The following is a 59,534-nucleotide window of genomic DNA, read 5'->3' as shown; positions in this document are numbered from 1 at the left end:
TTTAACTCCTACGTATTTCAATCATTTACAGCTTGTAGAATGTCTTTATTGTGAAGAAATACTAAATGTAAACCGTGTGTTTTTAAGGGCTGGTAGGAAAGGTACGGGGCGAAATGGACACCCCTGCATATTATAAGCTTATTATTTTATTACATCGACCAGTTAAGTAATTTGCCTACGGAGATCAATGCCACAGATATAATACTCCATCTTAAACGAGTTTACATAACATCAAAGTTAATTAAAGAAACTTTAGACTAAAATAATCGGATTGATTTTTTTTTTTTCAAACTCTTAAACGCCTAATAGTATGAAATGGACGTACATCCATTCGTAATTGCCAGTGTTCATTTCGCCCTGAATCGAGTACAGCATTAAAATTGCTATCTATATATCTATATATATAAAAATGCAGTGGCATACGTGGGACCACGCATAACTTGCGATCGGATGGTCCGATTCGAGTCGTCTAAGTTTTGTTCTGTTAGTTTTCACCCAAGGGAGGTTTATGAGGCCAAAAACATGGGAAAATTGAGTTTTTGAAAATCGGGTTTTCATTCATTTTGAACGGGGACTTGGGCGCTTGGCTAGGGACTTGAAACGTCAAAAAATACAGTAGGCAAGACAAAGTTTGCCGGGGACAGCTAGTTTTGAGTAAATTCTGATGAAAAATAAAATACTTCATCAATTGCTTAATCTGCACGTACATGTAGATAACGTAATAATTCACTTGTTTTTATGGTGAACACACTCAAACACTCGTAATACCTTATTTGCTGCTCCTTCGAAATTATAAGAATTTCACCTTTTCACCTATTTCAATTTCAATTATATTTTGGTTATTTTGGAGGAATATAAGTAGAATTTCTGCAAAATAGAACATTTACCTTTACACTTATGCATTAAAAGTTTAACATAAAAGTCAGTGGTTTCGGCAAAAACAGGGGTGTCCATTTCGCCCCGGGTGTCCATTATACCCCTAGTCCCCCTAACCGACAGAATACTCAAGCAGAAGAGAATACCTCACAAATACCATGTAAAGAGCAACCTGTGCTCTAATATCTACAATTGATATTGCTATATTATTCTATTAAATTTTTTGAGAACATTACAATGGGTAATTCTCGCTGAAACCGCCATTTACATAAAGCCTGGGACTTGTTTTGCTTATTTGCTAGAAAATGATAAAAAAGGATGAAAACCACTTTGGTTGGGTTAAATTGATGGAGGTGACAAAAATGACGATTGTTCATCAAATTTCACCTAATTTATCGCGTCATATCCCGAAAATTCAACAAAACTTCACATTTCTATGAAGAGAAAGTATACACCTTCCATTTGAAGCTGAAATTTTTTGGCAGCCCTATTGGATTTGACCGCCATTTTGAATTTTATCATTAAATCACGACTTTTGCTGTGCTGGCAACCACCGATTTTAATTCTAAACTCATCATTAGGAAGCTGAGAGTCTAAGCTTTTTAAAACATTCAAATATTTAGGGATGCATTGACAACGCTACAAATGAGATATCGAGGAAAACAATTATTACGATAGATTTAACTGTAGGGTAGAAGCTTCAGTTTTGGCCAGTCCGGAGTTTTGGCCATAGTGCGGTATTGAGCCTGTTGCGATCTAAATCGGCGTAAATTTATTTTTTACTAGTAGATCCTAATACAATATGATGATTACAGCTGTGAAAACCACACATTTTGATTAAAAACTGGAAGAAAAAAATATATTTCCTTAAAAAATCTGCTCCCATATATCTATTTTGGCCAGGGTGCTTATACACGTGATTGGCCAAAATAGAAACCAAACTTAAGAATATGGCCAAAACTGCGGCAGAGCTTCTATTTTGGCCAGTGCCACTTTTAATACAAAAATCAAGTATTGGCATGATTTCTGCATTTTTCCTACAAAATATAGATTGAAATCTTTCTTTTGACGCATTGGTTGTTTTCATAGGATTTGTGGTTATTTTTATAAAAATGATTTCCCTTAGACTGGCCAAAACCGGTGCCCGCACCCTATACTGTTTCGAGAAAGTAGCAAATTTTTTGACGTTCAGTTAAAATTTGTCATTTTTTACGGTGGTGTCCCGTTATACTGTATTTCTTGATTTTTTTTTCGAAATCTTCTATTCAAATCTGACCGTTTGATATTTGTATTGCATTCTTCAATTCCATCTGACACTAGCCCGTCTTAATGAAACACTTACTCAATATGCTGGTTAGCATGTATTTGACAACATGAAAAATGGAAGCAAAAGTTGTTGATGGCGCTTACCCGTTTCCTACGCTGTGCTTTTCGAATTTCCACCAAAATTCGTCGGTTGGCGTGGGTTCAGAATATGCACCAGTACCCCAGTACCCTACTGGTCGATCTGGCTTGGTTCCACCTGTACAGGTAGGCTGCATGCACCACAGGCAGCGTCAATTCACTCGCAAGTCCGATAGATGATGGCACTAACAGCATGCAAGGCCCAAATCCAGCACATGAACAATTGAACGATGAGGATCAGCTAGCAAAACCGCACATAGGCACTATCTCCGCGCGAGACTTAAAAAGAATACCACTTTTAACGTACATACGACTCGCAATTTTATTGAACATGCAAAAGAACTTTCACTCATCAAAATTTATTATCCTATAAGATTTATCAGCTGCTCACAGCTCAGTGGTTTGATTCTGACTGAGTGGGGTGTCTGGCAGAGTGTGCTGGTTCGCTATCATCATCGTCAGCTGGGCTGACTGAGTTGCCAGAATGACCAGAAAATCTACGACCGCTAGCACCAATCAACAAGTGAGAAGTTGCATCTCACACAGTGCCGCCAAAATTCGACATTGAACCAACAGTTGTATTCTTGTACAAAACGTAACGCGTGGAATGTGTCATGTCTCCTATAGAGCGAATTGCATTTGCGTTAGCATGCCACGGGTTACGAGCTCCGTAAAGGCCATATTCGTAACTGCAATACGCTTTTTCACTTCACGAAAAACGTCATTGTCATTTGTCGCAAATGTTCCAAGGTACACAAATTCTTTGATAACTTCAATGACTACCTAAGCACTAACACCACTAGGCCTGCCTCCGTCTCTACTGTCTATCATGTACTTAGTCTTGGTAGAGTTAATCGTCAAGCTTATCTACGCTGTCTCTCTCTTCTGAGTAGCATAAGACTCCTTCACTGCCATACGATCGATGCCGTGGCTTCGTGGCCGTGCGGTTAGCGGCGTCAGTCGTCTAGGCGTTTCGTAAGCCTCGGAGTGCGGGTTCGATTCCCGCTCCAGTCGGGGAAAACTTTTCGTCAAACGGAAAATTCTCCATTGAGCCACTGGGTGTTATGTGTGTTGTCCGTTGTCTCGTGTTAGTGTAATGTTCAGTCTGTGCAGCCTCTGGCTGAAGACGGTGTAGTGTCTTTTTAATATCGTCTACAACGCAATAATAATAATAATAATAATAATAAAAAACGCAGAGGAGCATATGCTACCCATACTTTCCTTACCTGAGGTAGTGACCTCTGCTCTACATAGGAGTCATCTCCATTCTACTCGGTCCATGGCTGTATGTCTCCAGTTCCGCACTCTGCGAAGGATCCGCATATCGTCTCCACTTAATCCGCCCACCTAGCTCGCTGCGCACCACATCTTCTTGTACTGGTCGGATGACTCTCGAGAACCATTTTAGTCGGGTTGCTATCCGACATTCTGATGACGTGACCCGCCCATCGTAGCCTCCCGATTTACGTGATGTAGACGATGGTTGGTTCTCTCAGCAGCTGATGCAGCTCGTGGTTCATTTGCCTTCTCCATGTCCCGTCTTCCATCTGCACTCCACCGCACGCAGCGCGTTGGTCCTCTGCACGTAGAGTTCATGCTTCGTGCCCATGGAGGACTACCGGTCTAATCGGCGTTTTACGCTCTCCTTATTGATCAATATCATCAGCGAAACCAAACAGCTGAACCGACATCGTGAGAATCGTTCTACTCCTGTTTATCTCCGCTCTCCTTATTGCTTCCTCTAAGGCAGTGATTCCCAAAGTGGGCGAAATCGCCCCCTGGTGGGCGAAAATCAGGTCCAAGGGGGCGAAAATGAAAATTGGGGGGCGAAAATACTGAAAATGGGGGCGATTTTTCAATAATAGAAATCCATCTATAATATGAACAAATAAGTGCAAAGCTTTGAAAAAATCCTGGGTCAAAAAATGCTAATGACCTAAGTTATACAGAATTCCAAAGGAAGTGTTAGCATTAGCATTAGCATTAGCATTAAGCAAGTCGCACAAATTCGTAGGTGGTACAGCCCTGGATCGCTGTCATGAGGGTTGCATCTTTCCTGTCCGTTATCAAAGCACAAAGATTTGGGACTAATCTCTGACTCTTAGACAAGATTGACTCAATCCTCCAACGGTCGAGTGCTGTCCTGGCCACGTCCTTGCGACAGCTGAGGGATGGGAAAGGAAGATTAGTTGGACACCTATGAAAGTACATAGAGACCTCTACATTCTTTCAGGCCTAGGCGTCACGGGAATTTGGATGTTAGTGGAAGGGTAAAGTTCAAAGGAAACGTTTGGTCAACGTTCAGGTGCACGCAATATTTTTGGTTGATGCCTGGTTCCTTTCCTAATTCCTTGTTGGGTATTCGATTCCAAATCTGAAATAAAAAGTAAAATTATAGATTTTTAAATGGTGATAGGCTCACAACAGTTACATAATTACAAATTACCTGAATCCTCCTGAAAGAAATGGTTTATTAACAATGAAAAACATAACATGTAAAATAAAAAAAAAGTAGAGCAAATTGTGATCTTGGAATTTTTCTGCATTTAAATTAACAAAGCTAAAAAATACAAGATCAAAATTTGTTATGGTAGATCTTACGCCGTAACACACCATTATAAGGTGATCTACCCACGTTACGGGACGACAGAATTCCAAAGGAAGTGTTGTAAATTTAAGATGTTTTTATTATTGGAAATGGTAGGAACTTTCCTACAAATTTATTCTCGTAAGACTACTACAAGAATTTACGAAAGAATTCCGTGGGAATCATATTCATAAGCTTCTAACTAATGAGAATATTTGTAACATACTTTTTGGCAAACATTCGAGAATAGGTTTTACCAAATTCATGTAAAGAAGATAGTGTTGTCCCGTAAAAAAAATATTTTGAATGCATTGGCGGATTTCTGCAGAGGTTTACAGTCTCGAATATGCAGAAGATTTAGGCATTTTTTATAAACATATTGCTGGTGATATTGGTGAGGAAGTTTTTGATAGAATTTTTGGTGCGATTCACGTTTTCTAAAGAAAATTATGAAGACTTTTGAAATTTTGTAACTAATGTAATTCGTCATACAGTATCTGACTTTTTAGGAAATGTTTAAATTTTGATTAATTATTTCCAGAAATTTGATAAAATGTAGCCTCAAAAATTTTAGGTTCGCCGCAATATTCTTCATATTTTTCAGTACCGCTACCAAGTAGCGTTTTTATTCTTGTGATAAGGCCAATTTGCATAATGATATTGAAATTTACCATCTTACCTAAACGAAACCATAGGATGTGGGACCATTTTGGAAGGGAGTCATATTTTAGTCACTTTTCCGCAGTCGTTAACCGAGTTATAGGGTAATTCATGTATTTTGGACAGGCTGAGGACAACATTGGAAAAATCGTCCCCTAGCTTCCTTAGAAAGCAATTGATTATTTTGCAAAGTTACCAATACGCTTATAGTACGATCGTACTTTGCGTTCCTTGTGACAAAAACCTTAACGAAAGCCTTTTAAGCTATGAAAATCACAATTTCCAATCACCTGTTAGAACAGCATTTTGGACACCGAATATATGTTTTGGACACCCTCAGGTATATATAATTTGGACAGGGCAATTATCTCAATGTTTAGCCATGAATACTACTAAATCATGGAAGTAGCATAAATTAACAAATGTTTTCTTACAAATAATCAAATTTCTCCGCTTAACAGGCATCTATTTCGATAACTATTACAGTTTTTGTTAAAATCGAGGAAATATCGCCAGACCCACAGAATACGCCTCCAAGTATGCAATCGCTCTGCATCCCCATGTAGTTCGTCAGATGACCAAATTATATTAACAGTAGAGACCATGCAATGTATTTTGGACATATCCTATTTTAAGCGTTCTAGATGAATGTTAAGAGATTAGTTGCCTAATGCTTCTTTATTAAACATGTTCCGTTGCAAAAAGGCTTTTAAATTTCTTAAAATTATTAATTCAACCATTTTGAGGTGAATATTGTAAGTGACTATGAAGTGTATGTCGTCTTGCATACCTGTGCATTTGAGGGGTTTTAGTGAAATAATTTACTTTTTCGATAATTTTGGAGTAAATTCATAATTGTTAAGCGTATTTTCAACGTAAGTCATCAGAATAGGGTCTATTTGATCCAATAATCGATATTGAGAAGTATTTCCTTTTATTAGCTCTCCGGAACAAGGCATACATCGTCGTGCATGTCCAAATTATATACATGTCCAAATTATATTTTTTACCCTAAATACGGGCAAGTGCCCAAAATACGGTCCACGTCCAAATGGTGCCATCCCTATATCAGTAGTTCAAAATTATCACCTGTTTTCAATTAACAATTATCGGAAATCAGGGCTGATTTTTTTGTGATAAATTGTTGGCTCTTTTACGTATTAAAAATTGGTAAATGAACTTATTACAACCGATTTTTTTTTGTACGGGGCGTTTTTTTGCTATATCTTGGTCAATTGAACCAATTGATGGTTTTTTGTACAAGGGTAATACTAATTGTGTCTGTAAGTGGACAAAATTTCGTAAGAATCGATTCAAAATTGACTATGTTTTGAGAAAAAAGCGACTCGTGTTTGTAAAATAATCAGGTGTAATTACATTTAAAAATCAAGCAAACATAAGAGGCAGAAATGTGAATGTAAATACGTTACATATATTTTTTTGCAATTTCAGTCTTCTTAAAAAAAATCTTGCCTAGGGGGGCGAAAAATTATTTCATCAGCTCCAAGGGGGCGATACCTCCGACAAGTTTGGGAAGCACTGCTCTAAGGCGATGTTAAGGACAAACGTCTTGAAATCCCGCTTCAACGATGCATCAGAATTTCAAACGCACAAATCTCAAGAAGCAAGCTTCACACAACAGTGCATTTCATTATTATGTTCTTGCTCACTCGTAATAGGCTTAAAATAAAATGATCAGTTGCGCTGGTTTTTTTTTTCGAAGAGATTTGTGCCCTCGAAATAGTGAGTAGGTGCCAAAGTCGGCCATCTTGGGACTCTAACAAGTCTGTCCTTAAACAGCAAGCACGAAAGACCATCACCTTGCTTTAACCCTCTGCGAAGCGACTCAAGACTGTCCTTGATACTCGAACTACGCACATTACTCGATTTATCGTCGCCTTGATCAATCGTATCAGTTTATCCGGGAATCCGTATTCCGTAACTCAGGTATGGAAAACCGAAACATTGACTGTAATGTTCATTTTGCTCAAGTACTGTTAAAAACAAAGAAAAACTTTGCTGTTCATCGCATGTGTACCTCCGAAGGGCCTCCACATCCGCTCCGGCTCGGCCCCCATAATCCTCAATCGGGGCCTGCCTATGATGATAATTCCTCTGCACGTCAGACTACCTGTGAGTGCAATGTTTAACAGTAAATATGAAAGAGTATCACCCTGTTTCAATCTATCCAAGGTTACAAACGAGGTAGACACTTCGATTGTGATCCGAGTAATTTATTTTGATTCATTCAGCGTTGCGCGTATCATTCTATCCCCGGAAAACCATGTTTTGACATTATCTGCCAAAGCTCATTTCTTTTCTCTGAATTGTACGCTGCTTTAAAATCTATGAACAGATAGATGGTGAGTCTGCAAGTTTTATTCCCGAAATTTATCTACACACTTAATTTAGAATGCCGATTGTCGGTTTACGAATGCCGAGATTTGCCAAGCAACCCACCATTTTGTTAGCTGAGTCTCGGTTAAAATTCATAAACCGAGATTTGCACAGCCGAGCTCGTCAAATGAAACTGAGTGTGTAGGATCGTCCGCAGATTAAACATTTGATCCGTCGTTAATCAGCCCTCACCTAAAACAGTCTAGTATGTTGGAGTAGAGTAGTGACAGCCCCCTGGAATGGTTATACATTAATTAAACGTGTTAGCCCCTTGGTAAATTGATGACAGATGTCGTGTGTATGTATGTGTAGAAGTTAAATGATGAAGCGTAACAGCTGACACGATTGTTTGTTTTGTATTATTATTTTAGTCCGTACTTGACCCTGATTGTAAATAGACGTCGACGTAACCGAAATCCATGTAGTTATTTTCAACAAGTCACTAATCCCGTGGTGATAATTAATTGTCCGGTCGGTTGTTCTTGTCCGCTGCGCTGAGATACCCAACAGGTAATGGGCTCAGGTATCGCGAAGAAAGTGTTCTTGAAAAGTGTCTGCTCGAAGAGACATTTTTATCGAGTTGCGTTGAAAAACGATTCGAGTTAAATGAATCGTTTATACCGTCGATGAGATTGCTGCAGTTGAGACTGAAAGAGTAGCAGACAGTTATTGTGTTACGGGAGAAGAATGTTTAATTGCCGGGAGGACTAGTGTACGGATTTTAGTACGGACTTAAGTTACGGACGTGTGAAAGTCGAGAGTAAATTTGATCGAGGATGAGCGGCCATCGCGTTATTTGCGCCAAGTGTTGTGTGGAAGCGAAACTGTTTTGCGACATCAGACAGTTAAGTGAACTTGTATAGACGAACGCTGAACAGTGGTCTAAAATTGTAATTTTGTGTGCAAGAAATGGCAGAAGCAAAAGTGGTACTCGATCGGTTGAATGATGTCAATTGGTCGACATGGAGGTTCCGAATGGAGTTACTACTGATGCGGGAGGATCTGTGGGCTTTTGTCAAGGATCCCAAGCCAGATCCAGAGGACGTGACAACAGCCTGGAATAGAAAAGATGAGAAGGCACGAGCGATGATTGTTTTGGCGCTTGACGACAGTCAGGTGGTCCACATTATGGAAGCTGCAACGGCGAAGGATATGTGGGAGAAGCTCAGAAGCTACCATGAGCGGGGATCGCTGTCGAACAAGATCCATGTTCTACGGCGACTTTGTTCGATGCGGCTGAAGGAAGGCGATAGCATGTCGGACCATTTGACGGAAGCCTCGGAGTTGGTCCATCGCCTGGCTAGAATGGGCGAGTCGCTCAAGGAACATCTGGTTGTAGCGATTCTACTGTCCAGTCTTCCGGAATCGTACAACCCACTTGTGACCGCTTTGGAAGGCCGCCCGGAAGACGATCTCAAATTGGACTACGTTAAAGGGAAACTTTTGGATGACTGGCGAAGAAGAAGTGAAGAGCAATTGGAGAAGAGCGCTCCCGAAAAAGCCATGAAATCTGCAATGGAAGGTGAAAGCCGGAAGAATTTTGTTCGGAAGTGCTACTACTGTGGGCGTGAAGGTCATTTCCAAAGAAATTGTCCCGTTTTGTTAGAGGAGGTGAAAGCTAGGTTAGAGAAGCAATATGAAGCAAATATGACAAGGCAGCCGCATCCGGAAAGCAAAGGTGATGGTCGTGGAGTATGCTTCACGATGACTACTACAAGTTGCGAATCTAACACAGGAGAATGGATTGTTGATACCGGATGTACGATGCACATGACCAACTCGACAGATGATCTCGGTTGGTGGAATCCATGTGTTAAAGAAGTGTTGCTAGCAGACGGAAAAACAGTGAGAGCAAAGGGAAGCGGAAAAAGAAGCATTGCTACAATTGGGATGAATGGTGAGAAAGTGGATATCAAACTGAAAGAACTTCTTTACGTGCCTGAGATATCCAGGAAGGTGCTATCTGTCAGTCGGATCACGGAAGCCGGTTATACTGTTGTCTTTGGCCAGAAAGACTTCCGTATTATGGATGGAGCGACGGTGCTTGCTGTAGGTAAAAAGAGTGGTGGTCTGTACTATCTACAGTAGCATGTTACACTTTTGAGATTAGCTTTGTGTTAGGAGGAGTTAACGATGTGACAGTAGTATGGTGGCTGCACTAAGGAGGAGTGTTGGAGTAGAGTAGTGACAGCCCCCTGGAATGGTTATACATTAATTAAACGTGTTAGCCCCTTGGTAAATTGATGACAGATGTCGTGTGTATGTATGTGTAGAAGTTAAATGACGAAGCGTAACAGCTGACACGATTGTTTGTTTTGTATTATTATTTTAGTCCGTACTTGACCCTGATTGTAAATAGACGTCGACGTAACCGAAATCCGTGTAGTTATTTTCAACAAGTCACTAATCCCGGGGTGATAATTAATTGTTCGGTCGGTTGTTCTTGTCCGCTGCGCTGAGATACCCAACATAGTATTCGCCGACGAAGGACGCCTCAGTCTGTTGAACAGGTCACGTGACAGTATCTTATATGCCGAATTTAAAAGGGTAATCTCTCTGTGAGTGGCACACTCTAGTCTGTGAATGGGTATATGTGGCATTCCTGGCGGGTAATTTGTCGTAGGTACTACCAACTCGTTCTTACAAAGCATAAAAGGAAATAAACATTTACCTTTTCGTCGACCGGTTTCGGGCTAGATGTTGCCCATCTACAGGACGATGTTCAACATGTTTGTGTGTTCTTACGTTAGCACGAAACCAAAATAATGAGTACTACCAACTCTTTACAATTATCTGGTGGATTGGGTGATGTGGCTGCTCATTTGCATGCTTAAGTAGTTCACCGGGATCTCATCCTTCCCAGCAACCATGTTGCTTTTCAGCTTTTTCAGGCCTTCTTAACCTCATCCAGTGCTGATGGTTTCATTGCTTTACCGTCATACATTATGTTAATCCTATTCCTGGGTGCTCCTTCTCTGCTACCACTCAACAAATCTCGAAGTGCTCCTCCCATCCGGCTGGCTGTTACCATCAAAAATTAAGTGGATAAGGATTTTTTTTTCTTTTTAACCGATGCTTAATTGTATGCTGATCAATTTCTTCCTTCTTCATTTTCTTGGTTTTGAAAGTAATTTAACTAAAAGTTTAAATTTGTTGAACAAAATTCTGCGACGTGGTTTCATGAAGATCCACTAGGCACTGATATTCCAGAAATTCTTTTGGCAATATGTGATTTGCCACTATCCGCAAAAGTTGTTTTAAACTGATCAATTTGACCCCGGTTTACGGTACAAATATTTGGGACTAATCTTTGATTCTTAAACAATTCTGGCGTAATCCTCCAATGGTCGATAACTGCTATGACTACGTCATTGCGACTGCTGAGGGGTGGGAAAGGATGGTTAGTTGGACACACAAGAAAGATGTAGACAACTTTACGATGTCTCAGGCCTAGGTGTCACGGGAATTATGGTGTAGTTAGTGCAAGGGTTAACTCAAAGGATACGTTTGGTCAACGTTCAGGCACAGCATTGTTAGACTGATTTGAATCAATTGTCTGCCGAATTCATTCTGGTTTCCTCGTCATATTAAGACATTGCATAAATTACGATAGATTCTTCGGGAATCTGAAATGTAAAATAATATGTTGAAAACGAAATCTACACATAAGCGTTAGACAGGAACTCATCAGAACACTGCAGTAGAGGCTGGTTCAAGGGGTAGCAATGGCTCAAGGGGTAGGTTAATGGCATCGCAGCATCATACCTGTCAAGTGTCAACATGCGCCCAAATGTAAAACGCAGCTTTTTTCAGGAAGGATGAAACACCCTGAAAAGCTTAGAAGGACCGTATTGAAATACTCTCCCTATCCCTCACGACATAATATGACGCCACTGTAGAATATTATTCAGCAATGTAAAGAAATATTTGAAGCAGTCATATCCGAAAAACTTTCCCATGCTCACTTACAATTCTACAGCTGACCATTCACCGCTTCATCAGCGCCATAATCAATGAGAAATCAGTCAAACACCTATCGAACCGAGCCGCTAATATGAGGCGGGTGTGAAAAATGCATCGTCACTGAAGGATTGACTGGCCTAAGTGCAAAGGAAAACATCAACGACTGACCGGACTTGGCTCCTATTTACACCAACCTAATTCAGCTTGGCGCATCATTCAAAGAAACTCATCGTGGAATTATATTTAAAACAAACTTCATAAAAGAGCTGCCGCAAAGAAAGTGGTCCAGACAGCATCCATGCATAAGTGGGAAGGTGTGCGTATGAGAGTAATTTTATTAATTACTAGTTTATGAGAAAATTCTTGCTAGGTGTTGATGTCTGGGCGCGTCTATAATCCAATCAATCATAAAATGTTGAGGCAGTACTTATTCGACGGAAGTTATTATTACGAAAACGAATGTGAATTTATTGAGCCTCAGTTGCAACATAGAAAAATATAACTTATAAAGTCATCTCAACGTGTCTGCTTTGCTTTTTATGTTTCAAGCTCTGTGCAATTCTTCAAAGTGGAAATGCGCCTGGTGGGTAGAGTACACGAGAACACCTTATTAAGTACAGGTTACGCTATCGAACGCTTGGCGGCGTATCTTACTAGCAAGGCTGTACACATTAATAAAAAGTTGTTAAAAAATAATTTGTAATCATTATTGATTTAGTGCATTATGGTCATTTGCCTGGGCAGCCTTTTCTCTTTCTTAACAAATCAAATAAAGCATTCCCAAAAATTAAAATATTAGGATGGTAATTTTTCTCGCAATTTTTTTAGCACCTTCAACAAAGGTCAACTCAACACTATGTGGAATTGTGTGGGATAATAGCAGTGTAAATAAATAGAGTTCTGCTCCAAGTTTCTACTTGAAATACCTAGAAAAAAAAATTTTGCACGCTATTTCAACATCATTCGCTCAGATTACAAATCAATACGTCAGTAAAAAAATTATATAATTTTTTGCATAGGGTATAGGGATGTTGGCATAGTCCCCTCATTCGGCTCATCTTAACGTTAACTAAAAACTCAAATAAACACGCATTACTGGAGGTCGGAGCTATGCGCCAAACAACTGTAACATTTCGTTTCAATGTTAGTATTTTGGTGCATTAAAATTGAATGAAAATGTCACTTTGTAGACGCCATGATACTTCGGCTTAGTGGGTAGTCTATACACATGATCATAAATGGCATGATTCTGGAACATTTCGAATTGACTTTCCGATAACTGAACATTTCATGCGACGGTCAAAGACGCTATTTTGATCTTGTATATTTGTTTTCAACAAAAAAAAAACTATTTTACAAATTAAATGTGGGCCGAATATTGAGGACGTTTTTTCACTATGTACCCAAATCTTGGCCCATCAATAAAGTGACGTCAAAAATACCGAAAAAGTGACGTCAACCACATTGCTTGCGAATGAACCAGAAAGAACGAACGGGAAGAATGTTTTTGAGCGCGGTGACTGTAAAAATATAACACTATAATGGGGTTGCATTGTTATCGTTACTAAATTCAGAAAGAACTATAGTTTAAGTGATATATTTATAGTTATGTGAAAATTTGGCTCCGAAAATGCAATTTGATAGCAAGATTGGTGAACAAACAGTGATAATACTTCAGCAGAAATATTAAAAAAATATATAATAAGTGGTTCTAGCGTTTGGAAAGCAATAGGCCAACGTTGTATCCACTAATAGGCCAATTTTTGTACCGTAGACCAACGTTGCATACCATCACATCGAATCTTTCCAACGTAAATAAGTAAGTTCTTGAATATTTACGCTAGTTTACTTTCAAGTGCAGAAACATGCATTGCCTAGAGTGCATGATAGAGTGAACACATCATTTATACTGCTATTAAATCACGAGTCAAAATTGTCAAGGAGGCTGGCATATTAGGCCAAGGAACGGCACACATACCCTATTTTTTAAACAAATGTTTACTGCTATTTGTTCTGAATAATTTCAAACGGTGTTTATTTTTTTTTGATTTTTGCTCTACAAAATTGATCAAATTTATAGTTTGCTTGTGAATTTTCAGTTCAGTCGCTCACAGAAGAACAAAGTTACAGCATGTCAAAGTTGATTATTTTGTATGAATTGCTTATGCCTTCATTGCTATTTTCATTAGCCTGGTACACGGTCTATATGGAAAAATACAAAAAATGGAAAAACTCCAACTCCTGTATACATTTTGAGTTCTACTTTGGTCCCATGTCAACTGAGCAAAACTTCAGATCGATCGGAAAAACTATATTTTAGCGCACGCCATTCTTAAGGGGCCATTAGACTGTTTGTCATTATGACAAATATTTGCCGTTGTAGTCCGACATTCATCCGAGGTTGCCATGATTCACTTTGTGTTGGTCATTTGTTGAGCTTGTTCGGCCAAATATTTGTCATGTCTAATGGGACCTTTAGTTTTTCATACGATTTATGGGGAAATTTTACTTCTGCAAAGAAAAATCGCTAGGAGTCACTCCTAGACCACTAAAAATAAGTCGATGAATGATTTCTGTAGAAAACTTCACGAAAAATCAGACTTTCGAAGACCGCAAAGTGATACGACGTTCGTGGAGAAAGTTATTAAGCTTTACCCGACCGATAAAATGGGGAGATTTTATTATTTATTGTTATTCCTTACATTTTAAACAGCGTTGCCATGCTATTCGATTTTTAGTCGATAACTGTTTCCACATGCCTTCGCTTTGCGGTCTTCGGAGGGTTGGTTTCACGTAAAATTTCCAACAGAAATAATTTATTGTTTCTTCATTTTTAGGGTTAAGGGGCAACCTGTGACGATTTTTATTTGAAAAAGTTATTTCCCCCATAGTAAATCGTATGAAAACTTAAAATGGCTGGCGCTACAATATGTATAGGTTTCTCCGAAATTTTGCACAGTTGATATGGGGCCGAAATGGAGTTCAAAAAGTGTACAGAAGCAATTTTTTTTCTGTCCCATACTAATGCTCATGCTTATTTTCCATGTTTCTAATATATTTAATCAGTCTTCTGGTTCATGCATTACTACAGAACTGGTTAAAAAAAACCAGATTAATCCACCTAGTGGTGATAGTGCCTTTCTCGTCGAATATGTAGGGTGGGGCGGGGCAAGATGGGTCACCCAAGCATAGATCACCATAACTTTGTAAATACAAATCGTATTGGTTTGTATTCGCCCGCTATTCTTTAATACACTAGTTAGCTATGCTAAAGTCGATAAAGTGTTCATTAAATACAAAATATGATGTTAAATAAGCAGTTTTAAAAAGTGATCGATTTTGCGCCGTAAAAAAAGTGCGGGGCAGCATGGGTCACCTTTTAAGTAATTCACATTTTCTCAACGAAAAACGTCAAAATATAAGATTTGTTCCGCATTCATATATGCTCCATATCCATAATGAGTAAACAAGAGCTACTAGTGAACATTTTATAAATGTATTTGGAATATAAAAAAAATTTACGATTTGAGTGGTCCTAAGGCGACTTGAAAATCGATGTTTTCACTAAAAAATTATCATAATTTTATGTTATAATTTTGAGCGTTCATTCCGCTTGATTGAAGTCATTTATGACATAGTCTTGTAATAAAAAATAAATAACTTTTGAATGCTCCAAAAATACGTTCAAAATTGAAGGTGACCCATCTTGCCTCGCAGCCGTTTATATGGAGATTATATGGAATGTATCGCATAAGAAAAATGGCTTCAAACCATTTCATTTTTTATTTCCAATGAGAGTGAATAATTTTTTAATCAATGCCCCAAACTTTTGTATATTCATGCTGGTCATCTGAAAAAATTATTAACATAATCAAAACATGAGTAATGCGCCCAAAAATGGCACTGACCCATCTTGCCCCGCCCCACCCTACTCATAATCTTCCCGTCGAAGCAATCAATCTTGCCTTAGAGTCAGTGATCAGCCCCAAATCTCTGTGCTTTGGTAACGGACGAGACGGAGGAAATGCTCATACTTTATTTAGAAATTCAAGGTCATCATCGAATTGGGGCACTTATTCCGACGTTATGTTCAACGTATGGGCAGAGCCGAAAGTATAAGACCTTTTAATTGACTGCTTGACCTTCACTGGAGGCTGATTCATACCAAGATGACAATTACTAGCCAAGATTTAACTTTTTCACAGATCACTTTGACAAAGTTTAATCTGCACACTTTATGCTATATTTTATTATCATTTGTTACAAGATCCATGTAAAATTTGTAATGTAGTAATTTTAATTGCTAATGCTATATCACATTCAAATATAAACAACATTACAGTGCTCGCCCTCCAGTCGCATCAAAATTTTGCGCAGTAATTTTAGACGCAAATAATGATTTAAAAGTATGTTCGGGGCTGATGCGCTTAAATTTTAATATTTCCTTACAACGTTGACCCATCCTACTGTAAATTTACGTCTCAGGAATCAAAAATTGTGTGTTTTAACGAGATCGCTTTAGTTTTTTTTTTAGGTTTTTGGTTCTCTTACACACATCCATCGCTTGCATTGATTTAGTTCACTTTCGTAATTCCGCTGAAACCCCAACGCTGCTTCTGCAACACCACCGGTAGCCTCTTATGTAGTCTCAGTCTATTTTGTATTGCTTACGAGACCCCCGGAAATGATTCCGGAAAATTACCGGTATATTTAAATGTGGTCTGAGTTTATGAAAACTGTTAATCAGGTTACCCGGAATTAAAAACACTACCGGTGGTAACTTCTATGGACTGTGCCTATTTTCTTATTATCCATGCATGTCCATTTCCAGTGGGACACTCTTAACCGGTTCTGGAAAATTTACATGGTTCATTTTTACATTTGACCAATTCCGGTGGGACACCTGAAACCTGGTTGTGGAACACTGGCGGTGGTCTCTTGCGTAATCTCAGCTAATTTTCTTAATAACCGTTATCGCTTATCGAAAAAACCGCGATTTGATGAACCGCATGCATGGAGTTTGGTTCCCTTTTACATTTGACCACATCCGGAGGGACACCGGGAACCGATTCCGGGACACTACTAGTTCTCCCAAGCATGATCTGAGATATTTTTTATTTGTAACCGTTCATCAGTATACTTTAAATGCCATTTGATGTGTCGCGAATTTTTGTTTTTTTTTTTGCGTTCGGTCACTTTCAGCGAGACACCTCGAACCGATTCCGGAACACTATCAGTAGTTTCTAATGTGGGCCTTGCTTATTTTTTTTTGCTGATCGTACAAGTTATCGAAAAGGCTACGATTTGATATGTCGCATGTATGAATTAGGCCACTTCCGGCGGGACATCAGGAACTGGTTTCGGGATGCTACCGGTTCAGATATGATCCGAAACCGGTTCCGTAACACTACCGGTTAAGATATAGTGCACGACTATTTTCCTATTTACCGTTCTTCAGGTTATAGAAAAAGCTGCGATTTGATGTGTCGCATGCATGTGTTTGGTTCACTTTTATATTTGGCCACTTCCGGCGGGATACCCGGAACCGGTTCCGGAACACTACCAGATCAGATATGGTCAAAGACTATTTTACTGTTTACCACTCATCAGGTTACAGAAAAAGCGGTGATTATATGTGTCGCATACATGGGTTAGTTTCACTTTTTTATTTGGCCACTTCCGGCGGGACACCCGGAACCGGTTCCGGAACACTGCCGGTTCAGATATTGTCTGCGACTATTTTCCTGCTTACCGTTCATCAGATAATCGAAAATGCCGTGGTTTGATGGGTCGCATGCATGGGTTTGTTGCAATTTCATATCTGGCCCTTTCCTGGGGTACCGGTCCGGAACACCTAAATGGCCATAACTCCGGAACGGCTGGACCGATTCAAACCATTTTCAATAGGAAACAATGGGACAATATTCCGCGTCGATTGAAACATAAAGCTTTGAAATCGGATGATATTTACTATCCAAAAGTGAGGTGACATTTTTGTACACATACACACATACACACGCACACACACACACACATACATACATACACACACACATACACACACACACAGACATCATCTCAACTCGTTGAGCTGAGTCGATTGGTATATAAGAGTTGACCCTCCGGGGGTTGTATCAAGATTTCATTTTTGGAGTGAACATATAGCCTTTCGGTACACCTTGGTGTACGAGAAAGGCAAAAACAATCAATATATACAAAGTCTCTGAAGCTAAAGTGGCAATGTTATGCTTCTGCAGAACTTTAGAATCTACTTTAAAATGAAATATCAGTTTGAAAGTGCTATACATATTCACAGCGAGTGGGTGAACATCAAGTAGAGTTTTTAGAATTACAGTACTTGGATAGTATAGGATTTTTATTTGTAGCCATATCAGCGAAATCACTTTTCAGTTCTGATTTCCTTAACCCTCTAATGGAGACCTGGGGTCTATTGGACTCCAGAGCCACTTTGAAGTGGTCGCAAAAAAGTTTGGATTGACACATCGGTCCCGTTTTCACCGTACCTTCAAACTACACCGCGATGAGTTATTTGTGCAAAAATGACAAATATTTCATGGCGTACTATAGATTATTTTTTATGTCAAAGTTGAACCGGGCGATTTTGGTCCCCTGGGGTCCATTGGACCCCACGACACGAATGATTCTATCTTGTGATCGTCACTTCCTAGAATAATGCTGTTTTCGACAAAATTGTTCAATAGACCAAGGGCAATCTTGTGACGAACAAATTGAATTGGAATTAGCCCAGTAGGTGGCGCTATTGTTTACTCAAATTATGGATTGAAAGTTAAATTTAGCTTGAATATCTTGAGATTCGGAATGTATAGAAAGTTTGTGTCTTCGGCAAAAGTGTTCAATACATCAAGGATTATTTGGTAATGAAAATTATTTTAAAGTTTTTCTGCAAAATGGCGCTAATTAGTTCGTATATGCCCAGCATCCTAGATTACCGAGTGGCAAGCGTCCTCAAATAAGTACGCTTCTTTTGAAGTGAATATCTTGAGAATAACACAATATAATTACATTCTGTTCACAATACCAATACTTCCAATTTGGTGGATTATTTACTTCAGAATTGACTCACCCGGATACCTCCAGGAATTCCTCCCAAAATTTCTGAAGGAACTCCTACCAGGATTCTTCCAGAAATTAATACAGGGATTCTTTCAGTAATTCCTCCCGAGGTTCCTCTACGATTTCATCTGGGATATCCACTTAAAAGCCCTCCGGAAATGACTCCCAAAACTACTTCAGGAATTCCAACAGGGATTCAACTAGGAATTCGTAAAAGGATTCTTCCACAAATGCTTTCCGAGATTCCTCCACGAATTCCTCCCAGAATTTCTTCAGGAATTTGTCTCCGAATTGCTCCCGGGTTTTCTCCAGAATTTCCTCCCGGGTTTCCTGCATGAGTTTTTCTAGGAAATCCACTTGAAATTCCTCCTGGGATTTCTTCAGGAACTCCTCCTGGGATTTCTCCAGGAATTCTTACCGGTATTTCTCAACGAATTTCTCCCGGGATTCTTCCAAGAATTCTTCCTGGCATTCCTCCAGGAATTTCTCTCCAGGAGTTCCTTCCGGTTACGGAAAGGAAACGTTGAAATTTACATTCCATTTTATTCGATTTATCATGAAAATATATTTTGTATCATAGAGAACAGACATCCAAGCCTATAGAAAATTGTCTCGAAAGCTGTGCAAGGATTCAATTTTTTTTTTTGCGTTGACAACACTAGCGTCACCTATGCGGCAAGTTGCTACAATTAGTGGTGAGTACGCATATCTACATAAGTTTTATATTCACCACTGACAACAGCGTGGGAACATTGGGATAGCAGCGCCACCACGATGTTGCCACTTGTGTTGCCATTTCAAATGAACGTTTAATTCCTTACACAGTTTTGAAACTGAGCTTGGATGTCTGATCTCTGTGCTTGTATGGAACGTTCTATGCAAGCCTCATAATTAAGTCATCCTGTATTTCCAGAAAGCAATGGAAAATTGTGTAGATTATGATCATAGTATAATTGTATATATCCCATAATCTGTAATATAGACACTAGGTCCATGTCCTGCCAAATAACAGCTGTAGACTTCATCTTTATAAATAATAAGCATCCCGCATCATCGCCTCCCAATAGGAGAGTTCGTATCATCAAATCAACTGAACATTTTTGACCTACTCAACAACTAAGACACCATTTTTCTAAGAAATCAGGATCCTGAGATATTATGAGATAAAAAATGTGCATGCTATCTAGCACTGCCTAGTGGTGGAATATCGAACCAAACGGTTCATAATCTATAAGTTCTTGACCAACCAAACAACTTTGCCGAAGACATCAACTATATAAGTAATCGAGATCCTGAGATATGTGAGATTAAAATTTTAATAGTGTTACGTCTGTTTGTCCCTGATTCCTCTTGGGTTTCCTCCCTTCTCCGTGTAACAACTTTTGTATGGAAAATTTTGAATGAAACGTAACACAGCGCTAGACCACCTCCCACTCCTTTGCGTTACGTAATATTTGAATGACCCCTTTTGACCCGCTGGACATATATGTCTACTCGTCTACAGCAGTGCGATTTACCCTATTGTTTCGGTACGTCTTGTCCTTGTCCGCTTGTTTAGGTACGTTATATCCTGTAGATTGGGGGCATTTTTCAATGCTCACTAGCACCACCTAGCGGAAACTTCCTGAACTAAATTGTTCATCACTAGATAGGCCTTGACTTTCCTAACATCTTTGCTGAAAACATCACCTTTTTAAAAAGTAAGGATCACGAGATACGCGAGAATATATGTTGGGGTCCAATGGACCCCAGGGTCCCGAAACGGACCTTCATTTAAGGTATCCTCTTGAGGGTTAACCGTAGTAGGATGTTGGGGTCAATACGACCCAGACAGGCACGCTGAACGTACACTACCCCATCGTGGTTCGGAAATCTTAGCATCTTAAGGACAGACTTGGTAGAATTCCCAAATGGCCGCCACAATGGCCAACTTTGGCACCTATTCACGATTTAAAGGGCACAAATCTCTTCGTAAACAAAATCAGCGCACCTGAGCTTCTCATTTTAAGTTTATTACGAGTGAGCAAGAACAGAATAATAAAATGCATTGTAGTTTGAAGCTTCCGTCTTGAGATATGTGCGTCTGAAGTTTTGATACACTGTTGAAGCGGGATCTCAAGACGTTTGACCTTAAGATAGCTAAATTTGACCATAGTTTAGCTTTACTGAAGTTCGCCAAGAATTAGGTTTCTTGTCGAAGTTTGATCTCCGACGAACCGACGTGGCAGTGGTGTTCCAAAACTGGAACAAAACGGCCCAATTTTTTTTTATCTGTATTAACGAGATTTTTAGCCCTAGACTAGTTCATCTCGGGACCCACGCTTTACTTCCCTTCAGTGGTGGAAAGCATCATGCGCTTGACGTGTTTTTTGGTTCGCATCAAACACAATCTTTGCTCATGCGCTCGCGAACCAAAAAAGAGAGAACGGTTCACGATTTCCCGAATCGACAAACCTACACAAAACAAATGTCGAATGAGCAGAATCGCAGTTGGTTCGCCAGAAGGATCACAATGTAGAGCACTAGGTTTGTTGCCATTTTTTGTACACTTAAAGGTAATTAGTTGGGTGTTTTATGATTATACTGGTCAGGTACCATACCAATAAATGGTATCGACGAAAAAGTTTACCAACATTTGATTTCATTACAAAAATATCGGCCGCGAACCTCTAAAATAAAAAAAGCATCGCGCTTGCAAAAGATGCGATGCACTCGTTGGCGTTCGTGTCGTACGATCGTGAGCCACAAACGTGCGAACACGATCGCATAGCAAAGGTTTGCGATGCGATGGCATTTTTTGTAGCGCGTAAGCACACGTTCGCGATTAATTTCCACCACTGCTTCCCTTACGAAGGAAAAACTCACATTTTTTGTGAGTTTGTCGGGAGTGGGACTCGATCCTAGGTCCTCGGCGTGATAGTCAAGTGTTCTAACCATCACACCAGGTCCGCTCCACCATATCTATACTTTCTAATTGCAAAAATTCAAACTTACTTATATTTTTGTAACAAAGTTGTTCTACAAACACACCGTACCTTAACACCTATGTGCCTGAGCCTCATTTTGCACCCAATTTCAAAACTTCAAAAATCTGATTCTCAGCCGTTTCGCAACGAAAGTTAATAAAATTTTGACAGTTGATCAAAAAATCCTTGTAGTTTATGGAACCGAGATCATGGTTTCGGATTGTTGTGTTGTCCCGGATTTATGGCCGGGGGTACTGGGGTAACCTCCTTATCAGATAAAGGTGCAATCTATAATTCGCCTTCGAAAACTAGCTTGCAACATACCAAACTTCATGATTTTGCAAAATATGAGTATTGGACCATGTTTCTGGAGATTTCGGATACACTGGCCACTTCTCCGGTTGTTCCGGAAACCTGGTGCCCCCAGGGAAGTGGCCACATTCAGACCGGTTCTGAAACCTAGCTTGCGACATATGTATCAAACTTCATGATTTTGCAAAACAAGAGTATTGGACCATGTTTTTGGAGATTTCGGATACACTGGCCACTTCTCCGAACACACTGAAAATTTTTTTACGCGGTACCGCGTAAAAAAACACTTTTTTTTCAAAAAACGTCGTAAAAACCGAGTTTTTTTTTTCAAAAACACGCGCAAAATAGCCAGGATCACATCTAACGTGACTTGACTTTTTTACAACGTTTTTTGAAATGACGCGGTTATTTTACGAAGTTTTTTGAAATAACGCGGTTTTTACGACGTTTTTTAAAATAATGCGGTTTTTTTTACGCGGTATCATTACCGTCGTAAAAAAAACTTCAGTGTATTCCGGATCCTGGTTCCTTCAGGTTGGCCACTTTCTGACCAATTCTTCTGAAACCTAGCTTGCGACAAATATCGTTACAGCTAATATACTGTCCCAGAAAGTATAAGCATATCTTGGCAATCCGCAATCACCTAAAAAATTTGCTAGTATATGAAAAGTGCAGCTCATTTTATACATACCAATTTCTCAATTATCGAGTTGTATAGAGTTGACTTTGTTACAATTTCGTCTAATTTCTGATATAATTTGCTGTCTGTGAGCCATGGAAGTTTTTATACTATACATATTTTCAAACATGTTTTGTGACATGCTTCTGGATTATTGTGGCACCAAAACCCTTATCATTGTAATGCAAGGAAAAACAAAAAGTGGTAAGGATTACAACTCACTAAACGCAGGTATAGATTCATTAGATCGTGCAACTAGAACCTACACATGTAAACGGCGGACAGACTATACCACCTGGCACCCTACATAATAATGTGAAGAAAAAACTAGAGCTGTTTAGTCACAATTTCTTACGCATACACGGTGTGAAGAATTGGAAATGAAATTGTGGAAGATTTCTAAGGCAAAAAATATGAAATAATAATGTCAATTTTCTACCCTGTCCATGGGTAGAATGATGAGCATGAGGATGTTGATATGTGGCTTTTGTTCCTTCGTCAGTCCGATTGAGGATCTATTATGAGTTGCCGTTAGCCGATATCCATGTTTCCGGGTCCGTTAGAGCATAAGCTCAGAAGTGGGTCAGATGTCAGCTGCTCTCGGGGGGAGAGCAACTGACGAAAAATTGCAAGGACCGGGGCTGGGAACGAACCCATGACCTGACCATCCACTTATGAAGTGAACGTGTAGCCACAACGCCACGGGCCCCGGCTGTTCAGCTAGTTAAGTAATAAATTTTATGCTATTCAGTATCATTATCAATTTTATAGGACTCATTTTGGTATAATAATGGCCAAACTTTTCCGAACTGTTCATTATGCAACTGAAATGAGTTGCATAATGAAAAATAGTTGCATAATGTTCATAATGCTACTTATTTGGGTTGCATTATGAACATTATGCAACTTAAATGAGTTGTATTATAAAAAAAATCATTGCATAAAATTGTGTTTGGAACTCGTTGCAAAACTCGATTTTTTCAGCACTTGGCAAGCCTCGTTGTATAAATGTACGACTCGTACTAAAAAAATCAGCTTTTTACAACTCGTTACATTAACAAACTATTATGCACTATTTAAAACTTGAATGAATATTATTCTGTAAGTCGGTTTCTGTATGCAATCTCCACTGAAATATGATGTGACAGTACTTTTATCAACGAACTTATCATACTGCTTTCCTATACAAAGAAACATTGTTGATACTATTCCTATGTATCAGTTCGATCAGCTCATATCGTGCTCGGTATTCTTCTATCAGCAGCCTCAAGTGTTTGGTTATACTCAAAGTTCTGTTTGCGAAAAAAGAATATCATTTCACTACCGTATGCACTAACGATTGGGGCTGCTGCTGTTTATAAAGCGCTCCGCCGGGAAAAGAAATGTCCAGATTCTACAAATATTTTGACGTGTGCTGTTCTCACATAGGCCGTTTGAGGGACTGCTTAGATAGGCAACGTGCTAAAAGAGCAATAAAATGAAAGAAAAATTGTGTCTTATAGTGCTGGTCTGTGCCGCATTTGGAATCCACCGCGGTGAGATTATCTATTTTCCCGGATGGTTAACGAAAAGTGAATGATGTTTGTTTTACCCGTTGGTGGATTTGTATTTTTTCAGTGGTTTGCATCGTGGGAGGTCATAGATCTGTTCCTAATGCTGCGCCGTTTATGGTTTCCGTACAAAACCCGACGCACATCTGTGGCGGAGTCTTGGTGGGTGCGAATTGGGTTCTAACGACGGCATCATGTGTTCAAGGGAAAACCAACCTCAAGGTCCTTGTCGGCTCGGATCGCCTGCTGACCAACATGGCACGTGTCGATGTATCTTCCATGGTTGTTCACAGCCAGTATAGCGCAACATCAGGAGTCAACAATATTGCGTTATTGAAACTGGCACAATCGGTAACTTCATCTCGTGTGAAAACTATTGCACTGAATGACGTTGCCGTGACAAGCGGACTTACGACTGAATTCTACGGATGGGGTTCACTAAATTATGGGTCATCTGCGAGGTCTAATGAACTTCAAACTCTCTATCAGAAAACATTGAGTGCAACAGATTGCAAAGCCAAGTACCAAAGTGTGCTGGGCTTGCAAACTGGACATTTCTGTGCACACATCCAGATGGGACAAGCTGCGTGCTCGGTGCGTAATTGCTTCGTTTATAAGATTCTCCAAGTATATACTCATGTTAAATTTTAAAATTTTCAGAAGGATCAAGGCGGACCACTGGTAGGATATAGCAGCAAGAAACTTATAGGAATCTATGACCATGGTGTTCAATGCAGTGGAAAATATCCCGATGTATTTGTTAGTGTTATGACATACAAATCTTGGATCGAAACAACAATGGCCACGAAATAAATTTAACATGTGTATAATCTTTGTTTATATAATCTTTGAAACTTCCTAATTTATATTATCAACCATCTGTGTCATCTTTGTTGCCTAACTGTAACGTTAGATAATATCATGAGGAGGTTGATCAATAAGGCGTATTCCCCTTGTCGTTTAACCCTCGAGCGATCGCGCTGGTGTATTTTGTACAACACGTTAAAAAAATCCCGCTTTTTGTACTCAGCATTAGCGTGGTGCTGACGCAGGTAGTCAACCGCGCGAGTTACGGAAGGTTAAGGAATGTATCCGAGCTTTTGATCACAATTAAGACCGACATGGCCAGTGATTCTCGATGATCCTTGATGGGTTAGGCGTGACTGAAGTCTAAACTAGGGCGTGTACAATTGTACATCTACATAGCTGGTCGCCAGTCCATACAAGATGATGAATTTGAACAAAGGTGTGATGCCTTTATTTGCAGGCCCGTTGCGGTATTATCTGGATGCGGTGTCCAGTACTTTAGATAGCAGACCCTTAAAGGTATTTCTTATTTGTTCTAAGCGGTGTTCCAACCTGTTACTCCAAACTGGGCAGGAGAGGAATGACAATTGAAATCACATTCTATTGCGGAAGAACGCTAACTGCGAAGTCTCCATATTCAGTAATCGAAAGACTATTTAACTACCAAATTATGTCGTGCTAAATTTTGGATTTGTTGTGTTTATACAATGTGATTGATAATTGCATATATGTAGCCATCCCTTTATCGATGTGAAAAATCCTTTAAAGATTCCGGATAAAGTAAAAGTGCGGCATACGATACACTGGTCAACCGTTCCGCTATTGGGGGGTGCTCTGCCCTTAGACCAGGAATAAGATGGTTCTGTAGACTGCAGATAGGAGCAAGGATATCGTCCCAGTAGTATTAACGCCCACAGTAGTGGCCCCACACCGCAAGGAATCATCGCTAGTACATAGTTAAAAACTAACATAGTAGCTAGTAAGGATGGTATCGCAGCTGAACTCATCAGGGTGGGTCCAGAAAAATTGGCTACTTCCCTGTACTGGTATCTGGGAAAACGAACAGCTACCGGAAAAGTGAAAGGAAGGGGTAATCTTCTGATCTATTCCCTAGAAAGGCAATCATTTGGGATGTGAGAACTTCAAAGCGATCACTATTTAGAATGCCATGCCACCTACAAAATACTATCCCAGATCATCTTCCGTCATCTGTCACCTAGTACGAATGAGTTTGTGGGAAGTTATTAAAGCCGGCTTTAGCGATGGCCTATCGACAGCTGACCAGATCATTACCGTACGGCAAGACCCCAAAAAGTTTGTGAATTTCTGGTCACAACGCATCACCTGTTTATCGACTTTAAGGCGGCGTACGACAACATCGACCGCACAAAGTTATGGAAAAACGTTTAGGTAAACGGCTTTCCTGAGAAGTTTACCAAAACTGCATAGGGCTTGTCCAGTCTCAAATTTCAGCCGAACAAGCTTAAATGTTGGGAGAAGCCATAGAATCTGGTTATGAATTGAATAAGCGGTGTGGAACAAAAACGATTTTTTGAACCACGCTACTGTACACCCGTCTACAACGCGAAGCACCAAAGGCCGGACGCGTGGTAAATACGTCCAAAATAAAGAACATACTAGTAGGCGGAACCGAATCCTCGATGAGGACCTCTAAGCACTCAGAGCTCACAAGTGACGCGTGCTGAGGACAAGCTTTGGTGCTTTACAGGAGAACAGTGCATGACGGCGTAGGATGAACCACGAACGCCATGTAGAAAAAATAGAGGTTCGTCATGAGGTAAATAATCCGAACAGTAGACGCATTCCCTGTTTAGGTTTCATGGGCGTAGCCAGCATTTTGGTCACGGGGGGGGGGGGGGGGGGGGGGGGTTGGGGGGTCTGGCAAGCACCCTTAGTAAATATGTACCTACTAGCTTTAATAACTAAACGCAACACGATGTCAATGTCTACAAAACATCCATCAGGAATTATAGCTGAACTCTTTTGAAAATTACGAACTCTTTTGAGGATTCTCCTGGTCCCTGTATGCGTCCATTTATCTTCCAATACTGTTTGCTGGAGAAATTCCTCCACATATTTTAAAATTTTTGAATTCCAGAAGAGATCCTTAAGAATTTCAGAAAATAAACCTGTACGAATTCCTGGATAAATTATGGGAGGAACACCTAGTGAAATTTCTAAAGAGATCTCATGAGGAAATCCTAGAAGAAATCCTAGATAAATTTCTGGAGGGTTCCTTGGAGGAAATTCTGGAGAAATTCCTGGAAGAATTCTGGACGGAATCCGTAGTAAAATTTCATAAGAAATCTTTTTAAAAATTCATAGAGGAAATCTTAGCGAAATTTGTGAAGGAATCCTTGGAGGAATGTCTGTAGAAACTTCTAAGCAAATTCCTGGCGTAATTCCTGGAGGAAATCTTGGGTTAGACCCAGCAGGAATTCCTTTTTTGGTGAATTCTTGGAGAATTTCCTGAAAGAATCTCTGAAGAAATCCCAAGAAGATTTCCAGGAGAAATTCCTGGACGAATTGCTGGCAGAATTCCTGTAGGATGCTATGAGTATTCCAGAAGGAATTCCGGAAAAAAATCCTGGGGTATTTCCTGTAGGCATTCCTGGAGAAGTTCCTGGGGAAATTCCTAGATAACATCCCGGAGGAATAAATGGAGGAGTTCCTAGTGGTATTCCTGTGGAAATTTCTGGAGGAATCTCTAGAGGAATTCATGAAAGAATTACTGGATGAATATCTAGAGGAATCTCCAGAAGAATTCTGAGAGATTTCTGTTTCTATTTCTGTTATTTTTCTATTTCTGAAAAAAATCTAGCGGAATTGCTGGTGGAGTTCCTGGAGAAATTTTTGAAGGAATTCCTGAAGGAATCCCTGGGGGTATCCTCAAAGAAGTTTGTGAAAAAATCCCTGGAGGAATCTTTGGAGAAATCCTTGGTGAAATACCTGGAGGAATCCCTGAAAAATTCCTGAAGGAATTCCTGGAAAATATTCTTGTAGAATTTCTGAAAAAAATCCCTAGAGGATTTCCTGGAAGAATCTTTGGAGAAACTTCTGGAGGACTTCCTGAAGGAATCTTCAAAGAATTTCCCGAAGAGATTTTTCATGGAGAAATTTGTGGAGGAAGCCCTTAAACAATTCCTGATGGAATCTCGGGAGAAATTCATGGAGAAATACCTAGAGGAATTGCTGATATAATTTCTAAAAGATGTCCAGGAGCAATCCCTGGAGAAATTCCTGGGGGAGTTCCTGATGAAATTATTGGGGTTATTTCTGGAGAAATTCCTGGATAAAATCCTGGAGGAATACCTGGAGGAATACCTGGAGGAATACCTGGAGGAATTACTAGAGGTATTTCTTTAGGAATTTCTGGAGGAATCTCTAAGAGAAATTCTCGGAAGAATTACTGGATGAATTTCTAGAGAAATTCTGGGAGATTTCTATTTCTATTCCATTATTTTTCTATTTCTGAAAAATCCCTTGAGAAAATCCTGGAGGAATTTCTAAACTCCCGTCGTCATACCGCAATCGCATCATGGGCAAGAGCAAAAGTAGTTTCAGCTGCTGCTTCTACACCTGATCTGCAAATCTAATCTGAATCTGGATAGTCCTGATTCGGATTCGAGCTTATCAGAGGATGTAGAAGTAGCAGCTTATTCTACGGTAGCCTCAAAAGTTTTCGAAAAGTGGGTTCTGGCAAAGGTGCCGAAAAGTGCTATTTTTCAGCACTCTTACTTAAGAGTGCCGAAAAGTAGTACTTTTCGACACTTTTGTTTTAGTGAAGAAAAGTAGGCCGTTTTAACGTTACAACCGCGAATGAAAAGTAGGGGAAAACGCAACGCAATTACAAAAAGATATTTTATATGTTTGCCCCAACACGCCATATCACCTTTTCAATACACTATGATTTTTTTTAAAGAAAAACTAAAACTAATTATTGATTCAAAAGAGATAACGACCATCTCAGTGCACGAAACGACGCGTCTTCAAATGCTCTACAACGTTTCTTGGATGACTTTGATGACTGATGAAAAATTAAAACTGAAAAATTTAATCCCAGGAAACCGGTTTTCCTTGAACCACCCTATGCTTATTCAGAAAAGTATCTCTAGATCGGTCAATTTTAAAGATACATAAAAACTGTCTTCAGCAAAATTGATAGATCTATAGCTTTCCCGAAGAATGTACATAGTTATTCTTGGAAATAAAAAAGTTTGGTTTCCTATGTCTTTGAAAATATGGACCACCCTAATTTTTATGTACATTGAAAATAAGGCCTTATTTTTAGAGTCAGCTTTGTAGAAGACCATATTTGACTAAAAAATCAACTGAAGGCGCTGAATGCATCTTTCCTCGTAAATCTGGTTTGTGGACCATTGTACAATGCTTAATGTAATTTGTTGGAAAGGTAAAGTGAGTCATCTTTAGATTATTTTCAGTAGGAAGTGGTGTTTGGCTACTTCAGCTAAAATAACATGATTTAATCACCCATTCAACTATTTAAAAAGTTTAGAGCCGTCAATTTGGGCATTCTATTGAAATAATTTACTCCATCTGGGTTCAGAAGAGAGGTTGATGATTGTTTTAGAACGCTCATAAACTGAATTGAACTTACAACAAGGTGAAACATGAATGAAGTTCCAAAATATAAAAGTCTGAAAATGAGCACGCCACGTAATTAATAAATGATTCATTTCGATAATTTCAATCCAAAATATCGAGAAATTTATTTATGTCAACTGTTGAAAGTTACCCTATATTGGTTGTGATTGTTATATCCGTGAAAAGTTAAAGGAGATCATTTCTCATAAGCAAACAAGTGCTACCGAGTATGTTCGCAGTCATGATAAAAGGCATTTCTTTGAAAACGAGTGAGACGACCGAGTTAGTGCATTGTCAAATTAAAACTAAACTTTATTTCTAGGATACATGTACACGGACTTAGCTTTCTTCACTCATTTATCTCATACATTGCTTGAGAACCCTTCCAGAGGGTTCGGTAGTTTTACCGAGTGCATCCTGCTACTACAGTGATTTTTTACATTACTTAGTCAATAAGTTTATCAAACTTTAATCGTTCAGCTAAGCTTACTTTTAGGTACCCTAACTGCAAGCAAGGTCATCAGACTTATCGCACTTACCATAGGAGAGAGGTAAAGCACGATTTTCATACTTGTTTTATGGCATAAAACGAGCAAACCGTTTTAACAGTGTAGCAGAACAATAAACAAAGGAACAAAACTGATTTTTTTTCACTAAAACGACCTTTGTTACACATAATTTTGTTAACCGAAACGGTGGAGCAAACCTGCTTTAATTATCATGAAAAATAGTTCGCATTTAGTGTATGTCATCGTGTTGCAAGTTACACTGCTGTTGCAAGTAACCTCGTTTGACGATATTAAACCCAAAACTCCATTCCAGTCAAGTCTGCAATTATTGATAGGGTATTGGTTCCCATATTAAGCATGTGGCTCCCATTTTCATCCTACGAAAAACAAGGGATTGGAGCGCTGTTTGTTTTGTTTCTTATTTTTGTATTTTTTGTTAGAAGTGAGCACCCATGTAAACACAAAGAACGGAATCAATCAGTGTCGTAATCGCTTGTTTTCGAATAGGATGGATATGGGAGCGTGAGATTACTGATGGCACACATACCCTAGTTACTGTTATTTTATTCTGAAAATTGATCAGGGCAATCTTAACGCGGTCACCGAAGTGCTGTCGTAGAATTTCTTGCAATGTTTTTTCTGGAAGTTATTCTACTCCCGAAACAATCAAGAATAACTTGTTGAATGATTGACAAATCGATGGTTTTGCAATACGCGCTGTCGAAAAAAATGGGCTTGAGGATCACCCGTAGCCACTACTCAAATTAGGCAGAATAAGACTCTCTGCAATCACTGAACAGAACAAAACAGCAGCGATAAAATCAAATTCATATCGATCGAAAAAAGCCAAAGGTGAAAATACACATAGTACAATGTGCTAAATGCATAATGCATAGACTTAATGGTGATAATCAATGCACCAGCATATTCATAATATCACCCTGATTAAACCTCAAGCTTGAGACTCGCCATGAATTAGGGGTCACCTATTAGTTGACTCTTTCCAACATAATAGGAGGCGCTTAGTATTATCCTTAGCCATTTGAAATATTTGCACAATTTAGGGGTTTTGGAGGATGACTAGCATCTTTAAGCCACACAAAAATTAAAATAAGTTCAATACGATAATAGATAGCCGAGAAATTATATATTTTGTTTATATAACATCATTGCTTAGATACAGTTTCCATACACTTTATTCCCACCGCAGTTTCTCAGCTATCTTATCCAATTCAGCTGATTTTTTGGTGCAGTTTTTTGCTTACTGTAGACTCATTTCATTTCATTTATTTAGTTAACATCAAATTCATGATAAGGCCGTTACAAATATTTATTTCACTTTTTGTCCCACCACTCTATGACTGATCGAGAGGGGGGATAAAAATAATAAAGCATTTAATTTGAAAAATATTAAAAACTCATCGGATTTGTTGAAGAATTTTGAGCAAGACCCGAAATTTTGATAAACATTTTTTAATCTGCCCCCTCAAAATGCAAAATCCAGCCAAAAATTTTTGAAGGGGGGGGGGGAGACAAAAAGTCAAAATAAAATTTGTATCAGCCTAATACTGAATCAACAATTTGCCGCCATAATACTCGATTTGCAGCTGCAGCTCTCCAACCTCGGTCACGCCCAACACTCGTCAGATCACGCTCCACCTGGTCCGCCCATCGTGCTCTCTGCGCTCCACGCCTTCTTGTACCAACCGGATGGTTAGCAAACACCAACTTTGCAGGGTTGTTGTCCGGCATTCTTGCAACATGCCCTGCCCACCGTATCCTTCCAGCTTTGGCCACTTTCTGGATACTGTGTTCGCCGTAAAGTGCAGCGAGCTCGTGGTTCATCCTTCTCCGCCACACACCGTTCTCCTTCACGCCGCCGAAGATCGTCCTCAGCACCCGTCGCTCGAAAACTCCGAGTGCTTGCAGGTCCTCCTCGAGCATCGTCCATGTGTCGTGTCCGTAGAGAACCACCGGTCTTATTAACGTCTTGTACATGGTACATTTGGTGCGGGGGTGAATCTTTTTCGACCGCAGCTTCTTCTGGAGCCCATAGTAGGCACGACTTCCACTGAGCCTTCGTATTTCTCGGCTCACGTTATTGTCAGCCGTTAGCAAGGAACCGAGGTAGACGAATTATTCTACCACCTCGAAAGTATCCCCGTCTATCGTAACATTGCTGCCAAGGCTTGTCCTGTCTCGCTCAGTCCCACCTATCAGCATGTACTTTGTCTTAGCCGCATTCACCACCAGTCCGACCTTTGCTGCTTCACGTTTCAGGCGGGTGTACTGTTCTGCCACCGTTCCAAATGTTCTAGCAATAATATCCATGTCATCCGCAAAACAGACAAATTGGCTGGATTTTGTGAAGATCGTACCCCGGCTGTTGAGCCCGGCTCGTCGCATAACACCTTCCAGGGCGATGTTGAATAGTAAGCAGGAAAGTCCATCACCTTGTCGTAGTCCCCGTCGGGATTCAAATGAACTGGATAGTTCACCCGAAATCCTTACGCTGTTCTGCACACCGTCCATCGTTGCTCTTATCAGTCTAGTCAGCTTCCCGGGAAAGCTGTTCTCGTCCATAATTTTCCATAGCTCTGTGCGGTCGATACTGTCGTATGCCGCTTTGAAGTCGATGAACAAGTGATGCGTTGGGACCTGGTATTCACGGCATTTCTGGAGGATTTGCCGTACGGTGAAGATCTGGTCCGTTGTCGACCGGCCGTCGATGAAACCGGCTTGGTAACTTCCCACGAACTCATTTAATTTAGGTGAAAGACGACGGAAGATGATCTTGGATAGCACTTTGTAGGCGGCATTCAAAATGGTGATCGCTCGAAAGTTCTCACACATTAACTTGTCGCCTTTCTTGTGGATGGGACAGATTATCCCTTCCTTCCATTCCTCCGGTAGCTGTTCTGTTTCCCAGATTTTGACTACTAACTGGTGCAGACAGGTGGCCAACTTTTCCGGGCCCATCTTGATGAGTTCTGCTGCGATACCGTCCTTGCCAGCCGCTTTGTTGTTTTTGAGCTGGTGGATGGCCTCCTTAACTTCCCTCAGCGTGGGAGTTGGTTCGTTCCCGTCCTCTGCTGCACCAACATAGTCTGTACTGTAGACTCATCACACACAAAAAAATAACTAAGTTGGTTAGAGGACAGCCTGGAAAACGCGGTGGGCGTAAAGTGGGTGGCAGCGTCTAATAGCAGACCCGACTGTACTCTTTCCCTTAATGATGATTCAAACCAACTGCAATTTGGTGCTTTAGTTTCGGAAAAAATGCCATTTGAAGCCATAAACCATAGTACTGGTTGTTTGAGGCTTAAAGTGGGGCACCGTGTTACAGGTATTCTTACTGTATTGGATAAAGGAGATGCTTAATATATGCTTACATGACGATTACTTGTAGGAGTCTGGCAATTTAATGGGAATTCCTTCAATTTAATTTCGAAAATTACATAGTACCCGCTTTCCTCGCTTGCCTGTAGATTATTCTGGTGATACTGTTAATTCTATAAATAGAAGTTTCACGCATTCGATGTTATTCGTTCAATACATGGCCTTCATGCCTAATTTCACCTTCTATAAATTTTCACACTTGTTCGCATAGCGAATCATTTCATTATTCATTTTGATCTCTACACCCTTACACTCTGAGAAAATGACTGATAAAGCCATACAATGATTAACGTTAATTCTATATTGTATTTATAATAAGGTTGAGAAACAAAAGGAGACGCTTGGTTGTTGATGCCTAGGTACTTAACCTCCTGGCAAAAGGCATCTTCGACCAAACTTTTGAGAAGGTTGTGAAACAATCAAAAGACATTCTTTTGAGCATAGTATCTTGTAGTATCGTAGTATCATTATCGTTTAGCTACTGTTAGAACTTTGAATAATATAAAAATGTAGGCGTTAATTACTGATCATATAGAATGTTTACACAATTACGGCCGTCGTTGATGATGCGTCATCGTAGTTCATGACTAAAGTCGGCTTTTAGTAAGGATGCAGGGTACACGAACTCATTTTATACTCAGCTGGCATCTATATTCTTGGCCTGTCAGCAATGGGTAATTATGAGTAATTTATTTACTGCACAACCTCAACAACTTGCACATTCCGGTCCATTTCTTGCAGTCAAACGCTCTTTCAATTTTGAGTTAATGAATTAAATGATGCTTTGCTTTCAATGCCGCTTATTAATGTGTGAAGTACATGAGGTGTTAAATTTCTTTAATAGAAAAATGCCATTTCGCGTGAGTGCTGTATTTGAATGGGCAATAAATTGCATAAATCTCACATTTGTGGGTGTTCTATCCGACGAGCATTCAGTGAACTCAAAATGACGAGTGTTTTCAGTTTCTTTGAATGACGCTTGTCATATGCTGTTGTTGTTGCTGTTGAAATGGTTGAAATGGAATTTTTGGCCGGACACCCTTTCGCCAGTATAATTAATTGAGATATTTTCGCCAAATAATCCCACCGCACTGACCGTAGCTAATAACCACAGACAATAAATAAGCCAACGTGCATCACTGTCCAATTAGGCGAAGGGAAATGCGCTAAACCCTACGCTTTGGCATGGCAGTGACCGCTTTGATGTGTGAATCAAAAATAAATCAGATGAATGTCGTTTGTAAGACAGATAAGTAAATAAACATTTCACTTTGGGTGTGGTCGTGATGCGGTGCCACAAGCCCTCCCCGAAATGAAGAAACATTATACGAGAGCACACCTGTGACCTGACTGTCAGTTAGAATTTCCTATTCCAATACATTGTAGTTGCCCGTGACCATACCTTTTATGCATTATTTAACACAGATGCAGTTAGCTCAAGTAATGGGAATGTTTCTGACATTTAATTGCTATCTTTGATGCACAAGCAGCTATATATTCGTTTAAACGTTACATCACAAATTAAACAAAAAATGAACACTTTTATACGTGCATAATTTATTGGATTTACTTCTTTACGTACAAGTTCAGTATTTTTAATGTTAGGAAAAAACGAGCAAACTACATATTAAGAAGAGGAATAAGGCCGTTACAAATATTTATTTCACTTTTTGTCCCACCACTCTATGACTGATCGAGGGGGTGGGGGGATAAAAATAATAAAGCATTTAATTTGAAAAATATTAAAAACTCATCGGATTTGTTGAAGAATTTTGAGCAAGACCCGAAATTTTGATAAACATTTTTTAATCTGCCCCCTCAAAATGCAAAATCCAGCCAAAAATTTTTGAAGGGGGGGGAGACAAAAAGTCAAAATAAAATTTGTATCAGCCTAATATCTTTCAGAATCCCGTTGCCAAAACTCTACAATATTTTACGGATGGTGATCTGAATTTTTCTCTTTTTCAATTTTAATGCTTAATATTTTTTTTCAGGTTGTCAAAAATCCTTTTTACTTGCTAAAATAATTGAAGATGCTGTAAAATTTTCAAGTTTTTTTCCAGGATTTCTTTTTTATTTCTTTATTTATTTATTCATAACAATTCTTGCGACGTAAGACTCTGTCTTTTTTGTTGCCACAAAATTGTTTGAAATTCAAGTGCAAATACTTCATAACTTAATATTTTTTTCTTGCCTAAAAATCCTCGAATATGTGCAGAGTTTCCAAGTATTGTCTGATTTGTTTGCTGAATAATTAAGTTTATTGTATTTTGTTCACTGTGTGAAGAATTAGCTTTGGTTAAAACTCACGAATAAAAGAAAATAAAAAAAAGTTTACTGTACTTGAATTTTCTTCTGCGCATCAATATTTAGTCTGGCAAATATATAGAACACGCACTTCAAGATTCACAACATACAGGGGTTACTCAAAATAACTGGGACAGGTAAAATTTTCACTTTTCCAAAAATGTTCAACTCGCTGTAACTTTTCGAAAAGTGCATCAAATATTCTCAATTTTTTACTGTAAGTTCATCAACTAGTTGTGTATCAGTAGTCCAATTTTGGAGAAGATCGGATCATTGTGCACGGAATTATAAAGATTCTAGAAAAAGGTAAAATTATCCGACAGCCAACTTTGAGCTGTTATATCTCCGGATTCAATGAACCGAATGCAATGAAATTTTGACCATTTATGACTTGTATAATGAGCTATGAAAAACCTTTGACTTAACTTAAAATTCTTAATACGGAAGAAAATTATAACGATTAGATTATTTTTCTAATAAAACACTAAATTATCCAAAACTTCAACATCGTTTCTAAATTCAAGATGCAAATTATAGTTCAATTAATTTCCCTCTAAATGACTTATATATGAATGTGTTTTGAAGGAAAGTTACAACATAGCCGCTAATAAATTGAGAAAGTAATGGGATGCATATTAGAAATTGATGAATTTACTAAAAAATCGTGAAATGAATGAAACCGTTATAACTTTTTCTCTTGTTAAAAATTTAAAGTTAAGTTAAACGTTTTTAAGAGTTCATCATATAAGTCATGAATGGTCAAAATTTCATTGCAATCAGTTCATTGAATCCGGAGATATAAAAGCTCAAAGTTGGCTATCGAATAATTATACCCTTTTCAAGAATCTTTATATCTTCGTGAAGAATAGCCCGATCTTTTCCAAATTTGTACCACTGATACACAACTAGTTGATGAACTTACAGTAAAAATTTGAGAATATTTGATGCCCTTTTCAAAAAGTTACAGCGAGTTGAACATTTTTTGAAAAGTGAAAATTTTACCTGTCCCAGTTATTTTGAGTATCCCCTGTATACAAAACATGCTAATGCAACACGGTTCGTTATCATTTGGCTTTGAGCCATAACATAACACTTTTACGGCTTGTCTACAAGCGTGTGTGAAGGATCATGTCACCGATGTCACCACTCGTTGAGCTAGACATGAGAATTGTCATGCCAATCAGCATGTCATGTTGCTTAGTAGCGACAGAAGAGTTTTGTTTAGTCTGTAGCTTAGTGCTCAGTAAAAAGACATTTCATGCGTTAGAGCGAGCTACACATCGCACTGCACTGATGTGCGTTTATCACAGAGAGCATCATTTGCAAGGAATGCAATTTGACGGTCTGCTTACGGAAATTTATTGTTATTTTCTGTCGAAGCTAATTATGCTTGTGGGTTGCAAATACTTCAATACTATTTCCTGAAAATTTAACTGCAAACATTAATTCATTTATTTGCACAATCATGATAATAATAAATAATCAACAATATTACGCCATAATATTCGTTTTGCGGCTATTGCGCTCTATCCCCGATATTATTTTGACGATAAGACTTACCTCAACCGTGTGCTCCATCGAGCGTTTTAACGTAAAATTGAAAAAGAAGAGACGAAAGAATATGAGTAGGGATTCGTTGCCAATCGTTCCAGTTCATTTTTAGAGAATGATAGATCGTTACATGGGGGAGGAAGCTCAGGTAAAATATTATCTCCTGGGCGCCCATTAAAAGCAGCACCCCCGGCGAAGACTGGCGCTTGAGCCTAGCTATTTAGCACTGTAGTTGGAGGAAATGCCAATGCAGAACCCGTAGCTTCCGGGAAGGTAAGCCCAGCTCCCAGGGTTAGTGGGTTGGTGTCAGGCCCTGCGAGCCAGCTGTAAAAAAGACTAGCACCGGAAAATCAACAAGAGAAGAATGCGAACCGATACCAATGGCGACGACCACAGCGACGAAAAGGGACTTGCGATTGGAAGCTCGGCACGTGGAACTGCAGATCTTTCAACTTCATCGGGAGCACCCGCATACTCGCCGATATACTGAAGGACCGCGGGTTCGGAATCGTAGCGCTGCAGGAGGTGTGTTGGACACGATCTATGGTGCGAACGTTTAGAGGTAATCATACCATCTATCAGAGTTGCGGCAACACACGTGAGCTGGGAACAGCTATTATAGTTATGGGCGACTTGCAAAGGCGCGTGATCGGTTGGTGGCCGATCGACGAAAGAATGTGCAGGTTGAGGATCAAGGGCCGATTTTTCAACATCATCATAATTAACGTGCACAGCCCTCACTCCGGAAGCAATGATGATGACAAAGACGCATTTTACGCGCAGCTCGAACGCGAGTACGACCGCTGCCCAAACCACGACGTCAAGATCATCATAGGAGATCTAAACGCTCAGGTAGGCCAGGAGAAGGAATTCAGACCGACGATTGGAAGGTTCAGCGCCCACCAGCTGACGAACGGAAATGGCCTACGTCTCATAGGTTTCGCCGCCTCCAAGAACATGGCCATTCGTAGCACCTTCTCCCAGCACAGCCTCCCGTATCGTTACACTTGGAGATCACCACAACAAACGGAATCGCAAATCGACCACGTTCTGATTGATGGACGGCACTTCTCCGAAATTATCGACGTCAGGACCTATCGTGGCGCTAATATCGACTCTGATCACTACCTGGTGATGGTTAAACTGCGCCCAAAACTCTCCGTTATAAACAATGTAGAGTACCGGCGGCCGCCCGGTACGATCTAGAGCGACTGAAACAACCGGATGTCGCCACCGCATAAGCGCAGAATCTCGAGGCAGCATTGCCGGACGAGGGTGTGCTCGATGTGGCCCCTCTAGAGGACTGCTGGAGTACAGTCAAAGCAGTCATCAACAACGCAGGCGAGAGCACTATCGGGTACGTAGAACGGAGTCGACGAAACGATTGGTTCGACGAGGAGTGCAGAGCGGTTCTGGAGGAGAAGGATGCAGCGCGGGCGGTAATGCTGCAGCATGAAACCCGACAGAATGTGGAGCGATACAGACAGAAGCGGAAGCAGCAGACCCGTCTCTTCCGGGAGAAAAAGCGCCGCCTGGAAAAGCGGAGTGCGAGGAAATGGAACTGCTGTGCCGTTCACAAGAAACACGTAAGTTCTACCAGAAGCTCAACGCATCCCGCAAAGGCTACGTGGCTACGTGCCGCAAGCCGAAATCTGCAGGGATAAGGACGGGAGCCTCCTGACGGACAAACGTGAGGTGATCGAAAGGTGGAAGCAGCACTTCGACGAGCACCTGAATGGCGAAGAGAATATAGGCACGGAGGACCAAGGCAGCGGAGGAAATGACTATGTTGGTGCAGCAGAGGACGGGAACAAACCAACTCCCACGCTGAGGGAAGTTAAGGATGCCATCCACCAGCTCAAAAACAACAAAGCGGCTGGTAAGGACGGCATCGCAGCAGAACTCATCAAGTGGATGACCCGGAAAAGTTGGCTACCTGTCTGCACCAGTTAGTAGTCAAGATCTCGGAAACCGAACAGCTACCGGAGGAGTGGGAGGAAGGGCTAATCTGTCCCATCCACAAGAAAGGCGACAAGTTAATGTGTGAACTTTCGAGCGATCACCATTTTGAATGCCGCCTACAAAGTGCTATCCAAGATTATCTTCCGTCGTCTTTCACCTAAAGTAAATGAGTTCGTGGGAAGTTACCAAGCCGGTTTCATCGACGGCCGGTCGATAACGGACCAAATCTTCACTGTACGCAAATCCTCCAGAAATGCCGTGAATACCAGGTCCCAACGCATCACCTGTTCATCGACTTCAAAGCGGCATACGACAGTATCGACCGCACAGAGCTATGGAAAATTATGGACGAGAACAGCTTTCCCGGGAAGCTGACTAGACTGATAAGAGCAACGATGGACGGTGTGGATTTCGGGTGAACTATCCAGTTCATTCGAATCTCGACGGGGACTACGACAAGGTGATGGACTTTCCTGCCTACTATTCAACATCGCCCTGAAAGGTGTTATGCGACGAGCCGGGCTCAACAGCCGGGGTACGATCTTCACGAAATCCGGCCAATTTGTCTGTTTTGCGGATGACATGGATATTATTGCTAGAACATTTGGAACGGTGGCAGAACTGTACACCCGCCTGAAACGCGAAGCAGCAAAGGTCGGACTGGTGGTGAATGCGGCTAAGACAAAATACATGCTGATAGGTGGGACTGAGCGAGACAGGGCAAGCCTTGGCAGCACGATAGACGGGGATACTTTCGAGGTGGTAGAATAATTCGTCTACCTCGGTTCCTTGCTAACGGCTGACAATAACGTGAGCCGAGAAATACGAAGGCACATCATCAGTGGAAGTCGTGCCTACTATGGGCTCCAGAAGAATCTGCGGTCAAAAAAGATTCACCCCCGCACCAAATGTACCATGTACAAGACGCTAATAAGACCGGTGGTTCTCTACGGACACAAGACATGGAAGATGCTCGAGGAGGACCTGCAAGCACTCGGAGTTTTCGAACGACGGGTGCTAAGGACGATCTTCGGCAGCGTGCAGGAGAACGGTGTGTGGCGGAGAAGGATGAACAACGTGCTCGCTTCACTTTACGGCGAATCCAGCATCCAGAAGGTGGCCAAAGCCGGAAGGATACGGTGGGCAGGGTATGTTGCAAGAATGCCGGACAACAACCCTGCAAAGTTGGAGTTTGCTAACCATCCGGTTGGTGCAAGATGGCGTGGAGCGCAGAGAGCACGATGGGCGGACCAGGTGGAGCGTGATCTGGCGAGTGTTGGGCGCGACCGAGGATGGAGAGCGGAAGCCACGAACCGTGTATTATTTATTTATTCCGTCTTCGATTATATCACACAGACTACACTGATATATGTTGCCCTTTACTGGCATTCACCAGATTAGCTAATATGTCATAAACATACAGAAAAACTTGTAGTTAGAAGACACAGAATGTTGCTAATTGACAAATTGAGGAATGAATTTTTGGAAAAAATCGCGTTCTGGTGGGATTCGAACCCACGACCCCGTATTCGCTAGACCGGTGCTTTAACCAACTAAGCCACAGAACAGGTGATAATTCTGCGGAATAGAAAGTCAAACTGAACCCGAGCCCTCACCATGAACATTCACTTTTTCAAGAACCATCTCTCTTTCGGCTTAGATGTCAATCCACAACACAGCCTCGTTTGTGCCCAACAACTACAAGTGAGAGCGTATTATTTTTATTTGAATCCGAGACTTACTCTCGCACTCCGCATACCGCGGCATCGCACACCGGATGGCCATTTAGATGCGACTAAGGCAGAGCTGCGGTATTTTGCATCAACGACGACTTGAAATGACACGTAATCATACGTAGAAAGATGCTTCCACGGTGAAACTAAGCGTATGATAGTAAAAATATCTTCAACTCCTATTGTCTCGCACACCATCAGCTTTACGTCCTCTTCTGTGACATCGTATGCAATATTGGAAATAAACAATTGTAAATTCGGGTTGCTCGTAACACCAGCGGATTGATCGTCGAGTTTCGTTGAAGTGAATGGGGATGAAACAACAGGTGGAGAATGTGTAGTGTGTCCAATAGTGTATCGGTTAGTCGTGGATGCATTTGATATTTCGGCACCGACGAACCGACGTGACAGTGGTGATTCAAAACTGTCCCCCCCAAATTAAACGGTCGACCAGCGAAGCGAGCGAACGCTTCTGTCAAATAAGCGCAGACGCGAACCTCTCCCTATATGAATACACGGGGGTTGGAAGTCAAGCTGTCAAAACAACGCGAACCGTTGTAGAGGAGGCGGTAGTGTTCGGCTATTTTTCATCATGGCGTCGGGGACAACAAATTTGAATTTATTTGTTCTAGCTGTCACGTCGGTTCGTCGGTGATTTCGGTGCATGTAGAATTCGGTGCCAATTTAAGCAGGGCTTCGCTGATACGTTGAACCTCCAGCTTTAAATCATGAACTTCATCTTTTGTTGCCAAAACGTTTACTTCCACCTCAGTTGAAGGCTTTCTGAAACGGCCGTTTTCAATTGATTTTGTACATGAATCACACATCCAGAAGATGTTGCTATGCAAACATGCACAACCCTCATCATACGTTAATCCGACGCATCTTGCGTGAAGGCAGTGTCGATTTTCGCAGAAACCTGCGCAAGATACGACAATATCTTCGACACGAATTTCTGCTTTACAGGCGTAGCAATTATCCATTTTAGTGCGGTATAGAAAACCCTACCTGCTTCGTTCGTTTCGTTATCGGGCGACAGCAACACGTCGAAGTTACGATGAATGACACGAAAACACAATTGCAGATGACGATCACTGAACAAATAGATGCTCTGTTGATGAGGTTTTAACTCTCTAATACCCAAATTTTTGATTTTGATCTAAATATAATTTTTCGTCATCTAAAATCGATTTAAACATGTTTTGGAAGATGATTCTTTTCAATTCTCGAATTCGTGAATTTCAGTTTTTGATTTTTCTAATTTTTATTTTTGAACATCCCCACACTTTTATATTTTCCTGGAAGCCAATTTGGGGAACTGATTTTTTGAGATGAAAACATTTTGAGATTTTATGGTTATTGTTGAAATATTATTGTTTTAGTTTTTTTTTCACAGAAAATTTTATTTTCCGTGTAATTTTAAGGAAAATAATTTTAGAGTGTATTCGATTCCCTTAAACTATTAAACAAGGATAGAATGATTTGGGAAAAATTTAAAATATGTTAATTTTAGCGATTCAATACAAAATAAACAATGACTTCTAAAAGGTGACTAAAACATCAATTTTTCAATGATTTTTAAAAAATGTAAATACGCTTTACAATACAACAAAAACCATTTTGAGATATACAGAACAGTCCTAAATATCACCTAAAAATATTAAAAAAATGATTTTCCACGAAATAAAAATTACAAAAATGCTCAAACTATACCCAGTCTAAAGGCGGGATTGGGTATTAGAGGGTTAAGCAAATGCAGAGATGGTTCAAAATAGAACTTCAGAGAAACTGTATAATAGTTAAGCTATCTATATCATGTGAATCAACGTCACAGCACTTAACAGAAATTAAGTAACACGGTGCAAAACGAGCTTAACAAACATCGAATTTTATCGGAAAACGAGCAGCGTACTCAAAAACGCAGCGCACAGTACGAGCACAACACTAACCTTATTATGGAGAAATATTGTTGATTCAGTTTTATCTTGAATTTGATGTAATACTAAATAAATGAATGGATGAAGTACAAAATATTTTCGTTCACAGGTATGGGTTTGGCAAGGCGTTCAAAATTTGCAAAAGTGATTGGACAGCGGCACCTCCTTGACTTACTCGCGAAAATATTTTGTACTTCATATTCGTAAAATTCAGCATATTAGTAGTACCGTGTCAACAAAAAAAATGAGCTCTATTAGGGTAATCCACCAATTGTTGAACACTACCCAAATGTTGAACAGTTTCTGATAATTTTATTATAAATCTGACTTAAGTAGTTTTCGCTCAACGTGAACGTATGATTTAGATGCGTATACATGTTTGCCATAATATTTCCCTAATGAAGTTATAGAATTGTACATATTTTACGTCATAAATATCGATTGAAAGTTTTGCACCGCTAATAACACGCTAATAACGCTAATAACAAATCTTAAGATAAATTTTAAGAAATTGCTGTTACGAAACAAGCTTTGCTGGTAAACCGACCGCAAATATCAAAGTCATATCATAGCTACAAGAACTGGTAGGATGTCCTTAACAGTTTAACATTTTTAAAATCACATTTTTATTGTATTGGGGATTTTTTTTATTACCGAACAGTTTGGGCCGAAGGGTCTCCGATTTCAATGAAAATTTCACCAGAGCTAGAGGTTGTGGATATATGATCATATATGGAACTCAAAAAAATCATAGAGGACTATTTTCCCGGAAAACGCTAGATGAAATTTAACGATTTTCCAATATTTTATAAATCACCCCAAACTTCAAAAAATCATATCTCAAAAACTATGCATCGTAGAACAAACTTTTAAGTGAAATCGATGCCAAATTACCTCAGCAATCCAATAAAAATACGTTGAGAAAACAATTTCTCAGAAAATTTTTCACCATGGAGAAAAAACGTCTAAGAATGCTGATAAAAGTACCGTCTTGAGTACCGTCTGTATCATAGATTATTTTTAACAAATTTTTTCTAAGCGCAGAAATTATTGTTCTTCCTTTCGTTTTTTGACACCAAAATGGAATCTCTTACCGTTTTGGAGGTATAGCCAAAAAACCAACGGCCAGTCGCTATATTTTTATAGGAAGCCATCTACAACAGCGGCCGTTCACTTATTGCAACACATTTGCATTCCAACGAGTAAATGACATTCGCTCATTGAAACATAACTTTGACACTAACGTGCAACGGAGTGCACTGACAGCAAATCTATGGCACTTGAGGTGTCTTTTGAATGCATTGAATAGTTATGTTTTCTAATGATCGGGTTTGTAACTAAACTGTGTTTCAAATTACGGGTTTACAACGAGTGAATGCCACCAGTGATCGTGGGATTACTGATTGCACTCAAACCCCATATGTTTTCCATTTCAATTTGAGAAACCAAAGACTAACTATTAACGGAGAATGGTTACTACACAGCAACATTTCTGAAAATTGTAACCCACGAAAAAAAAATATACATGCGAATTTCTATCTCATTTAACTGAATTTTACATCAAATAATTTCTTGTATGAAATATTGAACGCAAGCTTCATACTGAGAGCAACGCACCATTATAAGGTGATCTAACCACGTTACGGGACTGTAAATTCCATATTTTAAAAAGTTGTAATTGAGCTAAAACTCAAAAATTGTTCTACCTAATTTTTTTTGAAGCACGGTTTCGAAATCAGCGCTAAATTGTGCTTCAATAATTTTTATCGTTGGCAGAATTTCACGACTTCCATTTTTTTTTGTAAACTAGTGTTATTTTTTTGCATCTACGTAGTCTTTTTTTTTTAAACGATTTCAGTACACTAGACTGCCCCCACTCGCATAGCAGTCCCACCTTTGCTGGGTTTCCTATTCATATGGGACTGTTATGCGAGTGGGGGCAGTAGAACTCTCCTCGAATGAGAAGCAATTCCTTGTAATTTAAATGAATTGTCATTCAGATGACCAACTGGGCACAAAACAACAAAAACCCGGATAAACCCGCCAGAAGTGGTCGGGGCCCGTGGCACAGTGGTCCACACGTTCGCTTCATAAGCGGATGGTCATGGGTTCGATCCCAGCCCCGGCACTTGAAATTTTTCGTCAGTTGCATTTTCCCCCAAAAGCAACTTACACCTGACCTTCTTCGGAGCATATAGTTCTAACCTGGGAGGGAGAAACCGACACGAAAAATGTGTGTGTCAAGGCAAGCCGAGAGACTGTCAAAGCGAGCCCAAATTCAAAACAACGCGTTGCAACGGATTAAAGTAAAAAAAGAGCGTAACTGGAATTAATATCTTCATTCGCAATGACAAATGCAAGCTCAATTCAGTTTTCTTCACATAGAAACATAAAAGACACACAACAACTTGCATATTGAGCAATTAAATGCAGTTTTTGCGCTTCTTTCGAGGTGTTCAACAAAAATGGAAAATGAATTTTAGTGAAACATTCACATAAACTTCAGCCTTTATTCAAGGTTTGTCCGGAAAAGCGAAAGTTACACACCAAACGAAAACTAACGATATGTATGAAAGCTGCCTTGATTGTTGTTGACAAACTGCAATTTTCTTGAAGTTAATTGAAGCTTTGTTTTGTATTTCGAGTGTAGTATCTAGAACACCCAGGCTCTAACGAACCCGGAATTTGGATATCGGCGAACCGCAACTCATAATGGACGACCCCGAATTGGACTGGAAAAGGAACAGCAGCCACACATTAGCATCATCGTGCTCATCATTCTACCGGGACGGGGTAGAAAAGTTGAAGCAGCACAAGGCACCAGTTCGATATAGTTGAATTAGAATAGAATACAGGCGCTGTACAAAGTGTAAGCACAGCGTCCAAATGGAATCGCTCACGTAGTGCCCTAGTGGACAAAAAAGCTGTAAATTAGGTTAAGTGATTAAGAATTTAAAAAAACCGCTAGAGTGAAAAACTATCGGATGTCGGGTTAAAGTCGGGTCAAATTTTATAAAATGTTGGACCACTGTTGGACCCACATCGGATAACTGTTGGGTCTATGTTGAGTTTGGTGGCTAATGCGAGGTATGCACTTCAAACGGAATCGCTCAAGTAATTTTCGTTCAGTGCATTATTTTTCCGTAACCGCAATGGTCAAGAAATTTAACACAGCAAGCCCCATTTGATTTGACGTTTCGTTTCAGCTCCGTACTAGGATCCGGAATAAAGCGACGCTTTATTATTTCTTGAGCGATTCCTTGCCTGAATTTTCTACGCATCGAGATAGGCCAATACTTTTCTTGCGATCAGCGTACTACCCATAAAATAAAAACAGGTCAATGATAGGTTGATATCGGGTTATACGTCATCCATTAGCGAGAATCGTCCAAAATTGGGATGAGCTGGCTTAAGGAAGCGTTCAACATTTGGATTACAGACTTCCCATACAAATATTCTATTTTCTCTTAGAAAATGGAATTCAAGGGAATACAAAGTCAATGGTAAGAATGAGGAATGAGTGGAACTGGACGTTCACTGGATATTTTTCAACTCAAGTGGAATTATGCACGGAAAAACAAACGAAAACAAAAAAGCCAGTACTAACCGTTCAACAATTGGCGAATTACCCTATGCACCACAGTGTACCTTGGTTATTGCCCCCTTCCTCATTTTTTAATTTTTCAATGGCCCCATGTCGCCACCACTTAGGACCGCCCAAGGAAAGTGACTGTCCATTGGATGCACGCAAAAAAATCCGTTCCGATGTACGTGAACTCTCAGTCACGGCAACGGGAACAAACGGGAACTATGCATAGCAACGATAACAACCATAAGAAATGTACACCGTGAACTAGATACAGGGGATACTCAAAATAACTGGGATAGGTAAAATTTTCACTTTTCAAAAAATGTTCAACTCGCTGTAACTTTTCGAAAAGGGCATCACATATTCTCAAATTTTTACTGTAAGTTTATCAACTAGTTGTGTATCAGTGGTCAAAATTTGGAAAAGATCGAGCCATTCTACACGAAGTTATAAAGGTTCTAGAAAAAGGTATAATTATTCGATAGCCAACTTTGAGCTGTTATATCTCCGGATTCAATGAAAAGAATGCAATGAAATTTTTATCATTTATCACTAATATAATGAACTTTGAAAAACAGTTTACTTAATTTGAAATTATTAATAAGAAAAAAAGTTATGGCGGTTTCATTTATTCTATGTTTTTTAATAAATTTATCTATTTTTCATATGCATCCCATTACTTTTTCAATTTAATGCCAGTTATTTTGTTACTTCCTTTCAAAACATATTCATATTGAAGTCAATTAGAGGGAATTTAAATGAACTATAATTACTATCTCAAATTTTGAAACGATGATGAAGTTTTGGATAAATTGGTGGTATATTAGAAAAATAATCCAATCGTAATAATTTTCTTTCGTGTAAAGAATGTTAAGCTTAGTCAAAAGTTTTAGATACCTCATTATATACGTCATAAATGATCAAAATTTCATCGCATTCGGCTCATAGAATCCGGAGGTATAACAGCTCAAAGTTGGCTATCGGATAATTATACCTTTTTTTAGAACCTTTATAACTTCGTGTAGAATGGCTCGATCTTTTCCAAATTTTGACCACTGATACACAACTAGTTGATGAACTTACAGTAAAAATTTGAGAATATCTGATACCTTTTTCGAAAAGTTACAGCGAGTTGAACATTTTTTGAAAAGTGAAAATTTTACCTATCCCAGTTATTTTGAGTATCCCCTATCACGATTTCTAGAACGCCCATATTGAATGTTGGAACAGGTTGGAACTAGTTCCAGTTCACGGTGTATATTTGCTTGTTCTCATATTTGCATTTGTTTGTTCCCGTTTATCAGAACGGATTTTTCCGCGTGTGGTTGTCATAACGGTTTGCACGAGATAACACGAAATTCACGGTAGTACCTACTTCACAACACTAATACAATACTTTCACAATATATTGCTCTGGTTCGTTGTGGTCTTGCTTCACATGCCGACAAGCCGAACAGTATTGGTTTACATCACAAATATACTGCTTGATCTATAAATTGATTCTTTCGTGTACTAAGTGACATCTTTTGACACCGTAGATTGAAAGAAACCGACGCCACCCACGAGAAACAACTAATAAAAGTATTCCGATCCCGATTTCATCCTCCGTTTGAATCAACATGTGACAAAAATGTGTTCATCGTAAATATCAAAGTGCATGACAACTTTTATTAGCTGAATCGTCAGATCGCGGTTGATTTCCCATCGTTTTGTGCGTTCAAGGTACTCACATAGTGGCGCCTTCACAGTAGATAGAACGGTTTAAAATTTGAGAAGAGACATGCAACAGTTATAGAGTATTTACATCGCAAATCAAAACGGATCCAGATGTGTTTTCCTGCTGCGAGCTGACCTCGTCATTAAAGTATCAGCTTGAAGCAGTTGGATTAGATTTTGTGGACCCGGATCCACCAAGATAGAAACGGTATCATGGATGTGATAATAAAATGATAGAGTTAAATTTTTCAAATCCCAGCGGCTAGCCGACGAGGGTGTTGTACCATGACGAATGTCTCAATGGTATTTTTTCCCATCCGTTGACATGTGAAAACCGTAAACATTTCAATTTTATGTGGATACCTCCTGACGAAGTTTATTCGCAGGAATTTGGCATCGCCAGCACACAAATGCCGCAGCGTCTTCCCTAAATTGTCAACCAAAATATCAGTGCAGACAGGCGTCAGGTCATGCCTTGTAAAATGACGCAATTGCATTTACGTAACAGGGAAATTTATTTGCAACGGGAGCGAAATCATGTCCACCCTCAATAAGTCAACGAAAACAATACTCACATTCCTGGTTTTCGTTGGTTAATGAACTTACGCTTGGCATTCCATCGGTAGACATTGCAAAAATGTTGAACAACTACCTTGTCGAAGTATAAAGAGTACCTATATGCATTAATCATTATCTTTATGTTAAGGTCGAAATCTCTCAGTAAATACTGAGTAAGTATCAATGGCATGTGCTTGCCTAAAGCCTTCAGTACACGCTTGCCAAGTGTGCAAACTTTTCCGTACGCATCAACCAACATTAAAGCAAACGCTTGACATTTTCGATGTTTTGACACTGTTGCGACAGCTGTTGGCCTGCTGTGTTGTGCGTGCGAAAAAAATTGCAAACTTGGCAAAGCGTGTACTGATAGCTTAATGAAAGAAAGCATACCTTCTTGAGATTTGTGTGTCTGAGGTTCTGATGCCCTGTGAAGCGGGATTTCAAGAAGTTTGTCCTTAAATTTTCATAGTTTTTTTTTCTCAGGGGCTCACAACAACACCTGATGTTCATGTAGAGGTCTCTGATGTTCGATGAGTGCAAAGCAAAACTTTTGTTTATCCGTATTAACTTTATCATCTCGGGATCCATGCTTTACTTCCCTTCTGAAAGAAGAACTCACATTTCGTCTTCGTTGGCTAAGGAGTTCGCGTAGGGGTATTAGGGGCATAATGGACACCCTAAGCAAATGAGCATGTTAGACCCGTATAACCGACAAGAACTTAACATATTATCAGTTGGCTTACAACTTTAACTTGTTTCCTACGTATTTCAATCATTTACAGCTGGTAGAATGTCATTATTGTAAAGAAATAATGAATTGAAAACCGTGTGTTTTTTGGGGCTGGCAGGAAAGGTACGGGGCGAAATGGACACCCATCGGGGCATAATGGACACCCCTGCATATTTTATGCTGTATCTTTGAGAATATCGACCAGTTAAGTAATTTGCCAACGGAGATCAATACCACAGATATAATACTCCATCTTAGACGAGTTTACAAAACTTCAAAGTTAATTAAATAAATTTTAGGCTAAAACAATCGGATTGATTTTTTTCAAACTCTCTAAAACGCCTAACAGTATGCAACGCGCGTACATCCATTCATAATTGCCAGTGTTCATTTCGCCCCGAATAGACTACAACATTGAAATTGCTATTTTGAGTAAGTTCTGATCAAAAATGTAATACTGCATCCATTGCTAAATCTGCGAATACATGTAGATAAGCTAAAAATTCACTTGTTTGTATGGTGGACACACTCAATCACTCGTAATACCTTATTTGCTGCTGCTTCGAAATTATAAGAAATCCACCATATGAAAAACATACTTCAATTTCAATGATATTTTGGTTATTTTGAAGGAATATAAATGGTACTTTTGATAAATAGAACAATGACTTGTTCCTTTACACTTATGCATTGAAAGTTTTACATAAAAGTCAACGGTTTCGGCATAAACAGGGGTGTCCATTTCGCCCCGGGTGTCCATTATGCCCCTAATCCCCCTACGCTCTTTTGTCCCGCCTATTCCGTCAGCGCTTCACTTCCTTCTCGAGAGCCGAAGAGCGCAGACGGGCTACGGCTTTGGCTCCTCGTATTTTTGCTCGCTCTATCGCGGCTTTGGCGTTCCTTTGCTCCTCTATCTTTCCCTAGGTGTCATCTGTGATCCTCTGCTTTCTCTGGGTCCGCAGCTCCCCAAATTATTCTCTTCGGTGGCGATGCAGGCATTCTTGAAAGCGCTTCATTGATCTTCTATGCTTCTACCTTGCCAACTAGACCGTCGCTAGACAGGTAGTCGATGTTCTGCTCCTTGAGCGGTTGCTCCACAAATGCAGGCTTATCGAAACGCGAGGTTAGCCATCCTCGGTGAGTGTCGGTTATCCTCGACTGCTGCCGTCTACCTATCGCTATGTTCGATAACACTTACAAAATAAAATGAAAGTCGTGAACTTCTGTCAACGACCAAAATTTTTGAAGCACAATTTAGCTTTGATTTCAAAAACGCGCTTCAAAAATTTTAAGTAGAACAGTTTTTGAATTTTAGCTCAACAGGGAGCGTCCATAAATTACGTCACGTAAAATTGACCATTTTCAACCCCCCCTCCCCACTATGTCACACTTTTTGTATGAGACCTCTGAAATTTTTGTATGGGTCGTCACACTTTGCTGATCCCCCCCCCTCCCCGTAATTTGTGACGTAATTTGTGGACGTTCCCATATTGAGTTTTATAACTTTTTAAAATTTGGAATTTACTAAAATTCAAATATCTTGCGTTTTGTTCAACCAATTTTAAATCTCTTTCCATAAATTAAGAGCTGAATATAATACCATTCAATCATCTGAATACAGTATATATTACGATTGCGGGTTTTGCGCCAGATTGATGAAATTCAAGATATTGGCGAGGGACAATCACCAAATTTAAAAATTCTTTCTCATTGTTTATTTGACATATCATAGGTAGGCGAGATATAGTAAAAAAATCAGTTAAATCGGAGCATTGATTACGGAGAATGAGATGTGTGAGAAGCGAGCGACTTAGCTTAACCCTTCAGCACGCGCGCTGTTGTAAAAAGTACAACACTACCAAGAAACCTCGCTCGTCGTATACTGCGCGAGCGAGGTGCAGTTTTGGTTGCTTAACGGCGCGCGTCCTGAAAGGTTAAAAATAGAACAAAAATCGATTTGAAGCCATCAACCTTGTATGAAAAGTCGAAAAAAAATCGCTCTACTGATTTTTTTTTTAATTCGCGTTTTCGAACTCAGGGCATGATTCTACACCAAAAGTGATCATCAGCTTACCGAGTTCAAAAATGCTGTAAACTAGTGTAATGTATCGAATCGCCAGGTGATCACTATGTGTGTACCCGTTGTCAACTCTCCAGTCTGAGCTAGGGCTAAGACCCGGGCTCCAGATGGTCACATCAATGATGGACTCCGCAACGTTCCTGCTATAGGTGCTTGTACTGCCTACATTCGCAACCTCGACGTTTAATCCCGCCATAGCCTCGAGTAGAGCCCAACCTATCTCGTTCGTCGAGCGACTGCCCCACTCGACCGCCCACGCGTTAAAGCCCCACCGATCGGTCGTACTGATCGCCGCTTTCTTAGCCTTATCCGCTATCCAGTACCCGTTATCGGGGGGATGCGACTCCGAGGCGGATTGCCACAATAACTGCTGCGCGGCTTCACAGTGATTTAAGTTCAACTATGTGACCTGTGTCATTTTCAGCGGTTCTGTCCTCAACTCATGCCTGGTCACTTAAGCCATTAAGTACACCTCTTGTATTGGCAATCACGAGACTAGATCCTAGATCACCATCGTTCTCCATCGCGACTTTGACAGTGACGAACACCATTCCCCGTACAGGTCCGAAATCGCTTCAGTCCACCAGTAAGCCGGTGATCTCCCATTTCTAGGATGAGCTTGCCTAGGTATGGTCGCAACGCAAGCACCGCTACCAGCTCGTCCCCACTGATACCCGGTGTAGTGTCTTTAAAAATATGTCTCGTTCACGCAAACTAACTATGGAATGATCGATTATGATTGTAAACATGGTTGATTTGAGCTAATCCATTTTGGTTAAATCCGTCAAATCGCTAAAAGGTCTGCAATTCCCCTTTTCTTCGTCGTGGTCGTCATTATTGGTATCGGCTTGCATTCTTCTCTGGTTGAGTTTTCGCTGCTTGTTGTTTTACGGCTGGCTGACACCAATCCACAAACCCCGCAAGCTAAGGGGTCTACATTGGCTTTTCCTCTAAATCATAGCCACCAGCTAAAAACACCACTGCTGGTGGCTATGATTTAGAGGCATCGAGGAGATAAATAATACTCTCCTCAAGCGCTAATATGATCGATTAGGCTCTACTGTCATGAGACTTGAGCCCTCTTAGAGGATCTAGGAGGATATATATGAAATATTCAAGTGACAAGTGCTAAGAATGATCTATGGTGATGGGCAGGAGAACGGTGTATGGCGCCATAGAAATTAAATGCAGCTTCGTTCGTTGATATAATTTTAGAGTGAAATTTAAGAATATTTTATTTATTTAATGTCACCAATCACATATGGTCGGCGTTAAGTCAGAGTGGACTACGCAATTTTCTGGACAGGTAAAGATAAGCGAAGGAATTTGATATTTTTGAAATTTTCGACGTTTCATTGATGTTGATGGGTCATTACATTAAAGAACTACAGTTTATCAGCAAATAATGCGGTTGATTTGATATCCCATGTGCTTGCAGGACATTTCCCCAAAATCATTGAAAAATGGATGGTCCGGTCTGACTTAACGCCGACCATATGTAGACCGTGTTGTTACATTTTATCTTAAGAACTAGTTCACTTATGTTTATATCACATTGGAATTATGCATCCTTCAATACGCAACTGCTCGTTAGCGTAATGATCTAAAGTATTCCTTGTAAAGTATTGTCTTGGAAAATGTGAAATCAATGTGTTCACTGTGTTTATTATAAACAAGCATCATTTGATTGGAGGGCTTATATTTGGCATAGTCAGAACGGTGAAAATTAATAGAAAATAGCTCTCGATGTCGCAAATTTCGTGAGGGCAAGTAAAAGTTTAGTTTTGATAGGAGCTCAATAGCATCAATTCTGTACGAAATAATATTATTTACGAACGAAACTATCGCGAACTCTCTACGCTCTTTTAATGTTTCAATATTTATAAGCATACATCGAGATTTATAAGACGGCAAAGCAAATGATGACCAACCTAATCTGCGGAGTGCATATATCAAAAACTGCTTCTGTACAGACCCAATTCTATCTTCGTGAGTATGAGGCGACCAAACTATGCTGCAATATTCTAATATTGATCTGACATAGGCTATATATATACAATGTTTTAATTGTGCAAGGATCATTGAAGTTATGACAAAAGCGTTTGATGAATCACAGCATGCTATTTGCTCTATTTATAATTGTGTTGTAGTGATCAATAAAAGTAAGTTTTGAATCCAAAAGTACAATAAAAATAATCTCCATAACATGAATTTTAGTTCTAATAGCAAGTTCTATCCCAGATGGAATGCATTGCCAAGAAGATCATCCATCGCATCATTCAACTACGATGTGACAAATTCCACAGGATCAAAACTAATCCTCGAATATTATACGCAAAATAGCCATCATAAATCAGGGGCATCTGCTTCCGAGTGGTGGTATAGCCAAAGTAAAGCGTCCTGTTCACAATATATTAGATCACCTAGACACTATACACCCAAGAGTTTATTTGTAGACTTGATTCTAGTAGCAACACTTTAGTACCATTTCACAGCGAAGACATTATGGCCCAGTGAATTACTTCAGCTAGGCTGAAATGTTTTTCCTTTCTCCACTCTCTGTGGTCGCTGACCGACGCGACGCAGTCGATGCACGACTTTCATCGGCTGAGAACTCTGGTACTGATCGCGACATTCTTGAATTTGAAATATAGTTGGTGAGGTTGCGGGAAACAGGCCCCATCATTTTGTTTATGAATGTTAAATATTGTGAGAACCACACTATATCATGTAGATCGTTATTCACTTTTAGGGGATAAGCTGTTCAGACAAGAAGTCATTTATTTCTGATTATGGCTCAAATAAATCGTTTTTACGTATTAATGTCCAAACTCGCATTAGGTTTGACTAGGACGGAACGAAGTGTCAATTAGGAAATCGCAAATGTGCTGAAATTAATTATTTGTGAATGCTTGAATTTCTGTAAGCGAAAGTTGATGCTAATTCGTGATATCCAAGAAAACAATACCTTAATTGTATATTTTGTGGGGTTTCAATCACCTTTGAACTTATATTTTTTTTAGAAAAAAAAAAAATAACCAGAATTATATACTTAATTGTATATGTTTATCCTTTAATGTGCCTCATAAGATTACTAATAGAGCCATAAATAAACGAACTAGATAAAAAAAGATTACTAATAAAAAAAAACCTTGGCTACACTGTACGTGTTCATGCTGTAATGCTATCATGAAGAAATCCTGCTGCTGTACTTTGCCAACGTCGTCATGTAAAATTAAATGAAATCTGTTTATTTACTCGATACAATCCTTTCCTGTTCCGCCTGTAATCATCCCGTTGAAAGATTCTAGCGTCTCTTTAAATTTTTGTGGCCATGGTCAAACGCCTTTGGAGAGATATTAGCTGCCTGGCTGATTATTTTGATGGGCCGCTGGCCAACAAAAGTGACGATGGCGAGAACGAGGCGTGTGCATTAAATTAAGCCCGTTCAAAAGAAAGCGTAAGCACTTAATAAAGTGTACACTTTCAAATAAACTGCTCCTCACAGAGCGCCCATGCATGCTAACCGAGTCAACGAGATGAGTAAGAATAAACAAATATTCAACCGGCAGCAGCCCTTTGATAACTTCTCACTAGAGATGGTCGGGTTTCGGGTTTTCAGACCCGAAACCCGGTCCGAACCCGAACCCGACGAGTACGGGTCGGGTTCGGGTTTGAAAATTTAAAAAAAATCGGGTTCGGGTCGGGTCCGGGTTTCAAAAATTCCAAAACTTTCGGGTACGGGTCGGGTCGGGTTTGAATAACGTCGGGTTCAAGTCGGGTTTGGGTGCCAGTGTAGATAATTTTGTACTTGAAAAATGCCCTATTTGTCATGCACGTTACTTTTAATAATTATTTTTGAAGTCGGGTTTTGGTCGGGTTTCGTGAGAAATATATTTTTCGGGTTCGGGTCGGGTTCGGGTTTAATCGCCGAAAATTTTTCGGGTTCGGGTCGGGTCCGGGTTTGACGAAAAACAAAATTCTCGGGTTCGGGTCGGGTACGGGTTTTGAGATTTGAAATTTTTCGGATACGGGTCGGGTTCGGGTCTGTAAAATCTGAAACCCGACCATCTCTACTTCTCACCACAGGGCCGGCCGTATTCATGGGTCCAAAAAAAAATTAATTACCGTAAAACGGGGTATCATTGATCAGCGGGGTAACATTGATCGGCTTGACCGACCTCATGAAATGCTCAAACAAGCATTTTACTTTGAATAAGTTTCTGCTATCGAATGATATATCGTAATCTGCTATCATTTAGCTATTAAATGACATGAAATTCATGAAAATTGAATTTCATAAACATTGAAATAATTCGATTTTTCCATAACTGTGTGTCGTAACGCAATGAGATACATTGTCAAACATTCATGCTTGACGTGAATACTAGATACAATATGAGGTTCGAAATCACTGTATTACTTCAATATGATACCCTGGAGTTGGATTTAATAAACGAAACTTTTATGAAAATGCTCTTTTTTAATGAAATACATGATTTATTAAAAGTAGGCTATCAATTCCTTAAGCCATTACCTACCTTTAGGCGTTATTCGCGATTAGGAGGTTTTTAATACTAAAATAACTCAAAAAGTACATAACTTGTAAGAATTTGGACAACATATTCGAAATCAGCGACCCCGAATTTAGTAAGTAAGGGTATTTTCAACACAAACGAACATTGTTAACTTAGGTGATCAATGTTACCCCAAATCAACAAAATCAAAAATTAGATTAAAAAGCCTATTTAAACATGTTTAAAAGTTTTACAATACTTTTTTGAGTAGCTTAACACATAATCAGAGGGCCAGTACTTGTTTTAAAAATATAAAACATGTAACATTTGCTTTAACAAGAGAATTATTCAAGATAGATAGAAAATTCTGATCAATGTTACCCCGGATTACGGTACATTTTCATTCAACGCTATTTACGTCCATCGCCGTCCATCTGACGATCGAAAACGACTTACGACTCACCGATTTTGCCGCCTTCAAAAACATACCCGAGCAGAGGGGAATATCAAATTAATAACTACGAAATTTCAAAACCTGTTTTTATATCTTGTTTTGTTATTATTGTATTATCAAGGCACTACGTTTCCATAACATGTTTTGTTGGACAATCTTATTTTGTTATAACCAAGCTATTGGTATACAGCCATTAAATAACATTTCAATATTACATTTTTTTGTGGAACAAGTTTGATTATTATTGTATTATTGAGAGTGTACAAATACTTTATGCTATCCCAAGGAACAGAAGTAACTGAACAACAGTTTCTTAAGCTAAAGTTTGCTTAAGAATGGTTGATTCCATTCTTATACAGCAAAAATGTATTTAAAATGTATATATTAAAAATGTATATTTTTAATGGCACAAATGTCCCAAATGGATGATAACGTGCCTCTGGAGCCGGCCTTCTGATACGTCATTCAACCACGTTATTTACAGTATTTCGCGGGAAATGCTTCGGAAATATTTTATTTATTTATTTATTTATTTTTAACTATAAATTTGGGAAGAGGGAAACCCCCTTTGAGTGATTTTGAAAACTATGCGTGAAATCGTTCTCAAAAAGGCACTAAACCTCTTTATCTTTTCGAAAAACATTATAAACAATATTGAAAACTAAATAAAGGCTCTTCCGGAAATAATCCATAGCTGAGCCATAATCTTGAAAAGAATTCGTCAAACGATGATAATGATCCGAGGAACTCTGTATGGGGACCGAAATTCGAATGCTGAAAATATAAGAGAAATATTTTATATTTTCACATGTTTTCCTAGTCGTTCCAGAGGATGAAGTCGGATCTACCTATTTGTGGTAAAAGATTACATGAATAGTTAAAAATACGCCTAAGGAAGAGAGAAACTGCAGTTCGCAATGATTGTTCCGTCATTCTCACATGCTGGTCTTAATATGTATAGCATTCTCAGCCAACACGAAGTCATATATGATGTAGAAAAGGATGCTCATGTGGAGGCCATATGCGTACATGGTTAAGGTAAAGTGTACGCATATCGCTTCCACTTTAGCATCCTATTCAACAGCATGTGCGATTGTTTGATATCATAACTAATTTTGCTTTCGGGATGTTATAAATAACTCTTCAATATCAAAACTTGTTCTTGAAATATTTCCCAAATTCACTGTTATTAAGTTGTTATTGACACTAACAAAACATGTTATTAAATTGATTTTCCAGGAACAAATTTTTGTTATGTGACTTGTTATTTTGCCGCTTATGACAGACAAGTTTATAACTCAATATGTTATGTTAATAACATAAAAATAACTAATTCCATTATGCAATTATTTTGCCAAAATAACGCATTTTGTTATGCTGTTGTTATTCTCTTCTGCTCGGGTACGACCATACGAATCAGCTTTTCCAAAATAGTCTCTCGTTTCGGTACACCTGGAGATCACTACAGCAGACGAAATCGCAAACCGACCTCGATTTTATTGACGGACGGCATTTCTCCGGCATTATCGACGTCAGTACCTATAGTGGTGCCAACATCGACTCCGATCATTACCTGGTGATGGTCAAACTGCACCCAAAGTTTTCCGCCATCAACAATGTACGATACCGATGAACGTCGCCACGGTACAACCTAGACCGATGATGCCTCAGTATACGTGCAATCTCGAGGGCGCGTTGCCGGACGAGGGCGAGTTCGATGTGGCGTCTCTAGAGGACTGCTGGAGTACAGTAAAAGTATCGATCAACGACGCAGCCTACAGCACCATCTGGAACATGGAACGGAATCGACGAAACGAATGGTTTGACAAAGAGCGCAAAGCGACTTTGGAGGAGAAGAAAACGACGCGGGCGGTAATGCTGCAGCATGGAACCAGGCAAAACGTGGAACGTTACAAACAGAAGCGGAAACAGCAGATCCGCCTTTTTCGGGAGAAAAACCGCTGCCTGGAAAAAGCGAAATGCGAAGATATGAAGCTGCTATGCCGTTCGCAAGCAACACGAGAGTTCTACCAGAAGGTCAACGCATCCCGCAAAGGCTCGTAATATGCAGGGATAAGGTTGGACGTGAAGTGATCTAAAGGTGGAAGCAGCACATCGATGAGCAACTGAAAAGCGTGGAGAACGTAGGCACGGGAGACCATGGCAATGACATAAAAACAACTTCGCCAGTGCAGCAAAGGACGGAAATGAGCTATCTCCCACTCTGAGGAAATTTACAGACGCCAATCCCCAGCTCAAAACCAGCAAAGCAGCTGGTAAGGACAGTATTGCAGCTGGACTAATCAAGATAGGTCCAGAAAATTTGGACACTTTAAAACACGGACACGTTTAGTACTTCCAGTGAGCTGTTCGCTCTTTGAAGGAAGCACGACACTAGACAACGAACTAGCATGCAACGCCCAGTGGCACAGCCGAAAACTTTTCCTGACAGCTACGGCGGGAATCGAACCCGCGCTCCTTAGCACGATGCGACTAATTGCTTGGTGACACTAGCCGCACGACCACAAAGCCACTTATCGGCACCGATTGATTGTCAGGATCTGGGAAAT

The 59,534-nt window shown here is 39.8% G+C and overlaps 2 protein-coding genes across 2 annotated transcripts in view; both read left to right on the top strand.

The window, feature by feature from the left end:
• Positions 1 to 24,315: 24,315 nt before the first annotated feature.
• Positions 24,316 to 25,325, top strand: LOC115258128 (chymotrypsin-2). Its single transcript, XM_029858168.2, has 3 exons — positions 24,316 to 24,474; positions 24,557 to 25,083; positions 25,150 to 25,325. The coding sequence occupies exons 1-3, from the start codon at positions 24,417 to 24,419 to the stop codon at positions 25,300 to 25,302; spliced, it is 738 nt and encodes a 245-aa protein (XP_029714028.1). The 5' UTR covers positions 24,316 to 24,416; the 3' UTR covers positions 25,303 to 25,325.
• A 23,287-nt stretch (positions 25,326 to 48,612) lies between these two features.
• Positions 48,613 to 59,534, top strand: part of LOC109397784 (farnesol dehydrogenase-like) — a 46,376-nt gene continuing 35,454 nt past the window's right edge. Inside the window, exon 1 of the mRNA XM_062859271.1 lies at positions 48,613 to 48,631. The gene's annotated coding sequence lies outside the window, so the exon portion shown is untranslated. The remainder of the gene's footprint in view (positions 48,632 to 59,534) is intronic.

This window comes from Aedes albopictus, chromosome 3 (assembly GCF_035046485.1).
Source record: "Aedes albopictus strain Foshan chromosome 3, AalbF5, whole genome shotgun sequence".
In the NCBI taxonomy this organism is placed as follows: domain Eukaryota; kingdom Metazoa; phylum Arthropoda; class Insecta; order Diptera; family Culicidae; genus Aedes; species Aedes albopictus.
This window is presented reverse-complemented; position numbering and strand designations above follow the sequence as displayed.

What these genes read in the sequence shown, in the direction of transcription:
- LOC115258128 (XM_029858168.2), top strand. Translation starts at nt 24,417, where the DNA reads ATGAAAGAAAAATTGTGTCTTATAGTGCTGGTCTGTGCCGCATTTGGA. An exon ending in CGCATTTGGAATCCACCGCG is followed by an intron (nt 24,475 to 24,556) that starts GTGAGATTATCT and finishes GTATTTTTTCAG; the next exon opens with TGGTTTGCATCGTGGGAGGT. An exon ending in TGGGACAAGCTGCGTGCTCG is followed by an intron (nt 25,084 to 25,149) that starts GTGCGTAATTGC and finishes TAAAATTTTCAG; the next exon opens with AAGGATCAAGGCGGACCACT.